The following is a 54170-nucleotide window of genomic DNA, read 5'->3' as shown; positions in this document are numbered from 1 at the left end:
GCTATCACCACTACCCTGTACTGGCTGTGTCATGTTCCATTCCCAGACAAAAGAGTTTTGTTTTATTTTCTTGCTTTCTGTGGCATTCTCATCCGGATAAGGGCTGGGCATTCTCTCTTACTAACTCCTATGGCATGCACCTATTGATTCCAGCTTATCTTTCCCTCTTTTAGGTGGTATGTCATCCTAGCAGGACATTTCCCCCAAAAGAGCTTGAGCGAGAATCCTCTACTAGATTTCCCATTTCTCCCAACCGTCAAACCATACCCTCTCTTACCTCTGACCCATGGCCCACCGTCCATATATTGGTTGGGTATAAGTGGGTGGTGCCTGACCCTTGTGCATGCTCCACTTTCATTGAGTCCTTGGCCCATTCCATTTTTACATTCTCATGGGCTTTTGCTACATCTTTTGGGCTTCCCTAGCTCAATTACCATATCATTTACTTTCGTGGTTTATTGGCCTTTGTGCCAACCTCATTTACTAATTCCTTTCTTTGGGCTCTTCCGGCCCACTTTTGCATACTTTTCATTTCTCATAATTCTCATGGGCTTGATACTTCCTTCTTTGGGCTCCCTTGGGCCCATTTGCTTTCTTTGGGGCCTTTTTACTATCTTATAGGCCCATGGACCATTATTCCTGCCATTTGGACTTAATGACCTTCTTCTCACTTTGCTAATTCTTCTTCCTTATTTCCTTCTATATTGCTGGGTTTCTTCTTGCTATTGGGCTTTCTTGCCAAAGCAGGCATCAATAATGACTAAGGATTTTTAAAAAAAAAATTATAATTCAATAAAAATAAGATTAAAAATATATAGTCTATAAAAAAAAATTAAAAAGTTTAATACATAAAAACTAGGTGATACATTTGAGCTTCATTGAGATTTTTTTTTTCTTGGCTTCGTAACTTTTGACATTAAAGCAAAGCTTGATTTGGTGAGTAATTATTCATTATTTGTGTTTCCTGAAGTACAGTGACATGTGGTACTCCCTTCTTTCACATAAAGAATAAGTTAGACCATGAATTTAATTAGGTCTCATATAAGATGAAGAAATATCATATAATTACACTCCAAATTTGCTAAGTAAGTTTCATTGTCAGTTGAGTTTAACATTATTTATCGCTTGTCAATTCATAACTTTGATTTAATTTTTATATTTTTCTTACCTCCACCTTATTTGAGTGATCAAATCAATTAGAGCATGTAAGATTGAATTTACTCAACCATGTGTTGGCTTTATTCCGTGTCAAATTTGCTTGTAATTCAACATGTAGAAACCCTGTATTTAGATGGGTATTATGTAAGGGTTGTGTGTGAGAGAGTGTGAAGAAAACTCAAGTTGTGTGCATTCAAGAGGAGTCTCACAACTTGGTCTCGTAACTGGCAAGTCACCAAAGTGTCATACGTGTGAAGCATGCAGGAAGCTGAAAGGTCCTGACAGCTGGAGCACTACAGGACAAAAAGTACAGTTTGGCTTGGCAGTTAACTCGTAACTCGTTCTAGTCGTGAGGCCAAGACGCTAGAATACCCTGTTTGCAGAAAAATGACTTTTCACATTCCTCTCATATCCTACTATAAATACCCTTATACCCATTAAATGTAATGTGCTGCAAAAGGAGGCTATTGAGAGAAAAACCCTAAGAGAGGTTTCTACAACACACCCACCCTATTAGAGAGAGCTACTCATTCTTAGAGAGAAATCTTTGTAGTCTCTTCTCATTCCCTCTCCCATTGTTATACCCATTGAGAGGAGATTTGTACCCAAACACTACCCACACCCATTTAGAGTGTTAAGTGTTTTTGGAACTTAGGAAGCATTGAAAGATGCGAAGGATGACAGATGCAATATGGGCTTATTGCTGGATCTGGTAAGCTAAAGAAGATAAGGTTCAGCATAACCCCGTTAGAGCAAGAAGCTTGGAGGGCTTAGGTGCATCAAGTAGATTAGGCTTGGAGGGTCTATTGCTATTCATGTATCCCAACTTTATTCTCTAGTTGATCATTTTACCGCTTGGAGGGTAGTGGAGAGGTTTTTCGCCAAATTCTTCGGTTTCCTCTTCGATAACACATCGCCGTGTTATCCTTGTGTTTGCATCTCTCTTCTCTTACTCTTTACCTTTTAATTGTTGTTGTGTTTGTGACTAACTATGGTTTAGAGTGTTTTACCAATTTGGGTTTAGCTTATATTCATCATTCTGCACATATATTGTTTGCGTATAAGCTTGTGCTGGTAATTTTGAAATTGGGGGTCTAAACGTTCATTGGTGTTTTTTATGCTAATTGGACCTTTCAATTGGTATCGAGCGGGTACACTTGTTTTGGTTTAAATACCTAAATGTGATCCTTGACCCCTTATGTGTTCTACCATGGATAGTGTTTTGTATGCTTTTATGGATGTTTTGGATGTTGTTGAGTGTAACATGCCATGTGTTTGTGATAATGCCTCTATGAGTGTTAATCCTCATACTTGTGATGACATGTTACATGAATCTATAGGTGTTGTTGAAATTCCAAATGTCAAACTCATGAAGAAAAAGGCTAAGAAGTTTCACTAGAATTTGAGCAAGTTTATTTGAGAAAAGGATGATTTGATTGCTAAGCTCAATGAATCCAACAAATTGGTTGAAAAGTATAAAAAATTTGCTGAACATTCTCTTGAAAAACTAAAAGAGTTTGAATGTTTAAATATAGACTTGGATGCTAAACTTGTTTTGTCTAACAAACTAGTTGATGATCTTAAATGTGAAAATGAATCTCTTAAGATGCATGCCAAGTGTTTGATTGATGAACCTATTGCTAAAAATGAAGAAATTCTTTGTTGCAATCATGTTGTGGTGCCTGATTTTGTGTCTAGTGTGAGTTCTACCTCTAAAGACAAATCGGTGTACATTCCTCCACAAAAAAGAAACCAAAAAGTTGAGAGAAAGGCTCTTAAGCCTAAGCCTTCGTTTAGGTCTCATCCTAAGGTTTTGAATGAATCTAATTTTATTCCTACTTGCCACCATTGCAGTGTGATCGGTCACATAAAACCTCAATGTTCCATGTTGAAGAAGGAACAAAATCATGTTATTAGATCCCTCCCTAATAAACCTAGTGGACCTAAACCCATTGTATGTCACCATTGTGGTGTTGTTGGTCATCTAAGACCTCATTGCTCTAAGTTTTAAGCTCTTAAAAGAATTAAAAGAAAAGAGAAACTTGAGCTTTTTAGAATTTGTGCTATGAAAGCAAAACCGGATTTGGGGGAAAATTGTATGTTGTTGAAACTAGTTATTAATGCTCTTACCTCCTGGTCTATGTGCATCTCTGGTTCTCATTCTTCCAAGCCTCGTCTCACTTCTCATGAGACACTCATTCCAAACAATCTTTCTGTTTGGATGAGGAAGGGTTCTTATGGTTGAGCCTTTGCTCTTTTGGTCCTTGATCTAACCCTTCATGCAATAGATGCTTCATTGTTATGCATGCATTAGATGCTTCATTGTTATGCATTTGTGCATCATGCATCTTTTTATATGAATTGTTTTTGTTTTTTATCTTACTTTTGTGTTTTAATTTTGTGTGAGTAAAAAATCCAAAACCACATAAAAAGTGAAAAATTCAAAAAGTTTGATCGTATATGTTTGAGCACATTTCACATGTGTGTTTGGCCTAGTACCATCGTAAAAATGACTTAGTGCATTTATAAGCTTAGCTTGTTGAAAATCGATCTTCAAGCTTGTCATAAATGATTAGTCAATAGTCTTGTTAGTTTTGATACATGCATAGACTTGTGCCTATATATCTCCCCATTTTTTTTTATGTTTTTGCTTATAAGAGCTTAACAAATGTCATATCTTGAAAAGAGATAATGAGCTGCAAAAACTGTCGCACATACTAGTATTTGACTAGGAAAAAGGAAAAGCGACTTGTATTGAAAATATATGGTGCCCAAAAGCCAAAGGCTTGTTCATCAAATTCAAATATAAAAAATTGCAGGCATCGATCTCAAAAAGAGATGCAAAGATAAAAAATGATCAAATGTTATGAATTGTAAGAAGCAAAATGAAAAGTTTCAAAGATATGTAATCATTTTCTTGTGGGAGGTCATATATGTTCATTTCTATAATTGAGATAGACCACTTGACTTAATACTAGTTGTGTATGACTTGATTGAATTGATCATTGAAGCTTCACTCTAGACTAAGGACTATTCCACATTTGATACACACATAACACACATGTCTAATGTTCAATGAATGTCTTATTCATTTGTTCAATTGTACTTGTTTAGATGTGATGTGTGTGTACTCATCTATATATGGATCAAATCAAAAAGATTTTTGATCATTTTGTATGTATTTGGAAGTGGCTTTTATCACTCTTTGTGTTCTTGTTTAGTGCTTACTTTGTATTTTCATTGTTTTAAACATATTTTGTGTTGAAAAACAGGTGTAAAAATTTTTGGCTACTCATTTGTCCACTCAGTCACGAGTAGCGAGTTTTGGCCACTCAGTTTGGCGACTCTTCCAGTCACAAAAGTGAGTTGCAAGTTTTGACTACTTGTTTTGGCAACTCGCCCAGTTCTGAAATCTAGTCACGAATTTAAACAGAATGGTTTGCGACTCACTCGCGACTCATCTCGCGACTTACCAGTCGTGAAACGCCCAGAAACAGCTTTTTAAAGAGCTTTTCGTGGGAAACTTGTTTTGAACCTCTCCCATCCTCTCTAAAACCCATCTTTCAATATTTTTACGTCAAACTCCGATCAATTTGAATGGCTTTTCATTCCATTAACATCTCTAAGGTAATTTTAAACTCTTTTCATTGATTTGAATCCTTAGATTATGTTTTGGAGAGTTTTGTGCTCTTGGTTGGGATTTTCATCATAGGGGTTGGGAAAACTTAATTTTTGTCAAATTTTTGTATGGGATTGGTTTCTTTTGATAATTTTCTTTGGATTCTGGCCCCTTATGGCGAAAAGAACACGTATTAAGGGTGGATTTCATGATGTTCATTCATTGTTTCATATTGTTGTTCATAGTGTGCACGCTAGGTGTTTGATAAAATGCCTCTTAAGCATTTTCTCACTTGTTTGGACTCTGATGAGTATCAAAATTTAGGGTTTCTCATGTTTCCTCATTAGGAACATGTTTGGATCATTGGTTGCGTATTTAAAATACCGTGCCCCACATGTGCATTTTCCATACTTTGGTCATTCATTGCATATGGCCACCTCTTGCGCACACATTTGCTACCCTGGTCATGCATTAGTCTATACCTTGTTTCTTCATCCTAGCATGTCTTGTTTACCATATGCTTTGTAGCATTTTGTTTTGTCTTTTGTTTGAGCTTCATTTCTTATTCATCTTGCACCCCTTATGCATCATTTTCCTTGTTCATATCTTTATCTTTTGCCTTCATTTCTCCTTAACCCTTTGTCTATTCGTATCAAAAAGGGAGAGAGTATACTTTTGTCATTTCTATATGACTCTTGTGCACATTCTTAGGGGGAGAAATTCTATTTCTCGTGCACATTTGTAGAGGGAGAGATATTCCATAGGGGATATGCATATACCAAGGGGGAGAAGACATTGTGTTAATAAGAAAATTTTGTTTTGTTTGTTTTTCTTTTTGTTTGTTTTCTTGTTTGCTTTATGGTGCTTTGAGTTATGTTTCGTATCTATGCTTTGTTGTTCTTATTGCATCGTGTTTGTGTGTTGGACATGCTATTGTGCTTCATTGAATGCATATTCGAATGATCATTTGCTCTACTATGTGATTATTGTAGTCATTTCTTTATGATTGTTTTGGTGTATAGTCAAGTTGCTCATATGTTTTACATCATGTTTACTTGATCGCAATTTACTTGTTACATTATACTTGTCCTTTTATTACTTGCTTTATCTTGAGGGTCTAATGTGTTTTTGTGCAAGTATTTCAGGTTATAGGTATATATGTTCCAAGTGCATCATAGCTTCTAGATTTAGGTGTGCATGAGTTTTGCCATTGTTCCCAAACTCATGTTTAAGTCCAGAGTCTATTTTAGGGTGTTTTGTCACGAAATAGCCAAAGGGGGAGATTGTAAGGTTGCATTTACTCAACCATGTGTTGACTTTATTCCGTGCCAAATTTGCTTGTAATTTAGCATGTAGAAACCCTATATTTAGGTGGGAATTATGTAAGGGTTATGTGTGAGAGAATGTGAAGAAAACTCAAGTTGTGTGCATTCAGGAGTCTCACGACTGGGTCTCGTGACCGACTCGTGACTAGCAAGTCGCCAAAGTGCCACACGTGTGAAGCATGCAAGAAACTGAAGGGTCATGACAGTTGGAGCACTACTGGACAAAAAGTACAATCTAGCCTAGCAGTTAACTCGCAACTCAAACTCACGACTCGTTCTAGTCGCAAGGCCAAGTCGCTAGAATACCCTGTTTGTAGAAAAATGACTTTTCACATTCCTCTCATACCCTACTATAAATACCCTTATCCTCACGAAATGTAATGTGCTGAAAAAGGAGCCTATTGAGAAAAAAACCCAAAGAGAGGTTTCTATAACACGCCCACCCTATTAGAAAGAACTACTCATTCTTAGAGAGAAATCTTTGTAGTCTCTTCTCATTCCTTCTCCCATTGTTATACCTATTGAGAGGAGATTTGTACCCAAACACAACCCACACCCATTTAGAGTGTTGAGTGTTTTTGGAGCTTGGGAAGCATTGGAAGACGCCAAGGATGGCGGATGCAATATGGGCTTATTGTGAGATCTGGTAAGCTAGAGAAGACAAGGTTCAGTGTAACCCTGTTGGAGCAAGAAGCTTAGAGGGCTTAGGTGCATCAGGTAGATTAGGCTTGGAGGGTCTATTGCTATTCATGTATCCCAACTTTATTTTCTAGTTGATCATTTTACCACTTGAAGGGCGGCGAAGAGGTTTTTTGCTGAGTTTTTCATCGAGTTCTTCGGTTTCCTCTTCAATAACACATCGTCATGTTATCCTTGTGTTTGCATCTCTCTTCCCTTACTCTTTACCTTTTAATTGTTGTTGTGTTTGTGATTAACTATGGCTTAAAGTGTTTTACCAATTTGGGTTTAGCTTATATTCATCATTCCGCACATATATTGTTTGTGTATAAGCTTGTGTTGGTAATTTTGAAATTGGGGGTCTAAACGTTCATTGGTGTTTTATAAGCTAATTGGACTTTTCAAAGCATAATGTCCTTTACCCCTCGATTAAGTTGATAAAGAAAACCAAGTTAGCTTGATACTAAAAAAAATTATTAATCATAGTTACAATAATTTTGGGTTTGAAACTTCTTGCCAGCATCTTGGAGCCACCATAAGGGATTTCTTCTTGTAATAATTTAGTGTGTGGGAGGGATAAAGGGACTATACATTCCCAAAGAAATAGTCAAATACTCAAAGATGTCTTAATAACTTTGCTCGTAAAAAAATCATATTATATAACATTAGTATAAGTTCTGAATGGAAATTAGGCATGACCACATGAGTAACATTTGTTGGTGGCTTCCACTTTCAAGAGAAGAAACACAAAAGACGACAACACCCACCTTTTTCCCAAATTAACATTTGACCACAAACATTTGAAAGTTGAAACAAAGGTCAAAAACGAAAATTACTTAGTTTATGTGCCTAGTCTTTGTAAATAAATAACACACTGAGGCTCTGAGTCAATCAATCAAAGGGCTTTGCTTCTCTCCTTCTTCTGCTTCACACTCTTAATAGTTTTAGAAAGAGGGTTCAGATTGTGTATGGTTGGGTGCTATGTCCATAACAGAAAATAGTTTTAAAAAAGAAGAAAAAATAGAAAGGAGGAAAGAAGAAAGAAGAATAAATTTATAAACAATTTTAAAAAAACAAATAATGGTGAAAAGCTCAATAAAACAAGTAAAAATCTTCTTAGATTGATAAATGTAGTTATTATGGAGACTCATTGTTGCACACAATGCACACACTCTTTTGAAATCGTGTTTTAAAACATGATTTCAATTAAAATTGTGAAATCATGTATTTCAAAACACGATTTCAAAAAAATATGTACTTGTAATAGTGAATCTGTGATAATCATTATTCTTATATATACTGTCAAACATTGTAAACATGTGAGAAGAATAACTAAATAGCCTAAATTAAAGAACTCTAAAAGAGCAAATAGAGTGTCAAGAATCTTGTTAATTAACTTAAATTAAAGAATGTAAAAGAGAGCCAATTCAGTGTCAAAATTCTTGTAGTTTAACTTACACTTTTTTATAATATTTCTTAGGGGGAATTCAAGATTCAAATCCCCCATAACTAATAAAACATTAATTAAAAGAAACTAAGTTGATCACTCTCACTCGCCATTAAAACAAAGAATGGTGGGACTCATTAGAAGAAAGAAAACCTTGGGGTACTAGACCATGTCTTTATCTCAGGTACACATGGCATTTGTATTGCTAAATGGAATAAGGGAAACTCTAGGGTACTAAAATATGTCTTTATCTCGGGTACATCCTAAATAGAACTCTCTACTCAATTCGATTCCAAGGTCATTGGGAGATGAGGGAAACTAGGATGTGGCTAAAAGGATGGGTGACCAAGTCTACTAAGGCCATAAATCATAAACATTCATACTTGCATCAAGCAATAAGAAAACATAAGACAACACTTGAACAAAAATTTACACCTCATAAAAATTATTCAACCATGAAAAAGATATTGCATTAATTAAAATAAATATAAGTTCAAATGGGCATAAAATGTTAAATATAAAAACCTTACAAAAACCATACGAATAAAAATCCCTAGAAAGACTCTAGCTCCAATGGGCCTTGGACTTTTCTGTTAACTCTTACAAGTGCAAAGTTACCATTAATTATATTTAATACCACTATATAAATATAATTGCACTCTAGGCCTTATTAATAAATTATATCCCAAAACTTTATAATACATGCAACCCCTTCATAAAATATTCGTAGTAATACAAAGTCATGAATGTTGATTGCCACTTTGAAGATTACTATATCTTAATCCTTAAGTGGCCAGTTTAATCATTTAACTTATTTATCATATATTTATGAAATCCAATTTCACAAATATATACTTAGTAACTTCTTACTAAAGTGGTTAGACCTAACACTCTGAATAACCAAACCCATTAAACTTATCTCAAATGAATATTTTATATCTCCGTTAAAAGATTATGAATTTCATCTTAATAATATATCTTCCATCAACATTATATGCGGCTACCCAACATACTGAGGTTTTGATCGTGACTTTAGATCTTACTCCTGATATATCAAAGCAACCTACACTTCATGATCAGGTTCTTTATTCTCTCAGGATTAAAAGTTCATGTAAATAGAAGTCGTGAGATTTATTATTCATTTAACAGTCGTTAGGAGAATAATAAATCTCACAGCGGTCCAGTTCAATATGTCTTAACCCTTAAAACATATCAACATATCAACTAGAAGTCTCCATTTCCATGATCAAGACAAATCATCTTAGTTGATATGTTATAGTCTTCGAAGATGAAATGCCTAGTTTCATCACTGACTACGAACTAAAATTCTGAGTTTACAAAGAACTTGTGATTTATATCTTCTATGACTAATTCACATAATATGCATCTCATGGACTATATGATAATGTCCAAATATTCATGTTACCATTATTTTAGATAATAATAAAATAACTTTATTAATCATAACATAATGTCATACATAGCATCATACAATAGGATTTAAAGGGCACATATCCTAACAACAGCCTCCTTTTCAACTTAGCACAAGTAGCTTCAGAGTCTCACCTTCTCCATCAGGTCCTTAACTTTCTTCATCAACTGCTTTGGCTAAACTAAAGCTTCTCTCTCTTTTTCAACAACCATGGACATCCTCCTATCCATCTCCACCATGCCTTGGTAAGTCTACAAATAGTAATTATCCTTAGAAGTATTCAAGATTTAAAAAAAAAAAAAAAAAAAAACCAACAACAACAATGATAGTACTATAAGCGACATAGGCAAAAAGGACAACAGTTGGAAAAAGAAAAAAAAGAAAAAGAAAAAAAAAAAGTCAATTAATTCTTATCAGCACCACCTTCCTCTTCAAGGCCAAAAGCATTCCCTCCCCATCCATCACCTTCCAATTCTCCATGTCTGTAGGAAGCAGAAGGGCATTTTCCCACATAGTCAGCAACCTTGCCGCCATGCATGTCTAGCCAAGGCCTAACACCCTCATTGGATGAAAGAGGAGTCCCCTCCATGATAAAGTTGCACGTATATAGAGGAGGAGTTGGCTTAGATGATCCTTCACCAACTTGAGAATCCTCGATATCCAAAATTTGCAGAGGGGGAGTAGGAGGCCAAGCTGGTTCAAATTTTACTCTTCTTTGATGGACCCTTACCTTGGGAATCCCCACAGGGCCATTTAGCTTTGGTAGCGGCCTTAGAAGTAGCCTTCGGGTCGTCAGTCCTTGGGGCTCCAAGCAGGTCAACAATATCCAAAATCATCCTTTGATAATACATCTCCAAATCTTCGCGGGGAATTACCTTGATACTGACAAGTGTGATTCCTTGTGGGACTTCCGGAATGATTGGCTCCAAGCTCGGAATGGCCATGAATACTCCGAGATCCGCATTTGTAAATGGGGGAGGAGAATCACTATGCGGATGCTTTTTTAACTATTCAATCTTTACTAGTGGTTGATACTAGTCCTTCTAACGAACTTCAATGTAAGGTAGCCAGTAATCCCCCTTCTTAATTATGTCTTGTCCCTTCTGGAAGCAGGGATACGTAGGTGTATATCTGAGGATCAAGTGAGCAACTCAAAGTTGACCGTTTATATAAACATAGATCTCGGATCGAAGCAGCCTGTTAAGCTCGGTAACTCCAACTAGATCAAGATTCTTCTCAATGGAATGTGAAGCTACAAAAAAGGAAATAAATGTATAAGAATAAAAATAATAAAAACAAATAATAATTGTTAAGGACATATTTATTGTAGTTGGCTAATCTTTTAACAAAACACACTTTACTTGTATTTGGATTGATCTAGGATGTGTTTAATACTTCAAAGAACATGTTGTTCAAGTCTAGTATTAAAGTCATGAAGATTGGACCAAGAAACAAGTGAAGAAAAGGTGTTTACTAAAGCTGGACACTTGCTGGACACCTCTTGGACACCTCCTGGACACCTGTTGGACAGCTACTCGACAGATAGTTATCTATCGAGATTTAATGAGGCTCGACAGATGCTATCTATCGAGGCTATTTATCGAGGTTACGGAAATCAGAATTTTCAGATCTGATTTTTGGGCCAGGCTTTTGTATTTGTGTAGGGTTTCTTTTCTCACAACCCTAAACATATATAAGACTTATTTTAGAGGCCGTCACATAAGAGAATACAAGGAGAATATATGCAAAAGGTGACCGAAGCCTTATTCTCTAAAAAAGAAGCTACTGCATCTTTGCGCCTTAGGGTTTTGTAACCAAGTGCTTCTTGATCTTCATTGTTAATGAAGTGAAGAACTTTGCAACCAACATCTTCTTTTCTCTAGTTGGTGATTGAAGTCACGTACTGGAATCCGCGCAATTGGTTAGTCACGTACTGGGATTCGTGCATCAAAATGTGGCATTCATATATTGAAGAGTTCAGAGGTTCTGAAGCAGTAGAAGGCTTTAGGTGAACAGGTATGGCAAGCTGTTGAAGTTGGCTGGATAAAGCCAAAGGAATCGCCGGTGGATTGGGATGATGCAACAATCACAGCGGCAAATTTCAACAGTAGGGCCTTGAATGCCTTGTTTTGTGGGGTGACCAATGAGGAATTCAAGAAAATATCATCCACGGAAGTTGCCAAGGAAGCATAGACCGTTTTGGAGACTACCTATGAAGGTACCAAGGCAGTGAAGACTGTGAAGCTTCAAAGACTCACTAGTAACTTTGAAGAAATAAGGATGGAAGAGGATGAGACCTTTGATGAGTTCTATGCTAAACTCAAGGATATTGTGAATTCTACTTTCAACCTTGGAGAGTCTATAGCAGAATCCAAAATTGTTAGGAAAATCCTTAGGTCCTTACCCGAAAGATTCCATGCCAAGATCACTGCCATTGAAGAAGCAAAGGACATTGATCAAATTCCTTTGACTGAGCTTGTAGGGAACCTTCAAACCTATGAGATGGGATTAGGCTCAATGGGAAAAGGTGGAAAGAGTAAAAACTTGGCTCTTATGGGTATAGAGGAAAAGATTGAGGACTTTGAAGATGAAGATGATGATGATGATGAGGATGAGGATGAGGATTTAACCTTCATAACTGATGAGATTATCAAGCTTCTTCAGTCTAGGAAAAAGGATAAGGGCAAACTTCCTAGGAAATCTAAATCCTCTAGGAAGGGTAAGAATGAGAAGCCCCCCATCCAATGCCATGAGTGCAAGGGTTTTGGTCATATAAGGATAGAGTGTCCAAACTACCTTATAAGGAAAAATGCAAAGAAGTCAAAAGATAAAGGGTTGGTTGCTACTTGGAGTGATACTAAGAATGACTCTTCTGATGAGTATGTGGATGAATGCAGTCACGTTATGGCATTTGCTGCCTCAACCAATAAGGTGATTGTGGAGAGTGCTAGTGACAGTAAGGATTCTTTTGATCATGAAATATCAAAGAAGATGACCCTTCAGGAAGCCTATGATAAGCGATGCACTGAATTCATAAAATCTGAAAAAACTTCTTATCTTTGTAGAAAAGAGCTTAATGAGGTAAAAACTGAAAAGGCTTATCTGTTAGTTAAACTGGATGAGAGTACAAGGTTAGTGGAGACTCTCATTGTGGAGAACACCTTATTAGAAGAGAAGGTCAAGAATCCTGAGGTTGAGCTTAGTCAAGCTAGAACTCAAATAGAGAGGATGTCTAGTGCAAAGCTTGAAAAGGTCTTGAGTACTCAAAAGTCTAGTTCTGATAAAACTGGCTTAGGATATGCTGTCTCCTCCGGCCCCTCCTCTTCCATGGCTTCTGGATCAAGGACTATTATTGTGCCTCAATCCGAGAAAGGTAATAAAGGTATGAAATCCAAAATTGTTTTGGCTAATTCTAAATCCTTTGTTAGACTTTATGTTTGTCACCATTGTGGTGTTTCTGGACACATTCGTCCTAATTGCTTTAAGTTGTATCCTCATAAGCAAGTGTCCAAACGCAAGTTTCCTCTCAAGGACCTACACCATTGTTTGGAGAGTTATTAAAAACTTTGAGCTTTTTAACTCAATTTCAGGAGAATTTTAATTCTTCTTTGTCCTTTAGTAGACATACTAGGACACATGCCTTTTCATTTTCACGGCCAAAGATTCGTGCTGAGTGGGTGAGAAACGAGCCTAAGACTTAATTGTCTTTTCTGTTTGTCCTTTGCTTTAATTCTTTCTATCTAAGTAGGACTTTCTTTGCTTGATTTCTTTTCTACTTTTGGAATCATGCTTTCATGCATCTGCATCTTTCTATCATGCCTTCATGCATTTGCATCTTTCTATCATGCCTTTAATGCATTTGCATCTTTCTTTCATGCTTTCATGATTGTGTGTCTGTTTTTGTTTGGTTGTTTAGTTTTTATTTTGTTTTGTTTTCAAAATAAAAAATTGATAAAAATTGAAAAATACAAAAACAGTGTGTGTTTGTGTACATCGGTTCTTGTGAACCTTAAAATGGCCTTTGAAATAGAGTTTTCTAAATTTTGTATCTCTTGTAGCTTAGATGAGCATTCTTATACACAACCAAGCAAGTGAGCTTTATGGCTCTTTGTTTGTGATGAGTAAGGTTAAGTGATCTCTTGAACTTAACACTCGTATCACTCTTTTTGACGGGAAGGATTGAAAAATCCTAAGAGAAAAGCATAAATAACCATCTCACCACTGTTACTCGCCAATCATGATATGACATCTGTATGCTTCGGCATAGCAAAAGTGCAATGTCAAAAGCCCAACATAATTGGGTATCTCTTCTCTCTCTTATATATACCCATGCATGATTTGCTTAATAAAAAGAAAATATGCAAAGAAAATAAAGGCAAAAAGATCAAAAATGCTTTAAATATGATTGCAAGCGTGTTTTCTAGGAGATGTGGGAGTTATAGGATGTACCTCAAAAGTGAAAGTCCCCATCAAATAGTTATGATTGTGTGTGAGTTAAAGTGATTTTCTCATATCTCAAATCGTCATAACATAGAGACACTTATGCAATCTTGTGATGTTTTACACACGCAATATTCTTTGCTACTCTTGATACATGTGCAAGTACAATGTGATTTGGCCATCACAAGGTTTACATGTGTTGATGTATGCTCATTAAACTGTCTTAATTTGTTTTTGAAATATAAAATTGGTTAGACTTGTTTAGTGTGTGTGTGAGTTTTTGAGATCCCTATGCTTAACTCTTTGTTGATTGAGAGATGTTTTGAGAGGTTAAAATGTTGGTTGGATCATTGGCTGAGTTGCATGTTTGATTGCATTCATATCTGTGTTTTTCTCCTTTTTGAAAAATTGTTTTTAAGCCATCTCGACACCTCCTCGACACCTCTTGATACCTGGCTTATCTGGCAAGATCTTCTGTTGCATCTTATTGCAATCTCAACACCTCTTGATAGCTAGGTGGATTGATCAAGAAAGTTTATGTCTCCTCGATGGCTTCTTGATAGCTGTTCGATCCATCGAGGCATGCTCGATAGCTTCTCGATACCTCTCGATCCATCGAGATCCTTTGCATGCATTTTTTTTCATGTTTTGCATGTTTATTTTATCTTGTATCCATAGCATATTGTTTCATTACATTCATGTATTTATATGAATTCTTTGTACCCCCTTGATCATTTTTTATCATCTATATGTTTCTCAAGTGAAGCTTTCTAGCTTCTTGTACCCTTTGTTAATCGTGACAAAAAGGGGGAGAAATTAGAGAATTTGTGGTTTCTTTTTAAAGATTCTACAAGTTAGGGGGATAAATACATGACCTTGTAAGGGGGAGATGTGTTTCATCTTGTTAGGGGGAGTGCTTATCTCCTTGTTGTTGTAGGAGCTACTTTTAGCTTCTTCTTCTTGTACCTTAGGTCTTGTGACCATGTTTACATACATTGTGCTTATCTTTGATCTATATGTGATGATGTATGTTTTCTTCACCTACCTCTACATGTGTTGTTTCTTTTCTCTCTTCATACACACGTTTCTTTATTTGTATGCAATCTATTATTTCTGTCTCACACTAAGATGCCTTGATGAGTTTTGTTTAAAGTGTTTCAGAAATATAGGTTGTCAAAGTCTTCCATGCCATGAGCTCTCTTCTTGCAAAGTTTTTCAAGAGTTTGTGTTAGGGTAGATTTTATTGTATTCAACAAGTGAGTATGAGTTGAGTGATTTATGACTTCTCTCATATGTTCATTTGTTTGTTGTGGTTTTGTCACAGATTGCCAAAGGGGGAGATTGTTAAGGATATATTTTATGTAGTTGGCTAATCCTTTGACAAAACACACTTTACTTGTATTTGGATTGATCTAGGATGTGTTTAATACTTCAAAGAACATGTTGTTCAAGTCTAGTATTAAAGCCATGAAGATTGGACCAAGAAACAAGTGAAGAAAATGTGTTTACTAAAGCTGGACACCTGCTGGACACCTTTTGGACAGCTGCTCGACAGATAACTATCTATCGAGGTTTAATGAGGCTCGACAGATGCTATTTATCGAGGCTATCTATAGAGGTTACGGAAATCAGAATTTTCAGATCTGATTTTTGGGCCAAACTTTTATATTTGTGTGGGGTTTCTTTCCTCACAACCCTAGACATATATAAGGCTTATTTTAGAGGCCGTCACATAAGAGAGTACAAGGAGAATATATGCAAAAGGTGACCGAAGCTTTATTCTCTCAAAAAGAAGCTACTGCGTCTTTGCGCCTTAGGGTTTTGTAACCAAGTGCTTCTTGATTTTCATTGTTAATGAAGTGAAGAACTTTGCAACCAACATCTTCTTTTCTCTAGTTGGTGATTGAAGTCGCATACTGGGATCCGCGCAATTGGTTAGTCACGTAGTGGGATTCGTGCATCAAAAGGTGGCATTCATATATTGAAGAGTTCAGAGGTTCTGAAGCAGTAGAAGGTTTCTGCTGTGAGTTCATCTACGGGGATTGTAGAGTCTAGGGACAAAGGTTTTATACTAGATCTGAAACTTCTCTTTACTATAGTGAATTGTTTTTCGGGAAGGTTTCCTCTCATGTTTTTTATTGTGAAACTGGTTGGTTTCATTGGTTTTCTTGAGTCATCATGTCTTGTCTTATTTACTTTTCTGCTGCATATGATTTTGACATGATATTGATGTTTATTTGTTTTAACAAGTTTATTCATAATAAATCTAATTAACAATTTGGATTTAAAACTTTTTAATTGTATCAACTGGGGTCTAAATTTCCTAACAATAATAAATAAATAAAAAGGGAGGGCAAAGTAGAAGATCCTACAGACCTTGGTTCTCGATGTTAGTGGGACAGTAAAAGTTGTCAGTGTGCTAGTTCCTCGAAACAATAAGGTATCCACCATTCGTAACTTTATTAGAATTAGGTAGGCAGGAGACTATCCTAACTGGTCCATGGCAAGCCTTGAGGTACCACCCCAATTTGGGGGCCTCAGATTTATGACTATTTTGTAAATTATGTATATATATATATATATATATATATATATATATATATATATATATATATATAATTGATGTCTTGGATGGTAAGATTCAAGCCTAATTGTTTGTTCAATGTATTTACAGCATTAACTACCCAAAAAATATTGGGTGTTAACTGGTCAGGGCATAATCTATCTATCTATATATATATATATATATATATATATATATATATATATATATATATATATATATATATATATATATATAATTGATGTCTTGGATGGTAAGATTCAAGCCTAATTGTTTGTTCAATGTATTTACAGCATTAACTACCCAAAAAATATTGGGTGTTAACTGGTCAGGGCATAACTTAAAATACCTAAGAAAATTCATTAACAAATTGTTCATCAAAATTTGAATCCCTCCCTCTACAAAAGCAATCAGTAGAATAACTTCCCTCTCAAACCCTCTATTTTGAGCAATATCCTCTTCCTCACATGGCTTAATTTCAACACCTTAGGGAATTTTATACTTAGCCTTAAAAACCTCTATACCCTCAAGAGTACTAACTAGTTGGGAAAGTTTACCCATGGTATCAGCTAAGAAAGTAAAGAAAAGAAATGAAGATCAAAGGAGAAAAGGAAGAAAAAAGAATAAAGAATAAAGGTGTAAGGACTTACAAGAATAGGAGATACCAAAGCCTAACTGGAGCGAGGAGAGACATAAATTTATCTTTGAAGAAAGAAAGAAAGGAGAGAGTAAAAATGGCAAAAAATTGGCGAAAAAGGTAGCTTAAATAGCAAAAGGGCGGGAAAAATTTTGCTCTACCTCCTGGGCTTCCTCCACTACACGCTCCATCTTTTGACATTCACCACCCAGATGCTAACAAGTGGCATGATAATTCGAAAATTGAAAAGACATTCCACATCCCATTTAATGCTTAAACAGCAGCATTCCCATCAATGTTAGACAAAAGTCTCGTGGAAAACCCCACGATAAGACCATGATCTCATCCCATGAAGTAAATGGACACAAGATCATGAGGGGGCTATTGTAGTGGGGTAAACATTGGACCTTATATAATGGATAAATGTTAGGCCTATTTCAAGCATTGGCCTAAACACATGAAACAAATCCAACATAAACTAGCCCATTCTAATAATAGGTACAGAACATCAGACTATTGATTAGGCCCAATCCCCTTTCTAGCCTAGTTCCAAGGTAGCATCTGAACTACTGAGGTAAGTCCCAAAGAAGATCAACTTCACTGAAGAAGCTGTTTGAGATTTTCAAATGATTACCAGAGAAGATCAACTTCACTGGAGAAGCTGTTTGATATTTTCAGATGATTACCAGTTCATTGAGAAACTACTGAGGTAAGTCCTAGAGAAGATCAACTTCACTAAGGAAGGTCACCTGCTTGGCATCACCACATTTAATGCTGAAGGACAAGCCTGAACAGTAAAAAGGACCCTAGATGTCTTCATTCATGATGAATAACACGAAAAGGAGAGCCCAATAAGATCAAAAGTTATCCAGGTGGTTGCCTGAACAGTAAGAAGAAGCCCTAGAAAGCTCTATTCATGATGAAAAATCTAGAAAGAAAAGCCCGATAAGATTAGAAGTTATCTAGGTGGACAAGGACAAAACATGAAAAAGAAGGAGGCGACTCATATAAAAGGGAAGAAAGAAGAAAGAGAAAGTACACACGAAATACAAAGAGAGAAATACATAGAGTAAGAATTGAAACAAAATAAAAAAAAAAATCATATGAATAAAAGCATTTTTACATGCTTGTACAAAAAATGAAACAGTCTTTGGTTTCTTGTTCGAATTTCCCATTGCAGATTAATTTTAGCCTATAATCTAAATTAATTGTGTTCTTAAGCAAGTAATTCAGCACTAGTTAATTTCTTGATTCCACAGCCTTTAAAAGTATTAATGATATGGTTAAGGGGGGCTAAGTGTAATTTTATTAAACCAAATTGCAAAAATTAATCCCTATATATACTAACATTTTTATATAAATTTTTTTTTTGGTAAAGCCTAGGAATAGCTTCGTCCCTGATCACATGAACAATGGGTTCAAAACAACATTGGGTAACTTAGGTTCCTTATTAACCCCATTGAATAATTTTTTCATTTGCCTATTAATTTTATATGATAATTTTATCAGGTTGAATTTAAATTTTATCTATAAACTTTTATTTATGTTGAGTGTGGAGCATTTTAGTTTAGTTTTCATGGAAATTTATTTAATATTGTATGAGTATAAAAACTAAGTACTCTCCTATCTCACATTAATAAGGAGTTTCATTATAAATTTAATTGATAATATTTACTATTTATATGAGCATATATAAATAATATCATCAAGACAACTTTGGGAGTCCTAGAGATCAGACATTAAGAGAAGTATTTAGGCTTGCCATCCTTTCTAGGGAGAAAGAAAAAAGCTAGTTTTGAGTACATTAAAAAGTGGGTTTGGTGCAAGCTCCAAGGTTGGGAAGAGAAGCTTTTGTCTTAAGCAGGTTGGGAGGTTCTAATTAAAGCCGTGGTCCAAGCAATTTCAACTTACACAATGAGCTATTTTAAGCTCTCATTGGGTCTATGCATTGATATTGAGAGGGCGTTTGGATCCGCGTTTGTGCGTCTACGTCGCGTTTTTGCTTTTTTTTTACCCAGCAGCATATATTGACTTTTCATTAAAAATTTCACTTTTTAACAACTTTTTCATTAAAAATGGGTCCCACAAAACTATTCACACATTTAAAAATTATTTTGCTACAGTGTTTTCAGTTTTCAGTTTTCAGTTTCAATAAAATAAGTTCTATCCAAACGGACTCTGAATCTTTGATTAGAAAGGTTTGGTGGAATCAACGTGGAGATCGTTGTAAGATTCATTGGGTAAAATGAGATACTCTTTGCCAACCAAAATCAGATGGAGGTATGAGATTTAAAGGCCTCAATCTCTTTAACGATGCTCTCCTAACTAAACAAGTTTGGTGCCTCCTCCACAATATATAGTCTCTATACTACCGTATATTCAAAGTTAGATTTTTTTCCAAACTGTTCTATTATGGAGGTTGTAAAGACAAATTATGGTTCTTATGCTTGGAAAAGCATCCTAAAAGGTAGGGAAGTTCTACTTAAGGGGGCACGGTGGTAGATAGGTAATGGGGCTACCGTCAGTATATGGAAGGATGCTTGGCTCCCATCTTTGGAGCATCCCAAATCCAATCTCCTTTAGTGGATTTTATGTCTGAAGCTTTGATAAATTCTCTTTTCGTACTTGATCACAATTCCTAGACTATGGACCTTCTGCATCTATTTTCAATTCAAGAGGTGGACCTGATCAAGTCAATTCCACTTGGGCAAGGATTCTCGGAGGACAAAATTTGTTGGCCCCATGTCCCTTTGAGTGAATACTCCGTGAAGTCAAGTTTCAAGTTTCTCTCAAAGCAGAAAGCAATTGAATCTTAATTTTCTTCCAATTTGGATCAGTATCAAGGGATTTGGAAACATGTATGGGGGATCAAAGTTCCAAACAAGGTTAGGAGCTTACTCTGGAGAGCTTGTAAAAAATGCCCTTCCAGTGAAAACCAACTTGGTTAGACGAAATGTGTTGGCTGAAGACATCTGTGAACATTGTAAGCAAGTGCCTGAGGACATGATTTATGCTATTTGGCTATGTTCTGGAGTCTCGAGTGTGTGAAAGTCTGACTTGGCTTGGGATTTCCGTCATTCAAAAAGCTTTCCTAAGTTTTTGGATCTGGTTCAGTTTATTATTGATGAGGGAAAAGATTTGGCTCAATTTGCAATGTTTATCCAGACTCTGTGGTTTCGTAGGAACAGACTTTTCGTTGAAGATAAACCTTTCCCCCTCTCTGATATTCTTCCGATGGTTAAACAAATTCAAGCTGATTATTTGCGTGTCAACCTAGGTCCATCACCTTTGCCCTTGATCATCCAGAGAGATCGTGTCCGCTTGCATGCTCTATTTTCTCCCTTGGTTAAAGTTAACTTTGATGGTGCGGTTTTTCAAGACTTGGGTGAAGTAAGTTCAGGGGTTGTGGTCCGTGATTCTCAAGGGAAGGTCTTAGCTTCTATGTCAGAAAAGATTCTTCTCCCTCATTCGGTTGCTGATGTAGAGGCCATGGCTACTGTGCTAGCTATCAATTTTGCTCTAAATCTCAGCCTTACATCGGTTATTATAAAGGGTGACTCAGAGATCATCATCAAAGCTCTTTCCAGCGAAAATGATTCATTCTTTTCCTATGGTCACCTTATTGTCGAGGCCAAATTCTATTCAGCTTATTTTTCTTCTTTTCAATTTTCACATATCCATAGATATGGTAATACTATTGCTCATAAGCTTGCTAAACATGATAACAATTTTCAAGTGTTGATGGAGAATGTTCCACAACACATCAACTCTGTTTTCTTAACTGATTTTGGTTAGGTATCTTTTTCCAATAAAATGGACTGATTTTCTTCTAAAAAAGGAAAGAAAAAAAAAAGTTCAATGATGTCCGCTGTTACAATAACTTTTACCAATCAGTGGCGAGGATTATGGATCCACGGTGACATTTTTAAAAAAAAAATTATTTACTTATATTTATCAATCACATCTAACGTTTCATCTCTCTTCAAGTTGATTGATGATCAAACAATCGCTAGAACAAATATCAATAATAGGAACTAACTATAACAAATGTCAATCATAGGAACTACTCGTTCAAAACAATAATGCGTTGTTATTGGCCTCATCATGTAATTTTTGTGTAATTGATTTTATATGATATTGTTAATATGTTGAGTTAAAATTCTATATGCATCGTTTACAAGGTCAAGGGTCTTGTACTCAAGTAATATAGACTGTTCTTTTTTACGCTCTGTTTGTTTTGCTGAAAAACTTTCTGTAAAGATAGTTTTCCACATTTTCCAGTGTTTGGTAGAACAAAAAAAAAACTGGTCAACGGAAAATTATCTTTAGTCAATGGAAAATCGTAATAAAAATAAGGCTTGTTTTTTATAGCTTGTTTTTCAAAAAAAAATTTTAGAAAACAATCTCTCTCACAGTACGCTCTCTCACTCTCACTCTTTCTCTTTTTCCTTTTCTTTTTCTTTACTTGCACCCTCACTGTCACTCACTCTGGTCTCTTCTTCCATAGATCTCTCTCCCTCACTCTCTCTCCATATTTCTCTTTCCCTTTATAACACAGTTCTTTGAGTAGATTTTTTCCCTCATTACTCAGTAATTATTTCATTCCTCTCTACCAACTTGCAAAAGAGAACATATTTGGAGCTGTAATTATTCATTCCTCTCTACCAAAATCTCAATTCTTTACTTTGAATTTCAAACTTTATTTTATTTTTTTCTCTCTAAGAAACTTTTGGTTTGATGGATTCCATGTATACGTTTTTTTTGCACATAAAATTACTAAAAAAATAAAAATATAAAAAATAAAAAAGAAGAAAGAATGAATGAATGAAGCAAAAGATGAAAATTTTAAACATAGTGCCTATGTGGCTCTAAATTGCTTTTGAAGGAAAAATTCTGGTTTTGTATCTCATGCAAAACCCACAGCGGAAGCGACGAACTAGGGTCTAATTTCATTCATGATTGATAACGTGCACAATGTAAATTTCAGAATTTAAGAACAAGATGACGTACCTTGGTGTGGAGAAATTCAAAACAAAGATTAGAAGCACTTGGGAACACTTTTAATCTTCACTCCAATTCTACTTTATGCCCAAGATGTGTGGTCTCTCAATCAGTTTTCAAGAGAGAATGAAAGTGTGTCTCACACTCTCTCACACACCGTTTCTTTTTCTTTTCTAATCTCTTCTTTTTAAAAATTCTGTATGTTTCTCCCTTTATAACTAACTGATTATCTAATTGGACTGGCCTATTGGGCCTTTCCAATTGGGCTTTAGTGTATGGCTTGAAGTGGGACCAAAAGGGACCAATAAGACACTAGCTCCAATGGGTCTTGGGCTTTTCCGTCAACTCTTGACAAGTCCAAAGTTACCATTAATTATATTTAATACCACTATATAAATATAATTGCACTCTAGGCCTTATTAATAAATTATATCCCATGACTTTATTATACACGTAACCCCTTCATAAAGTATTCGTAGTAACACAAAGTCATAAACGTAGACTGCCACTTTGTAAATTACTACATCTTATCCTTGAGTACCCGGTTTAATTCTTTAAAGTTATTCATTATATATTTATGAAATCCAATTTCATAAATATATACTTTAGTAATTTCTTACTAAAGTGGTTAGGCCTAACTCTCTGAATAACTGAACCATTAAACTAATCTCAATGGAATATTTTATATCTCCATCAAGAGACTATGAATTCGATCTTGAGAATATATGTTCCATCAACACTAAATGTGGCTGCCCAACATACTGAGGTTTTGACCATCACTTCAGATCTCACTCCTGATATATCAAAGTAACCTACACTTCATGATCAGGTCCATTATTCTCTCAGGATTAAGAGTTCATGCAAATAGAAGTCGTGAGATTTATTATTCATTTGACAGTCGTTAGAAGAATAATAAATCTCACAGCGGTCCTGTTCAATATGTTTTAACTCTTAAAACATATCAACATATCAACTAGAAGTTTCCACTTCCATGATCAAGACAAATCATCTTAGTTGACACGTTATAGTCTTCGCAGATGAAATGCCCAATTTCATCACCGACTACGAACTATTAATTCTGAGTTTACAAAGAACTTGTGATTTACATCTTCTGTGACTTTTCACATAAATCACATACAATGCATCTCATGGACTATATGATAATGTCTCATATTCATGTTACCATTATTTTAGATAATAATAAAATAACTTTATCAATCACAATATTAATTCATACATCATGTCATACATAATGTCATACATAATATTATACATAGCATCATACAATAGGATTTAAGGGCACTAATCCTAACAGCTTTTACATAGGACAATCTTTTTTGTTGATAGATACATTATACAGATACTATGTAGTGATAATATATTATGTAAATACATTATATAAATATATAATTTTGAGTAATATTAAAGACTTCTGGTTGGCCATAATAGACAATTAGTGTACCAGCAAAAAGAGTAGACAATGAAAAGTTATTGTTATTTTGTACTTATTAAAGATGTATTCCCCTGTCAATTTTATGTATATAGACAAAAGGTTGATATATATATATATATATATATATATATATATATATATGTGTGTGTGTGTGTGTGTGTGTGTGTGTGGACGTTCCTGTCCATATATATGAGCAAAATGAGTGGTAGAGATCATGAAAATTTGACGACTAATTTTTATTGTATCTATTATCAAAATTTTAGTATGAAAACCAAATTCATTATTGGTTTTTTTTTTTTTTTTATAATATTGATTACATTAGTTAGTTTACATAATACGCATGTTTTAAATTACACAAGAGATATAAAAAATAAAAATAAAAATTTGCATACCAAACACAAAAAAACATTCCCAAGCTCATTTTCAAGGTCGTTACCAAACACTGGAAAATGATATAGTTTTCTAAAAAATGCTCTTTGGAAAATGAACCATTTTTCAGAAAACGTTGATACTGAAACAAACAGAGCGTAAAATAAAATCTCTAAAAAAATGGAAATAAAGACAATTAAAAATAATTGTTCTTAAATTTTTGTTTTTTTGTAGAGTTCATTTTTCAAAATGAAAGCAATCAATTTTTTGTTTTTAGAATCAGCTATCAGAAAACCAAAAAGAGTGGGCTTTAAGTTCATTTTTCAAAATGAAAGCAATCAATTTTTCATTTTTAGAATCAGCTATCAGATAAGGTGTTTAGCAAACCAAAAAGAGTGGGTTCTGAGTATCAGTAATATATATATATATATATATATATATATATATATATATATATATATATATATATATATAGGACTCTGAGAAAAAGTTGATTCCTACAGTTAAGGAGGTGCTAACAAATAGGATAGAGAGGTGCTACATCTACAACATTTTTACAATATTTTCACAACAAATCATAGGTGGTTAGTTGTTATTGGTTTAAATTTGAACCCAACGATAAGATTACATTTTTGCCCCAATAATAACAACCAATAACAGCCTGCCACTTAAGATTTGTTGTAAAAATATTGTAAAAATATTGTGAACATATCATTTCTCAATAAGATAACTGCCTATCTAAAATTCAGATACATTTATCTTTAAAAAGCGATACATTATATTGCTTGGCAACTCTACAACACCTTTTAAAAACCTCTTGTATCAAAAGAAAACCAACCGGTTAAAATACAATTAAAATGGCTTAGAGCATTCTCATCAGTTCTCTCATAAAAAATCTCATTTTGACACATCAAAAGTATACTTTACTATTTTAACACACCATTTTACCATTCATCATTTATCACATCTTCTATTCTTTAATTCTATACATTAAAATAATATATACTAATATTAAAATAACATTAAAAAAAACCATAAATAAAAAAAATACAAAATAAAAACCCATACAACCAGTGACAAAACCACCACCATACCTAGCACAGGTCGCCGCCACCACCATACCCAAGCACAGCCCGCCACCACCACCCATAGGTTCAATCCGCCACCACCAACAAAAATCCATTAGCCGCCAATATACAGAGAGAAATGAGAAAAAAGAGTTGAACTCCATGGGGAGGCCGACCCACCCACTGCCGCCGCTAACCCACCCACCCACCCACCCACCCATCAACACCCCACATCCCACCCCACCACCGTCTCACACCAGAATCACCACAGCAGAACACCAAAACCACCACCACAAAAAACAAAAGCAAAAACAAAAAAACACAACCAAATTCGCACCCACCCACCGCCGACCCACCCACAGGCTAGCCCACCCACCACCTGAACCCAACTAATCTGCACCTAGAACCCAACCGATCTACTCATCACCATCTGAACACATCCACTGCTGAACCCACGCATCAAATCTCTACAAAAGAAAAAAAAATACCACAGCAACACTGATCGGCATCAGGTGGCGCGGTGAGGCTGAACAGAAGAGAGAAAAACAACAACAATGAGAAGAAAAAGAAAAATGAGTAAAAGAAATGGGTTGTAGACGGAGAGAGAATGACAGAGAAGGAGAGAGTTTGTTGCAGACGGGGAGAGAAAAAACGAATTAAATAAGGTGAACAGTGTATGACATTGTTGTCCATACTGTCTAGACGGAACTGTAGCACACCTCATGATGCTCTATAGCACTCCACGTGCGATACTGAGAACGGAAAAGGAGAGAGAGATCGAGAGATCAAAAACTGAAATCCAAAATATCAGACACCAATCAAGATGAAGAAGAGCCTTTTAGTCTCTTCCAATATCCCCAAACTCTTTCTCTCTTCTCACGAACCCTAATCTTTTTCTTCAAGAATATTCAATCCCTTCAATCTAGGCTACAGGTTTGTTCTTTAATTCAATCTTTTTCCAATTCAAGATTCACGTATTTGTTTCTTGCTCTCTATATTATTGAATTCCTCAAATTTTTAATTTTTTTTTTTGAAAAATCAGATTTGAATCGATCTTTGTGTGTGTGTGTATGGCGAACGGTAAGGATTCGGAGGAGTTCGTGTTGCTATCTCGGGTTCGGACGGGTCACAAGCAGACACCTTCACTGATATGAGTAATCACTTCAAAATCTCAGAAATCTTCACTCAACCTTGCCTCTCATGCCGTTTAAAATGTTTAGCCTGTCGGACCCGCTGCTGGTATTTTTTTTTTTTTTTTTTGGGGTTATGTTTTAAAATTAGGTCGTTAAAAATATGATTTAGGTTTGGGTTTTTTTGTTTAGATTTGATTTATATTACATTCATTTACGCTGTACAGGGTCAAACAGCAGCAAAGAGAACAAGGAAAAAATGTACAGGCAATAGAGAGAGGCTTTGGTTGAACTTTGAAGTTCACGGAGAAGACAATAGGGGGGTTTTTTTTTTTTTAATGTGGTATGAAATTTAGTCTCTTTGTCTCTATTTCTCTCCCATTATTTATTATTGTTCAATAAATTTATCACGATCTTTGTTCAGTTCCAATTTTTTGATATCATTTTTTTTCTCTGTGCAAATGTTAATGCTTTGTTATTCACTGGAATTGTTTTAGGGACCCATGAAATATCTCCAGTCTACAATTCAAATATTACATTTTGGCCAAACTTCTACTTCTCTTATTGTGTTTGCTGTTTTTATATTCAATTCATATTCTTATTGATTTCTTCTAAAGAAAAACCCATATAATATATCCCATGTTGTTTAAATCAATTCTGGTTAATTAGTTTGAATGCAATACTGAAAATGTTCGCCTCAATAGAAGAAACAAGAATATGCAAATATGAAATTTGTCTATCATTTAATGCCAATCTCTCTCTCTCCATGGAAGACTGACAATTAGGGGTTTTATTTTTTCAGGGCACTATAATTTTTCTCTATCCTAAAAGACTATTTATTGTTTTTGTATTTGAATGAATGCTTGAATGTGTGACGAAACCCAAATAACCAAATATTTATTACAAGTTTGGGTATCTTAATTTTGGAACTCTGTGCATCCATCTTAATTTCACTAATTTTTGCATATAGGCTCAGGCCGCTGTTCTTCCTATTAAATAAGTAGTGTTGTACTCAAAGTCAGCAGTCTGTAAGTGAATGGTTTGATCAAGTGCTAATTTGAAGATTTTACTGATTAAGGTAGGTCAAGATGTTTTTTCATATTTAGGTGTGGGTAGACTCAGGTTTGAATTGGTTTTTGTTCTGGATTCAATTGACTTATAAAACTATTATGATTCCACTAATCTTCTTCCGATAGCTAAATAGATAGTTAGAGTTCTCTTTGATTTTTTTTTTTGTCTGCTATGTTTTGTAATCAAGTTGGCTTATTTGTGTGTTTGTGAAGTTTTCCAATTCAGTCTAACTCAATGATTACATTGTCTTGCTTTTAAGGATTTTGAGTTCTATTAGTGATTATTCTGTAATTGTTGAAAATGCATGATTTATGTTTTATGAAAAAAATGTAGTAATTTCCACACATGAAGTGCTATTTATACTTACAGTTAACATGTCTAGAAGTTCACATTACAACTACAATTACAAAACACAGAAGACAGTACTTTATGAGCTTATGATTGTCAAATGCTATAATTATGATCTTCAATTTAATTATTGTTACTGGATTACCATATTTTGAACTCTTGATTTTGGTACATCTAAATATGGTAGAGATCATTTTCAATTCTTAAGACTCAAATTGGTTAGTTACTTATCATGTTTTAATTAGAAAAAAAGCTTTGGCTTCCCGTCTGCCACTAATCTTTGAAATTTTGTAGCACATTTCTAGGAGTCAATATGAAGGGAAATGGATAATAAGTAGGGTTCATCATCATGGATAACTGCAACATAACAACATCTAGAACAGAATAAATTCATTTACTTTGGGAGTTATATTTCGGAAAGCCTTTTAATTCTCCATTATTGGGGAATGTTACTATTTGAAAATATTTCTGCTTTAATGTTTAAAAATAAAAAAATAAAAAATTGATGCAGTCTCTTTAGAGAACCTTTAAATCCTCCATTATTGGTGAGATTTGTATATTGAACATGTATGTGTTTCACTGAGGTTTAAAAAATGTTAATTGATGCATTTTCTTAGAGATTATTATTATTGTGGATGTTTAAATGAAAAAGACATGAACATTGTCTGAACCCTACTGAATTGTTACAGCAATGCTAACTGTCGGTCAAATTTTAGCCATTTGGGTTAGATTTTTTTTTTGATCAATTATAGGATTAGATTTGGTTTATGGTTATGGTATATGTGTTGCTTTGGTTTGGTTTTGGATTTTTGAGTTAAAATTGTTTTGGGTAATTTGTGGATTACAAAGCAGAGAGTATTTTTGGTCTCTTCAATTTCTTTACGCTTCCTGAATGAGCATTCCTGGCGAAGAGTTTCCAATTTTTTCATTCAGTGTTTATCAAGTACAAATTTAGATTTATATAACTCTCTCTTGGATTCAATTGTAGAATTCATTTGTCATTGATTAGTTTCAATTTTAAATCTGTGTAATAAAAAATTAAAGGGTTTTTCTTTAGATTTTCTTTTTTCTGGGTTTGTAGGTGGAAAGGCAAATCCTTGGAAGCAATCCAAGTCTGAGCAGTACTACCAGGTATAGTTTCCACTTTATTGGAACAATTTTTTTTTTTTTGACTTTTCTTCAAGATATTTACTTAATTGTATATTGCTATGATCAACGTGAAGATTAATTAATTTTTCAGATGCCTCTAAGAAGTAGTGAATCTAATTTTTAATATTAGTGCTTCCCCTCAAAAAGTCTAAACATGTGCACATTCTCATGGATTGATTCCTTAATGTACAACTTTGCCCAATTTTGAAACTGGCGGATATATGACAAAAACAGGAATATAGTAGTTTTTAGTGGTAGATGATTTTTATATAGTTAATTTTTTTTAGTTCCATTGCCTCTTATAAATGGCCATTAATATCAGATTGAATTAATTATGAATTTAAGAACAAGCACCGTGAAACTAATTTGAATATTAGTATAAAACTTTGAAATGAATAGTAAAGTAGAAATTGACAATGAACATTTCACCTGACAATTATCAATGATTATTCCATGCCTTTATGTATGGGTGGATTCTTTTATTTAAGTTCTCTTATTTAGAACTCCCTTCATGCCATATCGTTAAGCATTATGAGATGTTAATCATGGAAAATTTTGGGTGCATTGTTATGTGTTTTCCTTCTCTAAAATGGGATATCCATGAAGTTTTGGAGTTTATGGATGTGCAGAAATAATAATAGCTTAATATGTGTCTTTTAATGAACTAATGCTGTATTTTATTAAAATACACCAAATTTTATTTCGTTTTAAAATACATCAAGTGGGCTTTAGGATTGAGGTTCAATTTTTTTTTCCCATCAATTATTTTTTTTTTTAATAGGTAATGTTTACTATGACTTGAGCTACATTGTCTAAGGAAGTCAAACACTTTAGGGAGAGTTCTGTTTTTTTGTTTATGTGTCCTTTGTATGTTTAATTATTTGGTTGATTTATTAATTGATGTGCTATATCATTAATAGGTTGTTAGTTGTTGTATCTTCATCATGATCACAAGGCCTCATCAATATAGCTGTTTTGACATACAGAAAAAAAAAAAAAAAAAAAAAAACCATTTAAAACTCCACCATGTTTAAGTTAAAAAGCGAAAGGTTATACGAGACAAACACGTCTAAATAACCAAAGCTAGACACTACATCTCACACAAACGTTAAACCCATTCGTCCAAAGCTAATTGCCATCAAAACTGCCTATTTTCTTCCTCAAATAAATGCAATTGTCAGTATGTTTTTTCCATCCTTTTGTCGAAGCACAAATTCACAAAGATCTTTGATAGATAAGATGGAGGGTATTTTGCAAGAAGATTACAGAATCAAAAGGTTAAGAACTGCCATTGTGAGATTGTCTTACCACAATCTTCAGCCTTACTGCTACTATTAGACTGCTGGAACCACTGCTGGTGTTTATGTTTTTAAAATTAGTTTGCTAAATATGATTTAGGTTTTGATATTTTGGTTAGCTTCATTTATATTTAGGTGTTCAGGTTAGATTTGATTAGTTTATATTAGATTTCAGGTACAGGCAATAGGGAGAGGCTTTGGTTGAACTTTGAAGTTAACAAAGAAGACAGAGAAGGGTTTTTCTTGATGTGGTATGAAATTTAGTCTCTCTCTCTCTCTTTTTTTTATTCAAACAAATTTTCGTGCTCTTTGTTCAGTTCTAAATTTTGGATAGCATGGTTTTTTACTGCACAAATTTTATGTTTTATTATTTATTGGCATTGTTTTAGGTACCCATGAAATATCTTCAGCCTACGATTAAATTGCTATCAGGTACTAGATCTCTTGGAGACAGTAAAGAATATCACTTTCTTACCCTTTTTCATAACCATCACAACTCCAAAGTCAAAACAGAGTAACGTTTTCTCCAAACAAACTTCTACTTCTCTTATTGTGTATGCTGTGTTTATATTCAATTGCTACTCCAATCAATTTCTTCTGAAGAAAAACACACAAAATATATCTCCTGTTTTTTTTAGCAGGTCAGGTTAGTATGATTTCAAGAGAAAGAGGAATATGCAAATATGTCTATTTTTTTAATGTCAATTTCTTTCTCTCTTCTTGGAAGATTGACAATTAAGGGGTTCTATTTTTTTAAAAGGGCACTATTTGGTTTCTCTATCCTAAAAAACTATATATATATATATATATATATATATATATATATATATATATATATATATATATATATTGTTTTTGTATTCAAATAAATGCTTGAATGTGTGACGAAACCTAAATACCTAAATATTTATTACAAGTTTGGGTATCTTAGCATCTATTTTATTGTTAGTTTCTATCACTCATATTGTTGAATACTTTGTTTTGTTGAATTATTTTGGAACCTTGCGCACTCATCTTAATTTCATTGAATTTTGCATGTAAACTCATGTTGTTGTTGCATATAACCTCATGTTTAAGTTGTTTTTCATATTAAATAATTAGTATGGTGCTCAATTAAGGTAGATCAAGATGTTTTCTCCCCCCTACCTCTAGATATATATTTTGTTTGACTTTGTATTCTTGGAATTAATTGTCCTCTTTGCAATGTAAGATATATATTTTGTTTGACTTTGTATTCTTAGAATTAATTGTCCTCTTTGCAATGTAAGGTTTAGGAATATTTTTGACATTGGCTGATGATATTTTTGATATGTTTAGCAGATGAAGAAATTATGAGATTAAATGCAATGTTCAAAGGCATGGTTGTTGACAACTTTGGACCTACAAGATTTAGCGATGAAGCATGAAGTCATTAAGCAAGGAATAAAATATATGAAAGATTTTAATAAGTAGAACTTTTTTTTTCATTTTAATTATTTATTATTTTTGAATAAGTGCATTTCTTTATTTCTATTAATTCTATGCATTGTTGTACTATGAGTTTTGTATTATTTAAACTAGCAACAAAACACACTTACTGATTGCTTTATAAACTGTATACTATAATGCATTAGTTAAATATTATAAATTTTATTTTGACCTTTGGATTTGATGAAAGAAATCTACTTAAGAAAAATAGTTTGTTACCATTGCTTTAAGTTTTAAATTTTGTTTGCAAATTAAGGTTAAAGTATCAACCAATGCTTCGTAACTTTTTAACAGTTACGAAATTGAAGATAGAGAGACAAATTAGAGAAGAAGATGTAATTTTGGATCTAAGTCTATCCAAGTTGCATTGGCAAATATATCTGATGTAAAGATATAGTTGCATTCCTAACTTATTGTAGAGAAACTTGGTACAATATATATTTACTATGATTGATTGCACTAGTTTCATTTAATAGCTCTTCCCTGTAGTTATGTATGTTACCCTGTTTCTTAAATTATTCTCACCTGAATATCCTTACAAAAAAACACATGTGGTATTGCTGTATATTCAGTAAGTACTCTCAATCATGTTATGATATTAGAGTCATTATTAGATTAGTCCATGAAAGAATATCCTTCAATTGTTTTTTAATGTGTAAAAATGATCCTGCGCATTGCGCGGGTTAAATGCTAGTATATATAATAGGTGAAACTAAGAGAAACTCAAATTAGAGTTTCAATTTTGCGTCATGTGTTTTAAATTATTTATTCTTAAAAAATTTTATTTCTTAATTTTGGGATCACATCATAAATATTCATCCAAGTAAGTTATTAAGTACAAAAACTAAAGAGTAAAGAATAAATGAATCGTAAAAAAAAAAAAAAAAAAAGTGCTTCACAATAATTTTTTTAAAAGTGGACAATTTACATTTTATACCTAATAATATTCTTATAAAAATTTTGAAAGAGTTAACAAAATATAAAAATGACTTTTAATATTTTTTAAATTATATTATGCATCTTATTGAACATCTTTCTATCAATAGTATTGAAATTATATTTATATGAATTATATTATGCATCTTATTGTTTATCTTTAAGTGTAATCATGCATATGCATGGAATTGCAAGCTAGTGATTTAATAAAAGAAAAAATGTTATCTAAAGTAATGATAAAAAAAAAAAGAAGAAAACCAATTTTTTGATTCCAAGGATCGAACCCCAGTCTCCTGAGTGAGAGGCGTATGGCAAACCGAAAGAGTGAGTATTGGAACGAGGTATTGATTTACAATAATTTATTTTATCTAAAATAAAGATTATGAAGGAAAAAACAAAAAGGAAAGCAATTCTTCCGTTGCCGGGAATCGAACCCGGGTCTCCTGGGTGAAAGCCAGATATCCTAACCGCTGGACGACAACGGAGGCTCTTTGAGAGAATGTTCTTCATTTATTAATTTTAACAAAAATTCGATGTTTTTTCCTATTCCCTCTCTAATTTTGTAAATATATTTGCTAACCACTAAGGTAACAATTTGATCATCTTTTATATATATATATATCCGATAACACATGAAAACTCACACTCGCATTGTCAAGTAACAATTTCTTAAGATGTCAATTATTTATCACTCTTTCCATTGAGTTCCAGTTACAATAATATGTAAGGTCAGGGTGATTTGATATCTTTCAAAGAAAAAGTTTTTCCCAAAGTAAAAATAGCTTGTTTTATTGTATTTAATTGTAACCTCTGAAATAATTATTAAAATATTTTTCATTATTTATTTCACAAAGAAAATGACTAAGATTTCATGTTGGCACAATGGTGGTGGCGAGAATAGTAGGTAAGTTACATTAGAGTGAAAGAAATTATTTGGTAACATGTTCACATTTTGTATTCACAAAAGCAAGGTTGTATTGCTTGTATGTTGTGACATAATTGTGGATATAATACGATTATTAGGGGTTTAACATGGCAGTAAAATAATTATGTTAAAAAAAGGTCATAGGTATGAAACTGTGATCAATTGAGTCTGAGGCATATTGAGACATTGATGAGAATGTTGTTGTGAGAAACAGAGACTTGCAGTGGAATATAAACAATTGGTTTTTCGACATATCTCTCTTGGCCTAAACTGACGATCACATGGGAGCTTCAAGATTGTTCTACGATGTCTAGAGCCAACCTCCACGTAGACCAGCTATTCAAACACGTTTTGAATTCCAGTTTGTATAACCCATGAACCAAAAATGTTTCTCCAACAGTGTTGCACACTACTAGAGTGATGCAAATATAACCCACAACCTAAGAGCCTCACAACACTTTGTAAACACTATGAGAGAAATGCAAAATTTGTTTTGTGTGCAATAGGTACCACTCTTGGTGTTTATATACACACCACTCCATTAATATTGAGTGGGATAGTGGACTCAGTGGGGTAAAGTAACGATCCGAACCATTGCTCCATAACTCTTAAATGTTAGAATTATCTTGAGGTATACTGAAAGACATGCCTACTTTGAGTGTCCTTCCATACTCTTTTCAATCTCTAACAGTTGTTATGCTAGTCTTTAACAAGACTTAATACAATGTTCTAATTGTTTCTTTGTAGGCATACATGTAGGTCACACGATGTACTTGCCAAGTATGAAGATTGTTGAAAATTGATATGAGAGATGTCTACTTGCCTTGTGTTTACTATGTAGCAATAAGAGAAATTAGAAATATAAGGCTGACTAAACCTAAATGAGTAATGCTTATAATAGGCTTGATTTAGCCCATAACGAAGAGCTGTGACTTTCGGTGAAGGGATGCACTCTTGGTAAATGGTTCCAAATTTTGGCAAAGCCTGTAATTTTTAAGACTTAAGATATTACGTATTATTGTCAGAAAATCAGTTTCAGTGACATTGTTGAGAACAACAGACAAGGAATCTCTGTGTCTTTCTCTCTTTCCATCATTTTTATTTTTATTTTTTATATATATAAAAGATAGAATTTCTACTCTAACTTAATCTAAATGTATGTGTGTGTGAAACTCCCTTCTAGAGACTTGAACCCCGGTCCTTGCCCCCTACACCCCATAAACACTTACACTTATGAAGTGACCATTGTACCAAGAGTATGTGGTGGTTTTCTACCAATTTCTATTAGTACTTTTAAAGTGTAAATATTGTGTTTTTTGTTTTTGTAATAAATATCATTGTGTACGTTTCATTAATATTATTGTGGTGGCTAAAAACAATTTTCTAACGTCACAACTAATTTGTAATGAAGGCATTGGAATGAATCCACAATGGGAAACTTGAACAGGATAAGAAACTATAAATAACAATCAAGAACACTTAAGTTTTTTTCTCTCTTTTTTGATCACCCGTCCCTCTTTTATGCTTGTTTTGCTTCTCTTTATACTCCCCTCTTCCTTTCCTTCTGGAACCTTTTCTCACCACACAACTAGTGTGATACTTGTCTTACTAGACACGTTATCCCTTCTTTTCATGGAGCATCTGGACTTTTAGGGTTTAAAGCACTGTTTAGGCCAATTATTCAGTAATAAATACGATCATACCAAGCAGGTGGGTCAAATGAATTTACTTTATCCGGAAGCCACCCTCTGGATCCTCAGACATTTCTTTCGAGGACACTGAGTTCATTGTCAAGGTCATCAGAGGACACGGGCTACACAGACCTCGAGCTTTAGACCATTTTCCCCAAGATGCCAGATCTCAATTCCTTGAGCCTAATAGCTTTTCTCTATTGCTGGGTATTGGGCCGACCTTCCTAATAAGCCCAAAACACTTAGAATCAGACCCACTCCCTCATAATTATGCTCATAAGAGACATTACGAGACAATGTAGAACACACAAAGCTGGCTTTGTAGTACAAGCTTTCTCTCTCAATGCACAATAAGTGCCCCTACTATCTTGTGCTTTGAGATTTGGGCTTTCTCCACAGCTGTCCTCTCGTGAGCGACACTCAGGGAGGATTGGTATCTACCCTTTGTGTGGTTTCTCTTTGCCCATTTATGGGTCTTGTGCCGCCACTTTGTGTGGCTCTCTCTTTGACCCTTTCTGGGTTTATACTTACTTTGTGTGGGTCATGTTGGTCTCTCTTGCCAAGTTTCTCATCTTGGTGTATCAACATTTCAACGGCTTGGTGTGTTGGTGAGGGTCAAGTGGATTAGCTAGCTTCCTCAAACCGTTTACTCCTCGGCGTTATTGGCCTCCTTTGTGTTTTGTTTTTGCTAAGAAGTGGCGATCTAATTTATGTGGTATGTTACTCTCCCCTTAATGGTGTTGTATAGTTGTTTTGAGGTTGAAATTACTTTCCATTTTGTTGTTTGGATGGTGCAGAATCATTTGGTGCTATAGTGGTTTGCTAAGATTGTTAGCTAGATGGTATTTTTAGTTGTGTTGAACTAAGTTTGGTTAGTGGCTATGCTCTGTTGTCTGGTGAGCATTTTTTGGTTGTCTAGTGAGCATTTATTTATGGATTTGAATTATCAAACCTTTCCATATTCTGCATGGAGGGATTAGGAGGAAAGTATTTCAAGTTCCAAACCGCTATGAGAATATTAGGGTGGAACTATTGGGGTATTTGCAACGTCTCGACAACTAGAGCTCTTAAAGCTCAAATAAGGAAGACAAAGCCTGATATCATCTTTCTATGTGAAACGAAGGCAAACGTGGATCGCATGGAATTGATGAAGGGAAATATTCGTTCTTTTGATAAGAAGTAGTTGAAGCAAAAGGAAGAGCAAAAGGGCTATGCTTACTATGGAGAAGTGATGTTAATGTGGAAGTAATCGAATTCAACAAGCACTTGATTGCAGCCAAAGTCAGTGATAGTGTCTATGATTAGTGCTTCATAGGATTTTATGGGCCACCAAATGCAAGAAAAAAAAAGAAGAGGAAAGCACAGGAAAATCTAAGTGGCCGCTGGAAACCATTCAAGGTCCTTGGATATGTATGAGAGATATCAATCTGACCATTAGTGATGATGATAAATGGGGTGGTACAAGAGAAGGGTCATCAACCCCAAACTATATGGAGGATATTATGTTTGAGCTAGGTGCAGTGGATCTTGGTTTCTCCAGCAACAACTTTACATGGTTTAGGCGGTAATGGGGAAAAATAGCAATTAAGGAAAGGCAAGGCAAGACAGGGGCATTGCTAGCATTTCTTGGAGGTTAGTATTCCCAAAAGCTTGCATTAAAAACCTGAAAGCCATAAATTCATATCATTGTCTTATTATCTTGGAAACCAACCCCCAAGATAGTTTTGCTCCAAGACCATTTCGTTTTGAGGTTGCTTGGATTAGGAATCACAGGTGCTACAATGTAATTGACCAAGCTTGGAATGAAGAAGTGAGAGGAACTGAATTCATGAAGCTTTATAAAAAACTGGATGCTACTCAAAATGCTTTAGAGGTGTGGAATAAGAAAGTTTTTGGCCACTGCCAAACTAGAATTGATGAATTAATCCAAAAGGAAAATGGCACTAAAGAGAATTACAGAGGAGAAACTGATTTACAAAATGAGTTAAATGAATGGTTGTTTAAAAGTGAGATCCTATGGAAACAAAAATCTCAAGAAATCTAGCTAAAAGGAGACAAGAACTCCAAAATTTTCCATTTGTCAATCATCATCTGTAGAAGAAGAAATGCTATTGATGTTGTAAAATCTGAATCGGGGAGATGGATTACTGACAATAAAGAGATCAGGGAGTTCTTGGAGAGCTTCAAAAATCATTTCACTGAGAAGACAATGGACTTTCCCCCAGAGCTTGAAGATCTAATTACCCCCTACATTTCAGTGGAAGAAAATGAGGAAATTAGTAAAATCCCTACCCCATCAAATATTAGGAACACTTTGTTCCAAATGCAAGACTTAGAAGCGCCAGGCCTAGATGGTTTCCCAGCCATCTTTTACAAAGAATACTAGTCAATTGTAGGAGAGGTTGTCACGTGAGCTATGATATCTTTTTCTCTTTTTTAATTAGGTAGAATGACTTGTGAGGTAAATTCTTCTCTCATTGTACTCATCACAAAAACTCAAAATCCTTCTTCCTTCAATAATTTTAGACCTATCAATTTACGCAATACTATATATAAAATAATTGCAAAAATTCGTGTCTAGATTAAGGCTCTTACTTCATAAAATGATATCTCCATGTCAATCTACATTCATACCTAGAAGATGGATAACTGGAAATCAAATTGTTGTGCATGAATTGCTTCACAGTTTTAGAGCAAGAAAAGTAAAATCTGGCATGATGGCCATCAAGCTAGACCTTCAAAAAGCCTATGACAAGGTTGATTGGAGTTTTTTTTTTTTTTTTAAATGTTTTGATTAAATTTGGCCTTATTGAGATTTTCATTAGGTGGATTATAGAATGTGTCTTCTCTGCACCCTTTGAAATTTTAATCAATAAGGGTAAGTCTGGACAATTTAGGCCTAGGAAGGGGTTTAAGGCAAGGAGACCCATTTATCTCCTTATCTTTTCATCTTAGGGCAAGTAGTATTGTTTACAATGTTGGAGGAGTATGGGAAGAAGAACATTAGTGAGGTGTAGGCCAATATTATGGGTCCTGTCATTACTCATGTTATTTATGTAGATATTATTTTATTCTCAACAGCTTGTAGGAAGGATGCTCTAGCAATCTGTGAATGCTTGGATGAGTACTGTACACGGTCAGACCAACTTATAAACAGGGAGATCTGACATATTTTTCTCTAAAGCCACCCAAAACACAAAGTAGCAAGATCATCAAACAATCTTTGCAAATGAAATCTCTCAAAAAAGGCTCGGTTTATCTTGGAGCTCCTTTATTCATGTCTAAAACACCTACAAAAGACTTCAAGTATCTACAAGATAGGTTTGAGACTAGATTAAGAGGTTGGAGAAGTAAAAGCTTATCTTAGGCCGATAGGTACACCTTGATACTCCTAACGTACTCCATGACTACTTTTGATATTCCTATAAAAAGTTGTGATAGCCTGGATGCTCTGACTAACTAGTAGATTTTGGTGGAAATTGAAAAATACTAATGGAAGATACGTAGCATGGAGAGCTTAGGACAAATTGTGCCAACCAAAAAGTAAGGGTGGTTTGGGATTCAAGAAGACCAAGGCAGTGAACAAAGCTCTAGTTTCCAAATTGGCTTGGATGGTGGTCTCCTAAAGGGACCACTTTTCCATGAATGTTCTAAGATGTAAATATAAGGTGAGAAGTGATTGGTTGAGAAAAGACCCTCCTAAAAAAGCTCCATCAATTCGGAAAGCCATAGAAAAATCAAAAGCTCTCATTTCAAAAGGTGCTTGCTATCTAGTTGGTAATGGGGACTCCGTAAATGTTTGAGTGGACCCTTGGGTTCCTTGGTTACCTGAGTTCAAACCAAAACCTAAGAGTACAAACATGATCCAGAATCCACTTATGGTTTCAAGCCTCATAAACCATGATTTACATTACCATGCTTCGAGAGTTGTTTGAGCCTTAGTCTATTCAAACCATTCTGAGAATTCCAATACCTTTTAAGTCCAAAGCCTGATGAATTAATCTGGGTTTTAAAGACTCTAAAGATGTATTTTTAGTAAAATTTTCATATAGAGTAGACCAAAAGGAAAATCCCACCTCAATTCCACTTACTATTCATTGGTAGAAGATATGGAGGCTAAAGGCACCTGAGAGTCTAAAGATGCTACTTTGGAGCATGGGGTCAAATTCTCTACCAACCAAAGAAAACTTGATGCTAAGATTAGGATCCAATGATACTCTCTGCCCTTTATGTGAAAGTGAGGTGGAGTCTTGTTCTCTTCTTTAAATGTCCTGTTGCCAAGGCAATTTGGCTTGCTGGAAGGTGGGATTTAAGATTAGATACTGCTCCTATAAACTCATTTGAGGACATCATCAAAGTGGTGACAGAACCATCAAAGCACTGTTATATGGGCAACAATTCAACAAAGAAGAAACACTTAGGCTTTATTTGTATATAACTTTCACCTTGGATGCTATTTGGAACTTAAGAAATCAAATTCTTCACAATGGTGGCCAAACTAACATTGTTGTTACTGCCAGTAACATTGACAAAAGGTACCAAGAATTTGTATCTGCAATGATTAATGGAAAGTCTTCCATAGTAGCTAGTGAATTGAAGTAGTGGGCTCCCCCTGCTTTAGGTTGGATTAAATTGAATGTAGATGCTGCAATCTCCCACGAGTGTTCTACTTTAACTGTAATACTAGAGATAAGAATGGAGAAGTGATCCAGATATGAGCTAAGCCGCAAGATTTGTGATCTCCCTGACAAGCTGAAGCTGCAGCTATTCTATGGGCTCTTCAAATTGCTCTTGAGAAAAATTGGGTGCGAATTATTGTGGAGAGAGATGCAAAAATCTACTTTGACTTGCTAGCTTCTATGAGCTCTAATGGAAACCAAGTAGATTGGTCCATATTCTCCTTGATCAAAGACAATTTAGAAATTAGTAAGAATTTTTTTGAGTTGCAATTTTTATTGGATTAGTAGTGTTTGTAACGTTGTAGTCCAAAATACTGTTAAGCTAGCTGGTAGTCTTAGAAAGCCTTTTTCTTGTAATAAGTTCAATCTCTCTCCTTTTATTGCTGATATTGGTAGGGATTATTGTACTCCTTTTGTTTCTTAATTTTCTTTCTTTATAAAAGTTCTGGTTATCCAAAAAAAAACACACACACACACACACACACACAAAAGAATCCTACCTTTTTTTTTTTCTTATTTCTTCTATGGTTAAGTTTGATTAACAAAAAGGTAATGCATAAAAGAATGATAATTTTTTATGTTCATTTTTTTCCTAACATACTTTAATTATTAATTTATGTATGATAAACAAATGATAACATACTTTCTCAAAAAAAAAAAATGTTCATAAAAGAATGATAACATACTTTTATTAGGGACGCTTAGCGACAAGGGCCAAAAATGCGAAAACGGCCTAAATCTCCCTTTGGGCTCTTTAAAAGTGTTCATTGTGGAGAATCAAGCCCAAAATTTCAAATTTATAATGAACAAAAGGTTAATGGTGCTTTGACAAGAGAGAATCAAAATGCTAATAACAAAAGTGTAGGAAAAAGCATAAAAACATAGTAAGCCTGAAATTTCGACCCACAGTCACAGTGAAGAGGAAATTGAGAGAGGTTGTGAGGAAGAGATGGAAGGTTCCCCTGTACCCATATTTCCACTCCTAAGGTTCAGAATTGTGAGAATGTTTCCTGGCTTAGTGGGTTTTTGCTCTCAAGTTTCAGTTCTATCGGGAAAACGTGGTTCAACAAGTCTGAAACTTCGACCCACAGTCACCGAGAAGAGGAAATTAAGAGAGATTGTGGGGAAGAGAGGGAAGGTTCCCTTGCACCCATATTTCAACCCCCAAGCTTCGGAATTGTGAGATTATTGATTGGCTGAATGGGTTTTTGCTCTGAAGTTTCAGGTATGTGGGTAGAACTTGGTTGGTTCTTTTTTAAGTTGAAGAGAGTTTTATATAGAGTTTGGGATGTTGCTAATGACTGGTCTTTGAGTAGTGGAAGAGGTTTTTATCCCTCATGATACTAATTTGATGTTTTGGCTTGAGTCACTTTTGTTTAGGGAAGAGTTTAGTATACTTTTAGCATGATTTTGGAAAATAAAGTGGTTGACTTCATTAGCTATTATTTCCTTGTCATTGTAGGCTTTTGATAGCTGCCTTTGGTGGCTACAATAAGCTAACTAATTAGTTTAGGATCAGCTATGTTTTGGTGTGAAAAATGGAGCTGGGCTGAAAATTAAGGGCACATCCACCTAGAGCATAAAAGCTCTTTTGAGGTGGAAATTTTGAATACAAGACTTTCTCCATGAGCCTGAGGTGCTACCAGTGTCCCTTGTCCACTTGGTAGCACGCATGGGCTGAGCTCATGCAAAATGTCCAAAAGGAACCGACCCATACTCTCCAAACCACACTTCTTCAATTTCCCGCATAAGTCGCATGAGCTTGGGTCATGCTTAAAAGAATAATATATAATATAATACATAAATTGAGCCCACAAAGAAGTCGAGCTTGGTTGAATCAGACTTGTACAAAATGTGTCGTAAAAATAAATATCAACAATTTTCGAAAAAAGAATTATTAATTTATGTTCCCAATAGACAAATTGTACCATATGGATGCTAGTAATGATAAATCATCCCAAAAAGAGAGCAATAATAATAATAACTTTGCTTATGAATTATGAGCAACAAAAAAAAAAGACAAAAAAAAAAAAGTAATAATTGAAATAGATTGGAGCAAGCTTCACAACCATCCACTTGGTGTCTGAATTTTAAAGCAATTAATTATACATTTATCATATGTTTTCAGCACTTTGCTCATTATAGTAGTACACTCTCGTGATGGTATTGTAGGCCCCATACGCATAAATGATGAAATACGTCATATTTGTACTAAACATATCCTAAGACTTTAGAGTAATATTAGCACCATTAAAAATAACATAATTTTGTGTCATTATTTGTCATATCATTAACTATGATTAATAAATATATGTCTTCACATAATCACTCACGTACTTTTACTAATTATAATTGACTATGACAAATTATGACAAAAAATTGTGCCAATTTCAATGATATAAGCATTACTCAAGACTAAGAGGTGTGGCCACAAATACAATCACATCATTTATCAGCCGCCCATTATTTCATATGGCTTCATAAGTCACAATCACGATCACATCTCTCTCATTCCATGATTAGACACGTTGTGGCCGTCCACCATTCTCCCTTACAAACCCATCACAGGCTGACAACGACACCCAGCTGGCTTCACATATCTCCCAGCTAAAACATCGAGTGCTCTTGATTTCATGAAGTGAAAATCTTTTGAGTATCAGAAATACTGTTTATGTATACATGGTTCTATCTTCTATGGCTTTACCAGAAGAGTTTATCTACATATATCGGTATATGTGCGTTTGCAAGAGACAAAAAAAAAAAATTGTATTTCTAGATATTACGTGTGCTTTTAGGAACCTTGTAGTTTTATTTATAAAAAAAAAGGGGTTAACTTTGTTAAAATTTTTATTAGAAAAAAGTTGAGTAAAAATCCATAAAACAAAAAACATTTTAGCTTTTTGCCAGAAACACAACCGTAGGACCGTAACACAGGCGACAAGACCAAATTGTAGATAACTCCAAGAGAAGAAAAAAAAAAATTGTGGATTTGCATAAATTAAGACCAATAGAACTAGAGAGTTCCTGATGTGATGATTTCTAATTATTTTGAAGAAAATTATTTTGTTGAGTTCAATTTATTTGAATTTTGAACTTGTACTATTCTCAATAGTGGTACGTACTAAATTTATACTAAGAGCTTTTGTTTTAATAGGTACAAAATTCTTTATCCATTTTAACATAAAACTTTTTTTTTTTTTAATTTATTCCATTGTTTCTTAAAAGTTATTGTCATTTTTTGAATGGAGTTTGTTCATTGCTTTTGTATTAGAAACCTTTTCCTTTTCTCACATTATTTGTAGGGGTGGCAATTTGTATTTGCGTGTCAAGTTTGTGTCGTGTCAACTGATGAGTATCCGACTATATAGATGAACACTAACCCAATATGTTTATTAAATGTGTCAAGATTTCTCAACCTAATATGACTCATTTATTAAACGGGTTAGTTGTGTCGACCTGTTTATTAAATTTTATCAAAATAAAAAAAATTATGAAAAAACAAATAAATAAATATTTTTAATATAAAATTCAGAACTAACAAGTAACTGCGTCATCAATAATCATTCAAAACTAAAACATATCTCAATATTACAAATAATTAATCACATTATGTCAAAGAAAGTAAACCACAACAACTAAAAAGTTTATATACCTAAGGTATAAAGGACATATTAGTAAAACGTCATTTAATTAAACGGGTCAGACAGGTTAAACAGGTTCTATAGGTTGAACACTAACCCAACCTATTTATTAAATGGATTTGTCATGTCAACCTAAATTAATATGACACAAACCCATCAAACCTTAACCCATAACCTGTTAATTTTATGTCGTGTTGTATCGGATTCGTGGGTCATTTCCAATTTTGCCACTCCTATTGTTTGTTTATCCAAAAAAAAAAAACTATTTTTTCTATTTTATATAATTTCTTTTCAAAAACACTTATATCAAATTATTTATTTTGCACTATATTTTATTAAAATATTATTTTTTTTGTAAAATTTTTATTAATCTCCCAAATTATTTCTCTTACTAAAAAGAATATTAAAAAGCAAAATTGCATATGAACAATTATCGTGTATATTTGCTCGGATATTGTAGCTAGAATCCTTTTTGGGTTGGTTGCACAAATTGTGGAGCTTATGCTATTTAGATGGACTGTACGTGAAAGATCTAAGTTTCAAAATCAGTAATGCTCATCTAAAATAGGTTTCAACTTTTACATTTATCATTTATGGAATGAAGCCCTGGGCTTGGTCTGGTCTAGAGAACAAACAGATATAGCAAACTGTAGAATAAAAAGTATACTAACAAGTATCAACATGCAGAAGAAGCCAATCAATACAAATAACAGGCCCTGTGAATAAGAAGAATCCTTAACTTAAAACAGAGAACCAAACACAGAAATAATTTCATCGACCAGATGGACCAGCTTGGCCAACGCATCTCGAGGAGGAAGGTTACGCATCGATATCGCTGACTTGATTTGGTTGGACATATATCCTGTGTTTTTTGTGTTTTTCTCCGAAGTTCTTTAACTTTATTTCTACCTCACAAACTGCTTCACAAGCTTTTTGATTCCTCGGGGAGATTTAGAGGGGTATCTTTTTCTGGCATCCCTCATACTGTGCGAGTGATCATTCTATTAGCATGTGAACCTTAAATGCATGATTATGTCATATGTATAGTCACAGTAATAGCGCACTAATAATGCTAAGCTTGTACCACACACTTTGCAACAATTACTCAATGCGAAAGATTGTGACTAAATATTAATTACTAATTATAATAAAACTTGTGATATTAGCATTATTAACTATTTTAACGCTTGCATTTGTCTATTTTATAAAATTTGACGTTTCTAATTAAATAGAATCATATAGCTTATAAGAACATTTGCACCAAACAATGCATAACAGAAAATGTATCAATTTTACACATTCAACCTCCAAAATCACTCCATCAATCAAGTAAAAAATGTGTAAATTTACATTGACACTATTTACTTTGCATATAATTTTTTATTCTTTCTTTATGTATTCGAGATTAAAGGAAAAAAATAGATAGTGGTTATTGTGTATGAAGAAAGATAAATAATTAAAAAAATTATGAAAAATTAATATTTTAATGTAATATAGTGTAAAATTAGTAATATGATAGGTGGTGTTTTGAAAAAAAAGTATGTAAAAAAAAAAAAGTAAATTTTTATATTAAAATAAACGAAATATTTTATACAAGCTAACTTGAATGTTCTAATGATTAAGATGACAAAACTTCAATCATCCATGTATAAGAATAAGATCCAAAGTAGAACTCATAAAGACCCCTTTATAACATATTAAAATAATCTTTTTTCTTTTACAAGAAAATGTAAGAAGAAAAAGAAAAAGGATGAGTGAAGTCCATAAATAAATTTTCAACAACCAATCCCAAAAAAAAAAATCTATTTAAAATTTCATATCACAGGGAAAAATGCCGAGTACGTGTTGGCGAGAGTACTAATAACAGAGCATCTTCAGTTTGTGGGTGGTATTCTATGCGTAAACACAATGGTTAGAAAATCTTCGAATACTATTTTCTCTCTTTTGTCTTATTGATGTTTCGAGTAATATATGGGTGATGCCGATAACAGTGTATAAAAGGAAATGATTTATAAATATACATGTTTGTAGCCCTCATAGAGGGGGAAAAAAAGCTGTCAAGATCGAGGTTATTCTTTTTCTTCAGGTGGGGAAAAGTTTATAACCTAGGGGGGAAAAAGAAAGCTTATTATAAACACCATCAAGAGGAACTTTCGAATGTGAGAATGTGCACCAATATTATAGTATGATGATGAATCCCACATTTTCATTTCAATGTTGTTGGGGAGAAAAACAAAAAACAAGGTTATTCTTGGTTAGGGTATGGAATGTATAGTTCCATCATTTCTTTTGTGGAACATTTTGGAAGGAAAGGAATAAGAGAATGCTTAACGGGTAAGAACTTCCTAAAATCAATGCATGTCATTCTTTTTCCTTGGATGTTTATAGATAAGTATAAACCCTCTGATGTACGTGACTCTTCTTAATTCAATAAATTGTTTAATTTTTCATAGAAGCAGTTGAATATATATAAGGAAACCTTTGCTTATGTGATATACATTGGGTGGAGTCAGGACATTTTGTCCACTAGTCATAGCTGACCATTTTAGTATGTTTAAAATATGAACATTTTAGTATGTGTAAAATTGGGTGTGTCAGTAGTATTAGGCTAAAAATCCAAAGCCTTTGTCAGTGGCGGCACCACCTTATGGCTATGGTGGTCCTAGGACCACCCAGTGGCGGCTCCAGGATTATTTATCAGGGTGTTCCTCGGTGGACTTGCTTTGTTACAATTTTTTTTTCTTCAAATTCTCTGTTACAATTTTTCCTTTTTTAGATTTAAGTTCGAATTTTTTTTAGCTTTTTCTTTTTGCTTGAAAGCAATGTTATGAATACCGTTTTGGACCATGTTTCGGTTTGTTTAGTGAAATGGAATATTTTGGTACAGATCTATTTCGACGTACCGTTTCAAGGTGTTTCGGAGTTTCTAAAAAAAATTAAAAATAATATATATTTATATTTTCTTATACAACACAAAATTATTGATCTAAATAAGTAAACCTCAAATAAAACAAATCATTTAGTTTTTCTTTTTTGACACTCAAATAATTTAGTTATTACATAACAATTACTGTTTTAGAATATTAAAACATAAATATGTAATTAAATAATGAAAAACAACAACAAAAAATAGTACAATAAGAGTGTATATATGTATATCATATTAAAACTCAATAAATAAGTTTGAAATCAAAATATTTTGTTAGCTTTTTGAGTTTTGTCACGTGGATAGGGTTAGCAAGCTAAAAGTCTAAAAAACAAACTAAAGAAAAAACTTGACAAAACAAAAACTAGAGTAAAAAAAGAAAGAAGAGGTAGACTAGCAGAACGTCTGAGACGAAGCAAAGAAGACGAAAAGGAAGAAGAAGAAAGGGCGACTTTTGCAATAGCTGGATTTGTTTTTTAGGCATTCGACGCAAGTAATGACATGTTGTGCTGACGAGTTTGTCAGTTTACAAGTTTTTCTTTTTTTCTTCTAAAAACTGGTACCAGCTAAAATGTAACAAATAATTTACCAAAATTTAATTTTATTGGCATAAAATTTTTTTGAGAGTGTTCTTAATTTTTTTTTAGGGTGTTCCTAATTTTTTTTAAAGGTAAATAAATCATTCTTTTTATTATTATTATATATATATATATATATATATATATATATAAAAACAAAAAAAAAAAGAATTCAGGTCAGGGTGGTCCTGGGACAACCCTGACCTATATGTGGCGCCGCCACTAGGACCACCCTGACCTGGAAAAGAAAATTTATATATAATAATTTAAAATTTTATATTTATTTACCTTTATAAAAAATTTTGGGACCACCTTGAATTTTTTTTATGCCAATAAAATTAAATTTTGGTCCATAATTTGAGCAACTTAACAATATATTGGGGTTTTTCAAACAAAAAGGAAAAACTAAAAAAAAAAAAATTTTGAACTGAAATCTAAAAAAAGAAAAAATTATAATAAAACTACTAAAGGCTGGGTAGTGGCTTAATTTCTTGACTAAGCACACTATCCAATACAACACAATTTCAAACATTTTATTATTTATTATTATTATTTATCCTCACTAGACATATATTACTTCTCATTTTTAATTTTTTTTTCTTGTTTATTCTTAACCACATACATCTTCTGTCTCCTCAATTTCTACACTTTTCTATTTGGATACCGCTTAATTTACTGAAACTGAAAACTTGTTACTTAGATAAAGGTAAAAGTTAGTTGAAATAGTACAGTAAGTTTCATGAATAGTATCAAAAAGTGCAGTGGAGCCCATAAATAGTAGCAAAAATAAGCTGAATAGTAAAATAATTGTAATTTTTCATTTCAATCCAAACTTCGTGTGTGTTTGGATAAATTATTTTTAGTTAGCTTATTTTACTATTCAGCTTATTTTTGCTACTATTCATAGGCCTTATTGCACTTTTTAATACTATTCATGGATCCCACTGTACTATTTCAATTAACTTTTACTTTTATCTACAGTATTTTCAGATAAAAATTTTCAGTTTTAACAAAATAAGCGGTTCCCAGACACTTTTACATCTACGTTTTAAATTTTATTAGATCTTCATCTACACTTTTGCATCTACATTTTGCCTTCCTCCTCATTCATAACTTCTGCGTCTTCTACCAGTACCAGTGCGGCAGTGTCTCTTCTCAAGTTTTGAGTTTCAAATTTCTCAATACGATTTTTTTTAGCTGTACAGGTACTTTTGTTCATTTCTTTTCATTTCATTTTTTTCCCTTTGAGGTTTTTCAGTATACAGAATGCAAATTTGTTTTGGTTTTAAGAACATTTTTTTTTTTTTTGGAAAAACTTCATGCCGGCCAAATCTTGAATTTTGGTCGGTTTTTACCAAAATGTCCCAAAAACACCCAAAATAGATCGGAATGACCCGAAATTTTTTCAAAGTGGAATAGGGTGGGTTACTATTCCGGTTAGTTTACTGGCACGGTATTTTCCGGCCGGAATGGAACAGAATTAATAACATTGAATCAAGTCTAATTACCTAAAGGCTAAAAGGAAATAAGACTGTATAATTTATGCTTCTTAAAGAACACCCTGGACAAAATTCCTAGAGCCTCCACTTGCCCTTGTACCAATCTATCAAGAGAGAGAGAGAGAGAATCCCTTTTAACACATTTAATACTAGTGGAATCCATTATTAAATATAAAAAGATAAGCTATTTTTTTAAGAATGTTAAATAATTAGTGAGCTCTACATTTAGAGTTCAACAACATTGTCAGATCTCTTTTTTATATATAAGGAGTATTAGGTTAAGATAGATTGACTTTGGTTAATTAATTTAATTACCCAAGTTGATTAATTAGATCAAATTACATGCAAAATGTGGAAGCACCAAAAAAATCACCAAATAACTAAAATGCAGCTGAAAATAAATTAACACGGTGATTTGTTGACAAATGGAAAAAATTTCTTGCAAGGCAATAACTTCACCGGATGAATTTAAGGTCACTACTCCCAAGAATCTACTAATAAAAAACCAAGCGGTTACAAGTATAAGGAATCTTACCACTACCTTGGCCTATTCCAAAATACCAACCTACAGTTAAACCTTTACTCCAATACCCAATTGGACTTGATCTAGTAGTAGCCTTCTTTCATTTGTAGCACAAATCTTCAATTTGTGACTAACTCATTTGCACGAATCTTAATACGTGACTAACTTCAACAACTTGATTGATTGTTGTTGACTACAAAGTTCTTTACTTCATAAATGATGAAGATCAAGAAGCACTAGGTTACAAAACCCTAAGGCATACACACGCAGTAGCTTCACATAAAGTATCTAAGTTATGGGTCTCTGTATCCATGTATGGCGGCTTTTATAAAATGCCTTATATATGACTAAGATTGTGAGAAAAGAAACCCTAATCAAATAAGACAACATTGGCCAAATTTTAGATATGGAGTTTCTGAAATCATAATTCTCGATAGATCAAGCTTGTGTTGAGCTTTTTCATTTAACCTCAATAGCAGTATCTGTCGAGTTTCTGTCGAGATTTAATGAATCATCTTTTCTTCACTTGTTTCTTTAATCAATCTTCATGAATTTAAAGATACCATTTGATATATTTGAGCAACATACTTCTTGATATACTAAACCCACTTTAGCTCTATTCAATTACAAGTAAAGTGTGTTTTATCAAATGATTAGCCAATTACATAGAAATTATGACCCTAACAATCTCCCCCTTTAGCAATCTGTGACAGAACCACAAGCATAATTATGAGAGAAGTATAAGACAACAATCTCCATAACTATTACACAAAAAGTATATAAGTCTAACTACTACTATGAACTCTTGAAAACCTTTGCAAGAAGAGAGATCATGACATGAAAGACTTGCAACCTATCTTACCTGAAACACTTAAACAAGAACTATCAAGGCATCAAGTGTGAAATGTAGACAAATTATATATATATATAAAAACATGTGCATAAAGAGAGAAAATAAACAACATATGTGAGATAAAGGTAAAACACATACATCATCATCATATATAGGGAAAGAAGAAGTATAATGAATGTAAAAGGTCACAAGACCAAGGTACATGTAATGAGAACTATACAACAAAAACCTCACTACATCTCTCAAAAACACTCTCCACCTATCACTAGATTAGCTCTCCCTCTTACAACATGACCACTCTCATATAACCAAAACTAATCCCCCTTTTTGTCACAAGTGACAAAGGGTGAGTCACTTAGAATTAGTCATCACATCATCACGAGTAAAGTTGGAAGCATCATCACTCTCATCATCTCCACCATTAGAAGACTCAGAAGGATCGTGTGAGGGAGAAGGAGCAAAACCACCAAGGTGTGACTGACGGTGAGCGATGCGTCCAATCCTGGTGTTCATCTGATACATCTCATCAGAAAGATGGTCAAGATGACTACCAAAATTAGCACGTAAGAGTTGGAGATGATAGAGGATGGCAGTAAGAGATGCCTCTACTTTAGAAGAAAAAGATGGAGTAGATGAAGAAGTGGGTCGAGAAGCTTAAGCAGAATCCTCTGCAGGACGAATGCCAGCCTTCTCTTGCTAAGCGAGAGTGAACTCCACATGAGGCTGCTTGGCCTTAGAGGCTAGTGGTGCATCACTCCTCCATATAGACTCCTGACTAATAGCACCCACACAGGGAAAGAGAGGAAAAAGGAGGAATAGAAACATGCATGTGTGTGAGAATGCGTGTGATAGCTAAAGAAAAAAAATTAGCTTATCATGTGTAGCTGTGTCTTGATAAATATCTATCATAGATACTATCATATGTGAAAGAAAGTATAGAGAGAAACCTTCAAGGAGAGAGGAAAGAAAGCGAGCACGAGGCTCAGTGATGGTGTTATAGTGAGACCGTGGAGTGAGAACAAAGGTCATCACTATATTAAGGATCCTTGGACCCTTAGCGAAGTCATGTGTGGAGAAATTTAGAAGATCACCCCACACCATGGCCAACTCACAAAATTGTGTGGCCAACTCATCTCTAGAGATGGAATAGATTTGGGGATGACTAGGATAGTTCGGATGAACTACCCTAGGGACATTTAGTACCTCAAAAATGAGCCCCGGGGTAACTATGATACGTGTTCCTCGAAATACTGTAGTGAACCAGAGAATAGAGGTATCGATAGCGTGTATGTTGGAGTAGAATTCCTGTATAAACACACTGGGACACCTCAAGGGTTTCTCGCATAGAGGTTCCCAACCCCTAGAGCTAAACGCACTAGCGAGAGGCATGTCTGGAAAATCAGACAGAATGACTCGGCATTTCAAATGAACCGCACAATCACAAAAATTCTCCTCAAAATCCTGTTAAGATTTCAAATCATGGAACCTATTTCTAATGGGAATAGAAGGAAGAGAAGAGGATGAAGAACCACAACAAGATATCAAGTTCTTCGAAGGAGCAGATTTCTTAGGTGCCATGAATAGAAACTAAGGAAGGAGAGAAAAGAAGGGACACAACATAAATAAAGATCAGGAAAGATAAAGAAGAAATGAGCAATGCATAGGAATGCATGAGCATATTATATGCGAAAAGAAATTGCATCATGGGCAAAACCTAATCCAAACTATAGCCCTGACAAGATATAATCAATCACACAATCCTCGAATGCATGAACATGTGAAGAAAATGCTAGAAATTGCAATGCATGATCATATGATTACATAGCAACAAAACCCAACCCAAGAATTTCAACAAAAACACAACCCCCCCCCCCCCCCAAAACAATCTCCCAAAACCTAAAACCTTGGCCACAAAATTAATGAAATGCATGAAAAATGAGGAAAAGAAGAGATTGAGACAACTTACAGAAGGATTTGAACTTGGAAGAGGTCGAAATCTTGAGGAGAAGAACGTTTTTGGTGAAAAGAAAGTGTTTGGATTGAGAGAAAGAGAGAAATATTTAAGAATGAAATGAAATGGGTCGAACCTTGAGTATATATATAAATAGACTCCTCGAACGATCAAGAGGTATCGAGGAGGTGTTGATAGCCAAAAACTTTGATCGATCGAGGAGGTGTCGAGCTTCTATCAAGTAGACAAAGAGTTCAGAAAATTAGCTCGATGGATCGGGATATCTATTGAGAGGTATTGAGAGAAACTTAAAAAACCTCGATAGAAGAGGCTTGTGTTAAGAGGGATTGAGCTGCTATCGAGCTAGTATCAAGCAATCGGAAGCAAGGTTTTTCAATGAGGAAAAACACATGAGATGAAAGCAAACAAGATAGACATCAAACCAAACCTCAAAGAAGCATGCTAAGCACTCAAACAAATCACAGACTATAGATGCAAAGCATTCCTAGATCAGCACACACACTAAACCAGACTAACTAATTTTATTTTATTTAAAAAAAAAGTCAAGACAGTTTAGTAAACTTATACTACCACATTTATTCCTTGTGATGACCAAATCACATTGTACCTGTATAATAATATCAAGAGTAACAAAAAGTATGCATGTTGTGTGAGAATCTTTTGCAAGAAAGGATAAGTGTCTCATCATATGAAGATAATAATATAAGAGAATCAAATACATCCACACACAATCATAACTATTTGATGGGACCATCACCTTTAAGGTACATCATATAACTCCTACATCTTCTAGAAACACGTTTGCAATCATATTTAAAAACATTTTGATTCTTTTTTCTTTTCATATTCTTTGCATATTTTTCTTATAAACATATAACGGCATATCATGCCCGGGCATATAAGAGAGAGAAATAAATTACCCAATTATGTAAGCCAAACATCTTGTTTTTGCTGTGTAAGTGCTACACCTTACCGAGCACAACTTTTATGAATTGCGCATAGATATTTTATGATTGATGTGATTTAGTGGTGAGATGTTTATTTATGTCTTTCTCTTTGGATTTTTTTAGTCTTTCCCATCAAAAAGAGTGATAAGGATATGAATAATAAAAGATTAACCAAATCATATAAATCACATAATGAGCCACAAAGCTCTCATTGCTTAGTAGTGCAAGAAGATGCTCATCTAAGATACAAGAGATACAAAGTTGAGAAACTTTGTTTCAAAGGCCATCCAAGGTACACAAGTACCAGTATACACATACACATACTATTTTTGTATTTTTCCAGATTTTTCCCCTTTTTTTTATTGAAAGAAATAAACAAAACACACAAATAGACATATTAAAAAAGCAATAAAACTAGATTGACTCAAAACAAACAAACAAGAGATGCAAGGTCAGGGATGGAATCACTTGAAGGAGTCTTTTTCCTTTTAAACAAGAGACTTGGAGGGAGATGAAGCTTTCCTTTTTTGAGACCTCTCTATAGGAGAATACGAAGGAGGATTAAACCCATTGAAGTTTCTCAAGAACATCACAGCCTTTAAAAGCTCCCCAAGAGGAGCCAAAGAGTTTTGAAGTTGATTGTGGCCTCTAAGATAACTCACTATTGCTTTGTTAAGTGGCAAGCCACTTATAGCAATTTGGATAAGTGTGTCAAGATCCTCCATAGTGATGGCAAGCCACTTATAACACACTATTGCTTTGTTGAATGGCAAGCCACTTAGCAATTTGGATGAGTGAGGGATGCTCCATAGTGAAGACAGAAGTGAATTTTCTTTGGTTGAGACTTCTTATTAGTGGAGTGATGATTGTTCTGCTTAGTTTCTTTAACAACCTTAGGGGGTGCTCCCAAAATGGATTTACCTATATCATGCTTAACCTCACTCACATTTTCAATTTTGAGCTTAGTTATCTTAGATTTAGCATTAAAAGTAGGAGAAACAAACATAATATTATTCAAAGCACTAGAGGAAGTACTACAAGAAGAGAGAGAGAGAGAGAGAGAGAGAGAGAGAGAGAAAGAGAGAGTGATCATACTCGAGACTAGTTTTATCAAAGGCAGCTTTTTGAAAATTTAGCATTTCATCCAACTTAGAACTTGAAATTCTTTCTAGTTGAGCTCTCACTTGAAATAGCTCAGCATCTAGTTTCTTAGTGTGTATTTGGATACCGCTTATTTTGCTGAAAATTGAAAACTTATTGCTGAAAACAATAAAAAAATAATTTTTAGGTTACTGTTCACTACTAAAAATACTGTAGCTTTGCCTTAATGCATTGTTCATGTCCCATA

General features: G+C 34.1%; 1 protein-coding gene, 1 long non-coding RNA gene and 1 other non-coding gene across 3 annotated transcripts; 2 read left to right on the top strand and 1 right to left on the bottom strand.

Moving 5' to 3' along the window:
- The first annotated feature begins 17925 nt into the window (after nt 1-17925).
- On the top strand, nt 17926-21094 carry LOC142605960 (uncharacterized). Its single transcript, XM_075777386.1, has 3 exons — nt 17926-18008; nt 20137-20332; nt 20414-21094. The coding sequence occupies exons 1-3, from the start codon at nt 17926-17928 to the stop codon at nt 21092-21094; spliced, it is 960 nt and encodes a 319-aa protein (XP_075633501.1).
- A 4843-nt stretch (nt 21095-25937) lies between these two features.
- Nucleotides 25938-26641, top strand: LOC142607836 (uncharacterized). The gene is made up of 3 exons (XR_012839384.1): nt 25938-26122; nt 26232-26403; nt 26547-26641. It is a non-coding gene; the product is annotated as an uncharacterized LOC142607836 (long non-coding RNA).
- A 6360-nt stretch (nt 26642-33001) lies between these two features.
- On the bottom strand, nt 33002-33073 carry TRNAE-UUC (transfer RNA glutamic acid (anticodon UUC)). The gene has a single exon. It is a non-coding gene; the product is annotated as a tRNA-Glu (tRNA).
- Nucleotides 33074-54170: the final 21097 nt, after the last annotated feature.

The sequence above is a fragment of the Castanea sativa genome, chromosome 8 (assembly GCF_040712315.1).
Source record: "Castanea sativa cultivar Marrone di Chiusa Pesio chromosome 8, ASM4071231v1".
Taxonomy (NCBI): Eukaryota; Viridiplantae; Streptophyta; class Magnoliopsida; order Fagales; family Fagaceae; genus Castanea; species Castanea sativa.
Note: the sequence above shows the minus strand (reverse complement) of the source record. Positions and strands in the feature narration are given on the sequence as shown.

Bases quoted from the DNA above. Each gene is read 5' to 3' on its own strand.
- LOC142605960 (XM_075777386.1), top strand. From the start codon at position 17,926: ATGATTACCAGAGAAGATCAACTTCACTGGAGAAGCTGTTTGATATTT. The intron at 18,009-20,136 runs GTAAGTCCTAGA...AATTTGGATCAG, and splicing joins TTCATTGAGAAACTACTGAG to TATCAAGGGATTTGGAAACA. The intron at 20,333-20,413 runs GTCTCGAGTGTG...GATCTGGTTCAG, and splicing joins CTATTTGGCTATGTTCTGGA to TTTATTATTGATGAGGGAAA.